At 32.6% G+C, this 72,089-nt stretch overlaps 3 protein-coding genes across 4 annotated transcripts; 2 read left to right on the top strand and 1 right to left on the bottom strand.

Moving 5' to 3' along the window:
* The first annotated feature begins 2,365 nt into the window (after positions 1–2,365).
* Positions 2,366–3,532, top strand: LOC111691575. Its single transcript, XM_023454641.1, has one exon. It carries the CDS (start codon positions 2,366–2,368, stop codon positions 3,530–3,532), a length of 1,167 nt encoding a protein of 388 aa, XP_023310409.1.
* A 29,910-nt stretch (positions 3,533–33,442) lies between these two features.
* Positions 33,443–34,970, top strand: LOC111691300. Of its 2 annotated transcripts, none has more exons than XM_023454637.1 (4): positions 33,443–33,595; positions 33,693–33,899; positions 34,046–34,228; positions 34,282–34,970. In XM_023454637.1, the coding sequence occupies exons 1-4, from the start codon at positions 33,536–33,538 to the stop codon at positions 34,615–34,617; spliced, it is 786 nt and encodes a 261-aa protein (XP_023310405.1). In that variant the 5' UTR covers positions 33,443–33,535; the 3' UTR covers positions 34,618–34,970. The 2 variants fall into 2 exon arrangements, with proteins under 2 accessions (XP_023310405.1, XP_023310406.1); XM_023454638.1 differs by having other exon boundaries at positions 33,451–33,575.
* Positions 34,971–35,144: 174 nt separating this feature from the next.
* Positions 35,145–36,039, bottom strand: LOC111691574 (putative nuclease HARBI1). Its single transcript, XM_023454640.1, has 3 exons — positions 35,890–36,039; positions 35,711–35,831; positions 35,145–35,584 (listed from the first exon to the last, which is right to left on the bottom strand). The coding sequence occupies exons 1-3, from the start codon at positions 36,016–36,018 to the stop codon at positions 35,193–35,195; spliced, it is 642 nt and encodes a 213-aa protein (XP_023310408.1). The 5' UTR covers positions 36,019–36,039; the 3' UTR covers positions 35,145–35,192.
* Positions 36,040–72,089: the final 36,050 nt, after the last annotated feature.

The following is a 72,089-nucleotide window of genomic DNA, read 5'->3' as shown; positions in this document are numbered from 1 at the left end:
ATATAAGACTGTATCATCAGCAAACAATGAAATATGACACTTATTTACTACTTTAACTATATCATTCATATATATTGAAAACAATACAGGCCCCAGAATGGTGCCCTGTGGAACCCCATGTTTTACTAGTATTGCATCTGATATTGCTGATTTAAATTTAACTCTTTGATACCTATTACTTAAATAACTGTCAAACCATTTCAACACATTATTTCTTAATCCTATTGCTTGTAACTTATCAACTAGTAACTGTCTGTTTATAGTCTCAAATGCTCTTCTTAAGTCCAGGAATACAACAAGAACTATCCTATTACTTTCCAAAGCATTTAACCATTCATCACAAACATTTATTATTGCCGATTCACAGGAATAGTACTTTCTAAACCCCGATTGGTTTTGCACAAACACTTCATTTTGCTCACAATAATTCACAAGTTGATCTTTGACTTCCACTTCCAATATTTTTTCAAATATTGTTACTGTATTTATTGGTCTATAGTCTTTACAATCCTGCGAATTAACAACTTTTGGCACCGGTATTACATCAGAAGTCTTCCAACTCTGAGGAAAAGTTCCATAGTACAAGGATGAATTCACCACTTCAAGGAAACGATCACCAATTACTTCAAACGCGTCTTTTATATTATCCTTCGAAATTAAAAATTCCAAATCTGTAGTATTCTTTAAATTAATAATCGTACTTTTTAATTTACACATCGACACATTGTTGAATTTATCAAATAAACTCAAATCATCCCGGATTTCTGGTAGATATATATTTTGTGGGGCACTTATTGATTCCACTATTGAGTCAATACTATTTATAATATATTTATTAAATTTGTCCGCTATTATTTCATCCTCTGTTTCAAGTATCCCTTCAAATCTAATGCTTTCACAAATTATGTTTTTACCAGGTAGTAACTTCTTTAACTCCTTCCGTAAATCAGCACCTTTCTTATTTTTTATAGTTTCTTTAAAATATTCCTCTTTTTTTTTGTTTAATTAGTCTACTAACAAAGTTACGTTTACTTTTATACTCATTCCAGTCCCTTACGTTCTTAGTAAAAACTGCTCTTTTATACATAATATTTCTCAAATTTATACTTTCAATTACGTCACTATCTATCACATTTTTTAAAGTATCATCCTTTATACATACTTGTATTTCCTTTATCGGGGAAACACTATTTAAAACGCTTTTAATGTCCTCGGTTAAACACTCAGCCATCATATTTACATCAGTTACATCTATATTCCATACTACGTTTCCAATTCTTTCTTGAAATTTCTCTTTATTGTAACATTTTTTGGATCTAATCTTTTTTGTTGTATCCTTTGTCCTATAATCAACATTTACTGCAATACTAACTTTTAAAATATTATGATCCGAGATCTTAGGTGTTAACCAATGTTCATGGTACATATCTCCTCTTCTCCTCCTTCTCCTCTTTCATGGTACATACAAAATATAGTAGTGTACCACACTGTACAGGGTTATTCACTATATTTTGACCTCCCCTTTAACTTTTTTGTTTTAAGAGTTATAAAAAAATATTAAATATAAAAGTTGCACGAGTTTTTATGAATTTTTCGAAAATGATAGTAGAAAAACAAATGAAGTCCAAACAAAATGGCCGCGGATGTTAACTTTGATAAGTTAAATGGAACACCCTGTATATTTTTACATATTTGGATAGAACCTTCCCTGTCGAGCATGGTCATTGCAAGTCGGTCTCTGCCAATCGAGTGCTTTGCCAGACATGTAACCAGAAATCACTCCCAAGAAATAGAAGTCCAGAAAATATTATCATATCCCCCTAAAAACAAAATAAGAAAAGACTTAATAGCAATGTTGCGAAAGAAAGGGAATTATTTGAACTCTGGGCAGACGCAAAAACCAGTGAAGAAAGGTATACAAAGTAATGAACTTCTACCGTGTTCTCATTGCTTTGGATTTTATTCGAAAAGACAGCTATGGAAACATAGAAAGAAATGCAACGAAAATGTAACAACTAAGAATTCTCAAGTAGATGCCCAGAAGTAGTATAGCAGTGGGGATTCCAGACCACTTCAAGGTCACCACCGGGCTGCCGCCATCCGAAGCTAGCACCAGGTCTCCAGCAGCAGCTCCATGGTCACGCTGANTGGGCGAGTGCCCGGGATTTGCACGTAGCAGAATGACGCTCCTTGGGAGACCCTATTTGGAACCCAAGGAATTGAGAGAAGTGTCAGCAAGGAAGCTTTTGGACTTTGTAAAAAGGACAAATCTACTTGCTGAATAGGACTAGTAGTGGGACGCACAATAGGCCTAATTAGGCCGCAGTGCTATGGGACTTTTTAAAGGACCAACCACTAGATGAAGATGATGATGATGAAGTTAACGGAAAACGACCGCAAAATGATCCATCAACACATAAACTATATCCCTAGGGATGTTTCACACTATTCACGTGCAAAATCAGAAAAGCAATATCTTACTCTTGATTTAAATATTCATAGACTTTTTAAAGCATTTTTGATGAAAAATAAAGAATCTTCTGTAAGTTATAAGTTTTATAGAAGTGTGTTTAAGAGGGATTTCCCGAATCTAAGCTTTCATCGTCCTAGAGTCGATACATGCCATACCTGCGATAGGTTAAATAGTGAGGCAAAGCAAATTTCTAGTGCCGGCCGCAGTGCGACACAACAACTCGACCTTCGCCACCGAAAAGTGCAACAATCTCTGGAATATATGAAGAATCAAACCGCAAATTCACAACTACCTGGTAGTGAAAAATGCTGCATTACATTTGATCTGCAACAAGTATTATTTGTTCCTACGCTGACTCATTCAGATATGTTTTATCTGTCTCAGCTCTCTTGTTACAACCTGGGGATACACTTGTCGGACTGTAACCATGCTTTTATGTGTATGTGGCATGAAGGTGTTAGTGGACGTGGCGGTAATGAAGTGGCATCTACCCTTCTTAAACTTTTAAATTCTGGTGTCACACAAAAAAAGCATTTGCTACTGTGGAGTGACAACTGTGCGGGACAAAACAAGAACAGAATGGTGATATTTATTTTAGTGTTCCTGGCTCTTCATGAAGTTTTTGAGACAATAGAGTATAACTTTTTAATAAGTGGTCATAGCTTTATGTCTTGTGACCGAAACTTCGCTCTCATTGAAAAAAGAAAGCGTGTTATGAAGGCCATGGTGCCAAATGATTTACATCATGTAATAACTTCCGCAAAATATGATCCGCCATTCGAAGTTATTGACATGTCTGTAAACGGATTTTGGGATATAAAGGAAGCTGCTGACACATTTCTTAACACTAAAACCTTAAATATCAGTAAGGCAGTAACAATAAAGATTAATCATAAAAATCCAACAGTGCTTCATATAAAAGAAACTTTCTCCGAAATAGAAGCCTGGAAGAAAACCAATATATTGAAAAAAGGAAAAACCATTGAAGATTTAAAATATGCCGAAATAAAACTTTTACCCCCTGTGAATAAGATTACCGAGAATAAAAAAAAATCCTGAACACAAAATATTTTATAGAAAACTTCTTAATTTAGGCGAAGAAAGTTTGGCGCCAAGCAGCAGCTCAACTCACCTTTAATTGGTACTTATAATCTTTAAGTTGTGAGGCACTTAGGACAGAATGTCTCTTTTTATTTATAACCTTTGTTGGAATAATAGTTTGGCACTTATGCCCTTTCAGTTTTAGTTCCAAACAAACTGTAATATCTTTTTAGTTTGTAAAACGTACGTTACGTTTTTTTCTTTTGATAAATGCCATATTTTTTTTCTATCAGTAACTATGTTTAGATGTTAGGAATCGCTTAAAAATGTTTATAATAAAAAAAAATAAAAAATTTTGCTTTAGAAATTTGTTTTCTTAATTTTCAATTATTTATTACCTGGTATGCAGCGTTTAGCAAAAAGTTATGTTCGTGACAAGAGTAGTCCTAGTTCTGCTTCATACAGATCTCTCACAGTGTATAAATGTGACACTATCTTTTTTCCAGCTCTTGTGGAGCAGAGCATCCTGAGCTTCTACGAGGTACACATCTCAGAAAACATATTGCCACTCAGAGCGTATTATTAAACTTTCAGAAATCAGAAGTTTCAGATCTGGCAAATTTCTTAGGTCACGCAGAAAAAATACATCGTGAGCATTATCGAATGCCTATAATGACACACACGAGAGATAACACGAATGTCTCAATTGCTGGAAAGAGCAAAAGACGGTTTAGAACCAGAAGAAACAGAATTAAATGCAATTCAATAATCAGAAATTGAAAAAGACGCAGATATGAGTTGGGACAGGTAATTGAAAAGTCTAGACGAAAAGAGAAAATAAATTTGAAAGAACAAAAGGAAGATCAAGTGCTGTTAAACTCGCTTGGAAAAAGGAAAATTAGGTCAAGTACGTATTATCTACCATTTTAATTTTACTAACAAAATTTTTCAGCTTCGCCAGAATGAGACCAGATTCTATATCACTAACAGCAAAAATTGATAAACTGATTTGTGCTTTCGGCGAACGGTATTTAAAACTCCATAGAGAAGTCCACTTAATTAATGTTGTATCGAGAAAAATTAGAGAATTGGCCCGATTGGTCATAGAGACGAAAAAGATGGATTCTAGATACAAAGATTTATTTGAAATTCTTAGACCGGAAAATTTTGATTTAAGAGTACAAGCAACAAAAAAAGTTGCTAATTCCGATAATCAAACAGAATCGTATAAATCTGCAACATATGTCACGAATATAAGCACATCTTTAAAGCAATATTGTGATATCATCATTTTGTGTGCTTTGCAAAGAAAAAGACATATATGGAAATGTATCTAGCGCGAGTATAGAAGCTGACGTGAAAACATTAATTCATTTAATGAATGAAAACTGGAGATTTGAAGTTTCGACCCAGACCATGAACACTTTAAATATGAATAAATGGAACAAGGTAACTGTCATACCCCTACCGAGTGATTTAAAACTTCTTAAAGACTACCTAGTTGACAAAGGAAACCAAGCAGCAGCAAAACTGGTAACATCATCTGCATCAGAAAATGACTACAAAATTTTAATTGAAACTGTGTACTGCAGAGTCATTTTGCTAAACCGAAAAAGGCCCGGGGAACTACAAAGGGTTCTGCTAAAGTCTTACCAATGTTATTCGACAAATAAACAAAATTACGAAGAGTTTGAAGGCGCAATTTCAGCAACTGAAAAAATTTTAAACGTCTCGTTATTCGGAGGAAACGAGGTCGTGGTGTACCTGTGTTATTTAGTACAGATATCCAAGAACATATAGATTTGTTAATAAAATATAGGTCCCAGTTTTTGAAAAAACCTAATCCGTATTTGTTTCCAAATATAAATTCTCTACAACCAGTTACTGGATACAAGATATTACAAAAATATGCATCGTCTTGTGGCGCAAAAAATCCGCAAGGAATAACATGCACAAAATTACGAAAGCATGTGGCTATCGCAAGTTTTCAACATGTCCGAATCAGATTTAGAACAATTAGCAACGTTCATGGGTCACACGGTAGGCATCCATCGTCAATCATACAGACTACCAGATGATGTTTATCAGACCTCAAAGATTGCGAAAATATTACTCTTGATGGAAAAGCGTGAAATTGGAAATTTTAAGGGCAAGACACTAGACGAAATCAATATTAACATGGAAGACGATCTTTTTGCGGAAACAAATGAAATAGAAGATATAGGAACTAGAGAAATTGAACCAATTGAGTACGATACAACAAATAGTGCAGATCTAGATACCAGAAATCCTGAAGACGTTGCTTCCAAAACAGAAAAATTAAAGTGTCCGAAAAAAGGACGGATATTAGTAAAATGGACAGAAGAACAAAAGAAAGTGGTTACATCATATTTCGCAAATCATATTAAAAAGAAAAAACCACCGAAAAGTGCAGAATGTGAAGATCTAATTCAGCAACATCAAAAACAAAAGATTGGTTGAAAATTAAGGATTATATTATTATATATATAAGGTATACTCTAAAAGAAAAATTTTAAAATTGTAAGATATTTTCTGTTCCATCTGTTTTCTACTCAAAAATAAAAAATCTTTTTATATCAAGTCAAAGTAGTTTCATTTTAATCCTTTCGAAAAAGCTAGAGTCGATAATTATAGTCGTTACTCAAATATCGAGTTTGCCTTTGCTCCACCTACAGTGATTCTATACAAGACAGTGGCGACAGGTGTTGTGCGATTTTTGATTGGTCAAGGAAATGACGTCACATTTCCGCCATGTTTTGGCAAATTTTGTTCGGTGTTTTTATTAAATGTTATGGGTGTTCGCTTTGTAAATGTATTTATTATTCAATTTCTCTGATTTATCTGTGTTTTTGGCGATGAAAGTGAAGTACAGTAAATAACCTTTTAATTCATTCATATCATTATCTCAGTTTAATGTGAAGGAAATTATTGATTTTGAGGCTCTAGTTTTTCGGTAAGTACTTACCTATATGTTTACGATTTGCTTGTTTGGGTTAAGTTGGATCTTTATGAAATAGAGTGAGTTATTTGGCTTTTTCAAAAAAAATATAATTTAATAAGTAGTTTAAGGTACTTTTTATTTCATTGTTTAGCAGACTGATTTGCGATAGCTATCTAATTATTTTTATATTTTTAGTTAGAATTTCCATCATGCCTGGTGCTGTGACTTGTACAAACTCTGGCAGAAAGGGTTTTTTGATGAAAACTTTTCCCAGAGACTCAATTAGGAGAAAGCAATGGCTAATTAAAATGAAAAGGGATAACTGGACTCCGACAAACGCCTCTTGTCTGTGCGAGGTATGTATTTTTTTGTGTAATTTTGGCTAGTTTTATTGTATGTTCTTTATGTGTACTGCCAAGTTAGAAATGTATGTGAATGTTATGTGAACGAACTAAAAAACATAAAATTAATAGCGTTGAGTGCACATTTGAGATCGAGGTTGAGATGGAATCTCTTAGTGCTTATTGAATACTGATACCTGTAGGCCCAATTATTTGTGTCACACTGTGTATATAAAATATTGGCACATAATAGCTTTTGATTTTGTATTTTGAATGCACAATTTCCTATTTTCCTATTTTTTAATTTGTAGGTGGACTTTGCCCCAGAAATGTGGGAAAAAACAAGGGTAGATGGTACCAGGAAGTTAAAAATGGATGATGTTCCAACTATATTTTCTTTTTCTGTACCACAAAAGAAAAGGAAACCGCCTGCCAAACGTGATACTCAAGTTTCAAAGAGATCCGAAATGAATACGGAAAAAATTAATTTAATAAGTAGTTTAAGGTATTTTTTATTTCATTGTTTGACAGACTGATTTACGATAGCTATCTAATTATTTTTATATTTTTAGTTAGAATTTCCATCATGCCTGGTTGTGCTGCTCTGAATTGTACAAATTCTCGCAGAAAGGGTTTTTTGATGAAAACTTTTCCCAGAGACCCAATTAGGAGAAAGCAATGGCTAATTAAAATGAGAAGGGATGAATGGACTCCGACAAACGCCTCTTGTCTGTGCGAGCTATGTATTTTTTTTGTAATTTTGGCTAGTTTTATTGTATGTTCTTTATGTGCACTACCAAGTTAGAAATGTATGTGAATGTTATGTGAACGAACTAAAAAACATAAAATTAAATAGCGTTGAGTGCACATTTGAGATCGAGGTTGAGATGGAATCTCTTGGTGCTTATTGAATAATGATACCTGTAGGCCCAATTATTTGTGTCACACTGTGTACATAAAATATTGGCATATAATAGCTTTTGATTTTGTATTTTGAATGCACAATTTCCTTAGTTTTTAATTTGTAGGTGCACTTTGCCCCAGAAATGTGGGAAAAAACAAAGGTAGATGGTACCAGGAAGTTAACAATGAATGTTGTTCCAACTATATATTCTTTTTCTGTACCACAAAAGAAAAGGAAACCGCTTGCCCAACGTGACACACAAGTTTCTAAGAGACCCGAAATGAATACGGGTAAATATTGTATAGAAAATTTTTGTCATAATTTTATGATTGCTACATGCTTATACTTTTATATCTGAAAAATGAAGTTGTTCTAAATTTATATTTAATAATCAATAAACTATTTAATATAGTTTTTTTAATCCGCATTAAAGCATCTACAAGTATTTAGGAATCCAGCTATAATGCTATTTTTTTCAGGACAAGTATGTGATTTCATAGAAGATCAACCCTCTGATCAATAATTATCTCTATCGGATTTAATATCAAAAGATATGGGACTTCCAGTTAGCCCTTCTAAGTCTTCAAGTTCGAGTGAAGGTCTATTTGCAATTATTGCAGCACCAGAGAAAGATGGCAAGGAAGATTTAGAGAAGAAGCTACAATTATATGAAAAATTATACATGAATGAAAGAAAAAGGTCTTTAAGATATAAAAAATTAGGAAGACTTTTAAAAGGCAGGTGAAAATTCTTCAAAAGGACCTTCAGTCATCTAATCAGAAAAAGATTTTAAATCTGTACCAAATCAAGGTTCTAAAAAAGGACAATAATAAATCTGCTGGACTGTTAAAATGGTCACAGGAAACCAGTACAAAAGCACTAAAACTTAAATTTAGTTGCGGAAATAATGGTTATAAACAGTTATTAAAACAAAATCACCCATTACCATCCCTCAGAACTATTTGCTGTGGCTGCCAAATTACTTGTTCTTGTAAAGCCGTCGTATTGATAGCCGTCTATATACAGGGTGTCTCATAATTAGCTGCCAACCCTGAACAGGCCGATTCTATGATCATAACTAAGTAAAAAAGTTCATATGAACATGGGTCCGGAAATGCTTCCTAAGGGCACAGGGACCCATTGAAGAGGGAGGAATGGAAATCATTTTTTTGCAATATCTCTCAATCGCGTTGTGATAAATGAATGAAATTTGGTATACACAGCTAAATTTTGATGAGCAATTTGATGGACTAATCCATTTATTTCCACAAGGTCCATTGGGGTGGGTACGGGGGGGCCCTTGGTACTTTGCGTGTGTAACTTTTTCATCTTTGACTTTTTAACAAATTGGACAGCAAATTCCGTTTTCCCGAACTGTTTTACGTTAAAAAGGTACTCTTGTTTCAAATCGTTATCTTTAACGGTTTCTGAGAAAATCGCTCTTGAATTAATCCCACTTTGGTCAATTTCATAGTAATTTAAACAAAAAATAATAATAATAATTTTCCTTTCCTCTCTTTTCCATTTAAAGGATTAATTTTTATTTAATTTAATTTTTTATTATTATTTTTTTATTAAAATTAGATTAAATTTAAACAAAAAAATTTTTTTTGTTTAAATTACTATGAAATTGACCAAAGTGGGATTAATTCAAGAGCGATTTTCTCAGAAACCGTTAAAGATAACGATTTGAAACAAGAGTACCTTTTTAACGTAAAACAGTTCGGGAAAACGGAATTTGCTGTCCAATTTGTTAAAAAGTCAAAGATGAAAAAGTTACACACGCAAAGTACCAAGGGCCCCCCCGTACCCACCCCAATGGACCTTGTGGAAATAAATGGATTAGTCCATCAAATTGCTCATCAAAATTTAGCTGTGTATACCAAATTTCATTCATTTATCACAACGCGATTGAGAGATATTGCAAAAAAATGATTTCCATTCCTCCCTCTTCAATGGGTCCCTGTGCCCTTAGGAAGCATTTCCGGACCCATGTTCATATGAACTTTTTTACTTAGTTTTGATCATAGAATCGGCCTGTTCAGGGTTGGCAGCTAATTATGAGACACCCTGTATAGTTCCGGCGCAGGATATGAGATCCAGAAATATATCAATATATTTTTGTACCACATTATTGCTTTGAGGACCTAATATGGTGGGGGAATATGAGGGAAGGATTATGAAAGTAGTAGGGATACGGTACGGCTTATTGGTCTTCAAATGTGCATTTTATTATTTCAAATCTGTTTCATTGTTAACGATTTTAATAGAGTACAAAACGTCGCCCTAGTCGTTATTTGTACCATATCCATTTTTTTGAGGTATTAAAAATGGTATGATGCAGTTTGTGCTATATCCGATTAACCAATCAGAATTTGTCTTCAAAATCACATGTACTCTAATTTTAACCTAGAATTTCTACATTGCTTGAATACTTAGAATTGATGTTAAAAAATAATGGATGGGGCCGATTTAGAGTTTTACCAAGTTTCTAAAGCTAAAACATAATAATCTTGTATAAGTATTGATATTTGTAAATGAGCTGACACCGCCAGCGGGTAGGCAAACCTCAACACTTTATTATAAAAATGTGTCCACTGTAAAAAGATAGCACAGTCCGCTAATATTCGTGTTTGAAAAGCACGCATCAGGGAAAAAAAGGGGAATGATAAAAACGGGGAAGGTCCATATACGTCCGTTATTATTAAACGAATGATGAGCTTTGCTTTTAGTATGTAGTTTGTTTTATAATCATCTGCACAGTGTGTGTGATAACATACGTTATTTCCTTTGTATTTGTATAAGATAGGACGAGTTTTTGCTACCCAATGGAGATAAATGAAAAAACCAGTGACTGTGAACAGGACAGTGAACTGTTGAGCAGCAGAAAGTTTAAAAAAAGGAAAATAACTGGACGGCTTACGGATGTAAATAAAAGAATGAGGTTAAGTACTCATGAAGCAGGAAACGACTGCAAATGCAAAAGGTTAGTGTTTTGAAAAAATCAGTAACGAAGAAAGAAATGTACTTTTGAAGAAATTTAACGAATTATAGAATAATGAGCAGAACATATATTTATGTGGCCTGATCGCATGTAATGCTATTAAACGACGATGCCCCAGAAAAGAGGAAAATGTAGCTTTATTGCATGATAATTATTTTTCCTATCATGTAAAAATTATAAGGGATACTGAGGTTTTGGAAATACCAGTATGTTTCAGGGCTTTTATGTCAATACATAGAATTAGCAAAAAGAAGATGGAACACCTACAAAAATCCTTAAAAACAACAGGTAGTTTTCCACCTGATTTAAGAGGGAAGCACCTAAATCGTCCCAGAAAAAAATCTGTCCAGACTATTGAAAATGTAGAAAATCATATACGATCATTTAAAGGGTGCAAAAGTCACTATAGCCTTAAAAAAATAAATCGCTTGTATTTAAGTGAAGATCTTAATATTGCCAAAATGCATACATTGTATGGTGAAGAATTTCCCAATCATCCTGTCTCATACGAGTTTTACAGTAATATATTTAATACTAAATTTAATATAACTTTTGGGTACCCACGCAAGGATACATGCAGTTCTTGTGATCAGTACACCGCAAGTAAAAAAAGTTTTAACTTAAAACTTAAGAATTCACCATCACCAATGGTCACTACCGAAATATTGAAATCTTTGAGAAATCTGGAAAATGAAAATATGCTTCATAGGAAGAAAGCGCAAGTGTCTTACGATCGTACACGAGCTTCAAAACTTAAATGTCAAAAAAATTGCGAAACTGAAGCCATCTGTATGGACTTCCAGAAGAATTTGCCCGTGCCAAATCTCACTACAAATGACGTTTACTATAAGCGGCAATTATCTGTCTATTTATTCAATATCCATGTTTTATCAAGTGATGAATCCGTATTCTATGTATATCCCGAAACCGTTGCTAATAAGGGAAGCGAAGAAGTTATTTCAATGTTACACCATTTTATTGAAAATTACCTTGATCAAAATATAAAGCATGTGGAGATATTTTGTGATTCGTGCGGAGGGCAAAATAAAAACTATAATTTGATCAAATATATGCACTATATTGTTCATATCAGGAAAAAACTGGAGTCTGTTAAAATCACTTTCCCAATTAGGGGACATTCTTACTTAGAGTGTTTCAGAAATATGGCAATTATAAACCAAAAACACGCTGCTGAGCTTCCAAACGAGTGGATGCAGGAAATTGAAAGATCTAGAAATAAGCCAACACCCTTTCATATCGAAGATCTCGAAACATCTCACGGAGTATTACGGGATTGAGATACATTTTTCAAACAATTACCTTATAACAATAAATGCACATTTCCAACACGACCAATTAGAGAAATAGAAGCAATTATTGTTAACCCGCGACTAATATCACATAGATCTTCCTTTAATGGACCATGGGAGAAAAATCCCATACTGCCTCCAATTCAGAAGGGCGCAAGCCTGAGCCTGTTCTGCAACGTAATGAATTTCTATTTCCTGATAGAAAATATGAAGGTATGTCTGTTATTATAAGTATTTCATGTTATGCCTAGATCTTCATGTTTTTATATTATTTTAGGCATCATTCCAATATCAGATAAAAAATTCAGCAATTTGCAAGATCTGAAAAAGTTCAGTTCTATAGAAGCCCAATATTACTATGACAATATACCTCACACAGATAAAGAAAAGAAAAATGCAAGAAAAAACTACAAATAGTTGAAGTGAAAAAGGCAAAAAGAAGAAGTGTGGAAAGAAGAAAATGGAAAACTGGACAATCCTCCTTACTTACCAGAATATGCGTATATTTTTGTGACAATACCCATTCTTCCCCTGAATAACGGGTAATGGCTTGCGTTTTTTTACTTTTTTTTTGTATAGATACATATTGTTTTTAGCTACACTGTTATTAAAGACTTGTTGAATATACTTTCATTAATAAAACTAGTAAGTTTTTATTTAAATTTATCAACATGATAAAAATAAGTGAGTGTTCAAACTTTAAAATTCGATTTTCTCGAAACTAACATTTTGTGACATACCCCCTTTTTCCCCTGTGGTCTTCAAGTGTTATTGATAAATAAAAATTATTACATTGTCAGATTTTTTTAAAAATAATTTTGAGTGTTTAAAAAATGGATATAGAATAAATTAAAATTAAAAGCTAATAGACTAAATTTGCCGTATATCCAACTTAAAACAATCACATTATCCGATATCCCTAATAAGTATGCAAAATGATACTAGTATTGTCCTAAATCCAAAACAAAAAATAAAGACACATCCTCATTATTATTAATGATTGCAACAAAAAATGCTCAAAAATAGCTACCAAGAAATATTATTTATTAATCCTTAAACTTATACTCGGAGGATAATAATTACAAGCCATAAAATATAATTTCTGCACCACTGTGCAGTTTCTGAACAATTGTAATTTTGGATTTAGGACAAATAACGACTAGGACCACGAAAAGGTAATTTATATATTGTGCTACAATTAAACATTTTTGATTTTATTATAATTAATATATCTGTTTAATTAATTTATTAATACTTTTTTATTATTTGGTCTTTATAAAGAGTATACCCTACACTTCACGTAAAGCGTAAATGAGTTTTCATTATGTTATTTTATTCTCGTAATACTGCGAGGGCGTAAAAACTGGAACAAATTCAATAAAATCTGTACAGAGCGAACAAAAAAATCGCTCGAACACGAAGTGAATAAATAGAAAATATTTTTTTTTTCTCAAACACCTGCTAAGCACAAAAGTTAATACCAAATTATGATTTGTCACCTCAAAAAACCCCCGGTTACAATATTTTCTGCGAAAAATGTATCTTTCGTTAAAGTTATTTAAGAAAATCTAAAACAAAATTTTAATTTCAACACCCTGTATCTCAGAAAGGAAGGATTTTCGGACAAAGGTTTATATTGACTTTTCATCTTATTTTGGAGTCTACAATACACTGTTAAAATATTTAGGTACCTCTAATTTCGGAACCTGTATAATACACCAAATTTGAATAAAATATAGTCTCCTAGAACATTTGTTTCTCAGAAAATGTTAATTTCCTGTAATACTCTCTTTCAGAAGACAATAAAATCAATACTGGCGCTGGAATAATAATACCCACATAGCACAGTATATTAAGCCCGGTCCAGACATGCTATAAAACACGGTTATATAACAAAGTTATCTAACATGTTGCAAAAATTTTTGCTACATGTAGCAGATTTTCCTGTTAGATGTTATGCTAGAAGTTATCCATCTCGAGTCGGTAAGATCAAAGGAAGTTATACAACACTGCTAATGTTTCTTGTTACACACGCGTCCACACATGCTAGATTACGACGTCAACAACCGATGTGACCAGTGTCGCGCATAAGTTGTAAATACATACTACATAGGTACCTACCTGAATAGCGAGTTAGTTTTGCGTAGGAATTAGTGTAATAATGGAGTGGAATACAGAGCAAACTTGTAAACTAAACGAATTATTCAGAAGTTATACGGAACTATGGGACACGCGTAGCCCTTTATCTAAAAATAAACAAAAAATTCAGATGCTTGGAAGCGAATTTCCGAAGCACTCAATACAGAAAAAGAGGAAACGGAAAGGAAAATGAGGTGCTTAATAGGACAATTTCAAAGAGAGCAAAGGAAAGTTAAATCAGGAGCAGGGTTAGATGAAGTTTATGAGTCTAAATGGTTTGCATTTAAAATGTTGTTGTTTCTAAAGGACAAAAATAAAGTCAAAGAAACAACAGACAATTATTAATTATCAGTAAAGTAATTTAGTGTTTAATTCATAGTAAAAGTGCACGTACGACTTTTGAAAACCGCATTATGTGTACATTTTTATTATAGATTATAAAGATTTGCACGCTTACATCTCATAAGTATAGGTTATGTGTAAAAATGTTAAACCCAATTTAATTTGAAGAACATTTTAAATTTAACCAGTAGGTACATACAAAAAATACATTATTATAGGCAGGTATAGTTTTGCATACAAGACATTGTACGTTAGTAGGTACGGTCATTGCCAAGTAATAAAAAAATATATAAAAATCAGTACCTACCTACCGAATACGATGCCAGGTTGTTTTTTGATAACTACTCAAAATTGAATTTTCGTTAAAAAATCAACTGTTTCAGTGTGTATAGTGTGATTTTATTATGTTAACGTTTTAAAAATTTACATCTATACTGTATTCAAATGTCTCTCTCGATTAAAACAAACACATACACCATTCACGTAATTATTGCCATTATCATATCGAGCATAGTGTGCGGCGCTAGTCTACGAGTACTCTAGTTAGACTTTTTTAAACTGAAAATCAATTTTTAAAATAACAATTTTTTCTTCTTCTTTAAGATTAATAATGAATTGGAAACTCAAATTGATGAGGCAAATGAAGAAAACCAAGAACCCATAAATGTTTCTGCAGGTAAAAAAGGGTGTATATACAAGGTATGTCACTACGAGTATTAGTTAGCCGTACGCTCGGCCGTACGTATTGGATTCAAGTTGGAATTAAAATTTCTAAATTTTGATACTTATAGGGGTTTAATTTATATAAAAAAATCTTTGCAGGTCTCAATTACTTCTGACATAACGGGATTTCAATTTTAATTCGTTTCCGATATACCGTTAACCAACGTTTGTCGTGACATACCCCGTACACATTTAGATTGCTCACAAAATTGATTTGTCAGCATCTTCCTCAAATACAAGTCCACAACTGCATACAGATACAAAACGGAGATTGCATGAAGCGGTTTTAGATAAGAGACAAGAAGAGCTTATTATCTTTACAGAAAAATGTTTATCAGAAGGATGAATATGATGTTTATGGACAGTTAACTGCAAAAAGAATAAGACAACTCAATGATAGTGTCAGAAGTTACACACCCTGTACAAAGCCCGGATCTTCCTTTATTTTCAAATCTCGTTGTCCTTTATGCAAAATACATTGTTATGTATACCTTCCCTATCTATTGACGTCAATGTAAATGATAAGAGATCCCTATATAAACTCATGCGAGATCTCTCATCATCAGTGTAATAGTATTAGTAGTCATAGCTTGTACTGACCATCTAGTAATCAATAAAAGTGTTTGAACAAAATAAATGTGTTAAAATCTTTCAAGTCACGAATTGCAACTTTAACTGGCGCAGTCGGTAGGATAGTGCGTAGTCCAGAAGAAATCATATTTGGTAGTAAGAAATTGACCAGCGTGAAGAACCCTTCCAGACTATTGACTCTCAAGTCTTCAGCACTAGCCAGAACACTTTGGAAAGGACCTCGAGACCTACAGCCATTCTCTGTTGAAGAAGCCAACTGATATTGGTGAGTCTGTGAGTCTTCCCTGTTCCCATACCCTCGATTGATACTGATACATTCAAGTTCTGTGACAAAATTACTATTTACTCCCTGAAATTGACTGTTTATCAATTCCGGTTAGGTTAGGAATCTAGAGGTTAACTGTATATTAATTTCTAGTTAATTAAGAATTTTAAGAATTAAAAAGAATTTAAATCAAAATGGCAAACCCCAATTACCAATTAATAAAAATGTATATCGATACCATTCCGACTTTCGATGGTAATCCAACACTTTTAAACGATTTCTGTGAAGCATGCTAAGGTTTAATTGTAAATTTTTCAAATGAGAATAATGAAGCGCAGAATAAATTCTTAGTAAGAACAATACGAAATAAACTAATAGGTCAAGCCCAAATAAATATTTTAACCAGACTAGAAGTAGAATCCTGGGTTGAAATTAAACAAATATTGACTCGAACTTTTGGAGATCCTCGCGATATCGACACTTTACAACAAGATTTAATTCATCTTACTTATGATTCTCGTCAAGAATCATTGATTAACTTTAGTAATAAGATATTACAGATGCAATCGTTATTAATGGCGAAATTAAAACAATCACACGAAACGAGAGAAGTAAAAAGAGCATTGAGCACAGTGTTTCAAAAATTAAGCCTAGACACATTCGTTAGAATGAACAATTTAATAAATATAAAAAATCAGTAGAGCACACTAAAGTCAAAAATCAACCTAAACCATTCCCGCCACCAAGAAATCCACATTTCCAAAATCATTTCCTATCGCCAAGAAATCAATTTCAAAACCACTACCCTAGAAACGATTTCTCTAATCATAATAGGCACTCTAATCAGAATAATTTCCCTAATAGACATCCTAATCAGAGTAACTATTTCAATCATAGATACCAGAACAATAACCCTATTCCTAATGGACAAAATTTTACACAACAACATTGGCCTAATCAACCAATCAATGTCCAACCTCGACCAATGAAACAAAACTTCCCGACAAATAAACAAGTATTTGGCCTAAATCAACCTAAATCAAAGAATTTTGGTCCTACCCCGATGTCCGGTATTTCTACCATAAATTCCAATCATTTTAAATCTCGACCTGAGTTTAATAAAACCGAGGCAGACATAACTCCGCCTGGATGGTCACATAACAACGTAGAAGATCAATTATCCGTTTTTACCCATCAAGGACATTTGACCTCGGAACAAATAAATACCTTACAAATTCCTGATGATCAGCCAGACGAATGGAACGATGACGAAGAGTGGGACGCAGAAGCTGAAAATTTTCAAGACGTTTTATTAGACACCAACCCTACATAAAAAATCCAAAACCAATCCCTCACGTTGAACTAAACACAAATTTAATCCATAGTTCACTTCCCTACATCCAACTAAATAAACCTCCTTTAAAACTCCTCTTAGATACTGGTAGTTCCAAAACCATTCTCAAACCCGACATTGTACAAAAATATTTTCCGAATCTCATTAGAACAGACCATATCCAAGTAAAAACTGGATCAGGACAAGTCCTTGTGAAAACCCAAGCTCATATTCCATCCTTCCCTGAGTTCAACTCAAATCAAAAACTTGACACTATCCTTTTCAATTTTCACGAATTCTTCGATGGAGCTATTGGTATAGAAGACATAAAAAAACAAAAAATAGAAATATCCTTCAAAAATAATACTATCTCTAATGACTATTTCTCCCTACCTATATCATATAAACATCCAATATCATATACCCAAAATCAACAAATAATTCTTGCTCCTCAACAAATTACAAAGATAATCCTGCCAATAGATCAAACTGACAATTCAGAACTCCTAATAAATGAAATCAAAGCTAATAAATGTTATCTCCCCACTACCCTAACCAAAGTAATGAATAATAAAATATGTTTCGAAATTCACAACTACGACACACATTACCACAACTTTGATCCCACTAAATTAAAATTTACACCTTCATCAGAATATCAAACCTACGATTATAAACTTATTGAAGAAAGCAAAAATTCACATCAAAAATTAAACTTAAAATCCCTATTAAGAACCTCACATTTAAATAACGAAGAGAGGACAACATTATTTCAATTATGTGACAAATATACCCACATTTTTCAAAAACCAAACGAATAGTTAAATTTTAGCAATGCGGTAAAGCACGAAATTTTAACAAAAGATGATAGTCCCGTATATTCACAAAGCTACCGATACCCCTATGTCCATAAAGAAGTTTCTAAACAAATCTCCGAAATGTTAAATAATCACATAATACGACCATCTCAAAGTCCTTGGTCTTCCCCAATCTGGATAGTACCCAAAAAATTAGACGCAAGTGATAAACGAAAGTGGAGACTTGTGATCGATTATAGGAAAGTTAACGAACAGACAACAGATGATAAATATCCACTACCTAACATTACCGAAATTTTAGACAGATTAGGAAGATGTTCATATTTTTCGACTATAGATCTAGCATCTGGTTTCCATCAGATTGAAATGCATCCAAATTCTATTCAAAAAACCGCTTTTTCAGTTGACAATGCTCATTATGAGTTCATCAGAATGCCTTTCGGATTAAAAAATACCCCAGCAACTTTTCAAAGATGTATGGACAATGTTTTAAAAAATCTTCAGAACAAAATTTGCATGGTATATATGAATGACGTAATCGTATTTTCCAACGGTTTACAAGAACATCTACAGAACCTCGAATTAGTATTCAAAACCTTTGAAAAAAATAATTTAAAAATTCAACTAGATAAATCCGAGTTTCTTAGGAAAGAAGTGACATTTTTAGGACACGTAATAACACCCGACGGAATAAAACCCAATCCAGAAAAAATTAAAGCTATTCAACATTTTCCCATACCCAAGACTACTAAAGAAATCAAATCATTTTTAGGTTTATTAGGTTACTATAGGAAATTTATAGAAAACTTTGCAAAAATAACAAAACCTTTGACAAATTGCCTAAAAAAGAACGAAAAGATCGAACTAACCAAAGATTATTGCAATTGTTTTGAATTTTGTAAAACCTTATTAACAAATGACCCTATATTAATATTCCCCGATTTCACGAAACCTTTTGAAGTCACTACTGACGCCTCTAATTTCGCAATAGGCGCAGTACTTTCTCAAAATAACAAACCAATTAGTTATGCCACCAGAACGTTAAACCCGGCAGAAATCAATTATTCAACAATAGAAAAAGAACTTCTTTCAATCGTTTGGGCATGCAAAACATTCAGACCCTATATTTACGGCACTAAATTCACCATATACACTGATCATAAACCATTACAATGGCTTTTTTCACTAAAAGAACCAAATTCTAAACTTGTACGATGGAGACTAAAATTAGAAGAATACGATTACACAATACGATATAAAAAAGGAACGCAAAATAAAGTAGCTGATGCATTAAGCCGTATCAAAATAGAATGTAATCTAAATGAAAATGACAACACTGACGACAACATTAGTACACAAGTACAAATTGATGACGTCCTTGATACAATAATAGACAGTATATTAAGAGAAGTTACAGATATACCCCAAATTAGTAATGAAGAACTGAATGATTTAATACCAGAAAATCCCCCAGATAACCAGACTGTCCACATAAGTCAAGAAGAACCAATATTCTCAATACCCTACACAGAAAACCCCCTCAATCAATATAAAACTCAAATTATACTAACAGAATCAAATACAGTCCCTAGTAACATTTGTGATTCAAAATACATATTTAATAAATTTCGTCACTTAATTACTCTTAAAAGTAATATAACCAATGAGGAAACCTTTCTATTCTTAAAACCTTTAATTTCCCTCGATAACATCACCTGTTTTAAATTTTCCACTCTCTCAATTGAACGAAAAATAACGCGAATCTTAAGAACGTCCCTCAGACATCATCGTAACACGAAACTCTTAATAGCTAACAAAGTCTTAGATGACATTATTAACGAACCTGAACAACAACAAATCATTCGATATCACCACCAAGGTAAAACTTGCCACCGAGGAATTAAAGAAACCATTAAGTCAATCAATAGAAATTATTATTGGCCTAACATAAAAACAGACGTTACCAATTATATAAATACTTGTCAAACATGCCTAGTAGTAAAATAGACAGAAACCCACAAAAAATAAAGTTAAAAATATCCGAAACACCCTCATTTCCTTTCGAACATATTCACATTGACACGTTCATCATAGATAAAAACCATTTCTTGACAATACTCGACCCTTTTTCAAAATACGGACAAGCTTAATACCTAGAAGCAAAAATTAGCATTAATGTCATGGAAGCCTTACTATTATTCATATCTCACATGGGTATACCACACAAAATCACCACAGATAACGGTACTGAATTTAATAATCAAATCATAAAAGACTTTTGCCTTCTACACAATATAGAACTACACTTCACTACCCCTTACCATTCAAATTCCAATTCTCCTGTTGAAAGATTTCATTCAAGTCTAATAGACCATCTATAAGATGTCTTCAACAAGAACATCAGAAATCAATTAAGTACCTTATGACTAGCTGTCTTACCATATAATAATTCAATACACTCTACAATCAAAATGACACCTTTCGAAGTAATCCATGGCCCAAAAGCTAACCCGTTTGATATTTCCCCACAAATTATCGTCAATCAATATAATAATAATAATAATAATAATAATAATAATAATAATAATAATAATAATAATAATAGTGTTTATTAACCAATTGGATGTACAAATATATATATATATATATGTATACGAGTATAATAATTATAATACTTAATTAAGTTACCCTAAATAATTAATAATGTCTATATCTACATATTTGTTGTAATAAACACAATACTCACTTAAGTGATAAAACTTGAGAGTGAGAAATGAGTAAATCACAGGTTATCTCATTTAAGACACAAAAGCATGTATAGTATATTTACAACGACACAAAATAATAAAAACAAACTAACATCAAAATTAAAAATACATTAATTTAGTAACAATATAACAAGAATTACAAGAAGCTAAAATGTCTACATATGCAGATTATACAGTACAATAACTATTCGGATTTTTGTTTTAAACCATTAACTGATGAATAACTGTTCTGCTGGTTTGAAGAAGATGCCCTTTCAGTAAGTATTTGTATTTTTTTATACTCTTAATTTCCTTTAATTTTCCAGGAACTGTGTTGTAAATTTTTGGAGCCAGGTATCGATAACTATGTTGCCCTTTTGCGGTGTACATCAATGGAACTACTACACATTTATCCTTAGATCGAGTATGATAACAGTGTTCAATATTTTGAAAATTATTTTTCTCAGCGTGAGTTTTTATTGCAACTTTGAAATAATATAATTGCTTAATATCGAAAATTTGCAATTCCTTATACAACATTTCAGAAGGGTATGTTCTTTCCTTATTTAACATAGATTTCATAATTCTTTTTTGTAGCACATTTATATCGTGAATATATACATCATCAGCTGCCCCCCAAGCAATTATTCCATAACTAAGATGGCTTTCTACCAGCGCATAATATATTATTTTTAATTGTTTTATTGTTAAAAAATCTCTTATTTGTCTTATTATATACTCATAAGCATCGAGAAAATTTACAACTTTTGCATAACCAAGTTAAAGAAAGAATTCAAAATAATAAAACAAAAGTTATCGAAAAGAAAAATCAACAACTATCAGAACCTGAACCAGTACAAACAGTTTATATTCAAACAGGACCTAGGAAACCTAAAGATCACCCAAAATTAAAAGAAACAGTTGCTTTAGAAGACAGAGACAATAAAATTCTAACTGAAATTGGTATTGTACATAAAAATAAGGTGCGTAAGCCGCGAAAAGTAATAGAGAAATCTTTGTTACAAGGATGACAATGAATCTCTCTCTAACAATCCTCTACCTAACGATCCTAGCAGTAGTCCAGTCCGAAGATATAACCTTCGATCGCGTCGATAGTGTAGCATTGTTTCAAAAACTAGGTAATCGAGTTCACATCATCGAACGATATCATATGTTTAAACATAAATTAGGAATTCATCCTTTATATGAAGTATTTCAGAAACTTCAGCTTTTAATTGATCAAAATAACCTAAGAAACACATCTCAAGGAATCTCAGATTCACTTTTACATCAAGAAGAAAATCTAAAAGTAATTGTTTATCAAGAATTTAGGAAATTTAGACCCATCAAACGCCAAAAACGAGGACTCTTTAATATCATAGGAGACATTAATAAACAACTTTTCGGAACAGCAACCGAAAAAGATCTTGAAAGGTTCGACTCAAAATTAAATACCTTATTAGAAAATGAAAAAGAGATAGCGACCGAAGTCAACTTAAGAACTTCATTATTGTCATCATTCACCAATAAAACTACAAAAATTATCCATCAAATAGATGAAAATAATAGAAAGTTAGAATACAACATCAAATACTTTTCAGACTCTTTAAGTAAGTATCAATTTCCAAAGACAAATCATCATAAATCAATTAGAACTCATATTATACTATGTTCAACAGATTGAAATTACGATTTCACTCCTTCAGCGAAATCAAATTAGCTTCTTTTTGTTGACCCCACGGGAAATTGATGACATGGTCACTCACCTCAGAACATTATATCCTCAAAATGAAATTCCTCGCTTTGGAAACATACAGTCATACAACTACTTCCAAACAAAATTATATTTAAAAGACTTTTGTTATTACATTTCGATTCTAGTACCAATAGTATCACAGAAAACAGAGCTTGAACTTTATCATGTAACCCCTTTACCAATTAAAAATATCACCCTCCTAGAAATCCCAAAATACCTTGTTATTGACTCACATGACAACTATCAATATCTAAACGATCAACTAAACACCATTGAAGATATATATTATTCCCCCGAAGTCAAACTGGTAGCCCATCCTAACTGTCTCGTCGACATACTCCGCCAAAGACAAAAGCCCAGAAATTGTCAAATCACCCAAGTTTTCTACAAGACACCCTATGTCCTACAGCTCAAATCTTCAGATTACTTACTAATCACATCAAAGTAAGTAACACTACAATACAGTTGTCGACATGGAATCGCAAACACTAAAACAATTACGAAAAACACCAAAATCACAATGATCCCAGGCTGTCAATTCTCCATAGACGACCTTGTCTATGAATACGAAGATCCAATTATGACCAGCACTACTTATTTGTTACCAAACATAAATTTAACAATATTTCCTTGTTAACGAAATGTTCCAGCACATCACAGCCCTTAAGGTGGCAATGTTGTAATAACAGAAAACACAAAAAAAAATAAATATATCAAAAGTGATTTAGGCACCGGTCAAGATTACTACTATTAGGACTAAGAAGGAAACGATAGGCTCCCTCTTCGTTAACAAAAATTTCGTGTTTCTAGTGCAGCTCCTCAGTTAAGTAGGAGGCCACTACACTGCCAGCTAGTCAGGTACTGGGAGTGGATCTTAAACTCACCACTTATCACACCAAAAAAAAAACTGAAAACCAATCAACTTTAATACACGAAAACAAGATAAGAACCTTTTGGGGTACCACCCCGTTAGATTTGGCGTATGTGATCACATCCCCTCAATCTTCACAATGATCATAAATATCCGTAAGGTTTCAAATTATTCTATGTATAAAAGTGTGATGTTTAAATAATTAACCTAGCTGTCTTAACAGTGAGCAAGAAAATAATCAATGAATAGGTATGTACGATACCTAAAAATGTGAAATTTAAATAATTATAATCTAGTTAGCATAACAGTGAATAAGAAAATATTCCATAAATATTTACTACGTTACCTATAAATGTGTGAAATTTAAATAATTAAAATCTAGTTAGCTTAACAGTGAACAAGAAAATATTCCATAAATATCTACTAAGATACCTATAAATGGGTGAAATTTAAATAATCGAAACCTTGTTATCTTACCAGCGAACAAGAAAATACTCCATAAAAAAAATGTACTATGATAATAAAATAACTCTCAGGGGGTGGTTATCAATAACCAACATAGACATGAACAGTGGTAAAAGACAATAAAATGGAAACATTCACAAACATTAGGTACATGTTACACTTATCTGGCAGGCAAAGCGGGAAGGATATCATCTCTGCTGGACTCAGCCTCACAAAGAAAGGTTGTTACTAGCAGCGTTTGGCTCGACCTAGGCGACCCGGGGAACCTCCAGCGTTTACTGCTCCAAGGGTGCCTCACCACACCATACGCCCATTTCAGTCCGGAAGGATAGTGAAAGATCAGGATCGTCACCGACAGATAGTGACCGGGGTAAAGTCTGCCACAGGGTGGAACTGCCAAAGGCCAAACCTGATGTACTCCTCCACTGTAGGGGTAGATGGCGAAGACCAAGGATGGAATAAGAGCACAAAATATTAGCCAGCACTGCTTACTTTGGATTCTGGAATCAACAACGCCCCAAATACTGCTTGCCCCAATAATAAGTAGGAATAGTAGGTACCAGTACTGATATTCAGGTCCCAGTGAAGAACTCGTGATGGCGGAAGGGTTTACCATGTGTACTGAGTCAGGCAGTTACCAGTAAAACGAAGAAAATCCACAAATCCGGGCACTTCATTCCTCGAGCAGTAGCTCCACTACAGCTACTTAATAGTATTTCATCACAAATCCCTTTCGGATACACAAACTAATTACCAAAAATGCGAAATACTTTAAATTTTCACGCCGTTCCTTCAACCACCTATACCACTCCCACACTCGATATCTCCCATCATCCCTTTTTCCTTTTCCGACCTGCGCGCAGTGCTGCCAACAAGATTTTCAGAAGTCCCCGGGGCATCGGTTTTACCCGATACATTACTTTAAATTCCCCGAATATTTACCCTAGGATTAAAATTAATAGGGAATGAAATTAAAGTCAAAAATCGAAGTGTTTTATTCTTATTTCTTTTGCTATACATTAATATTCACCCGAATCAGTTCCTTCTCTAGACATCGAATGCGTTAGTAAAACAGATACCAGTGAAGTGAACTCAAATATAAATACTACAAGAAACAAATTATTTCGAGAAAGAAACAGTTTTTTTTTCCACTGCCAGTAGATGTCACTACTTACAAGATGTGTATGACAGCATACTTCGTATCATATTTTCAATGTTTTCTACTTTTTTCTTAAAATAAAAATACCCGGTAATACCCGCTTTTATTTTTTACCCAATGACTATGTTGAAATACTCGGTTTTAGGGTTTTTACCCGCAAATCGGCAACCCTGCCTGCGCGTTCCACCTCCTATGCCGGATATTCTATATCCTATACTTCTCGTTGCGCCTCAAGCTAACCGACTAGAAATCCTACCGTGACGACTACCAACATTGACACAACTCTGCTTCACTTAAAATATCTTCCCGACAACAAAGTTCTACAAAATCAAATATATCCACTATTCCCCTATCAGTCCCCAAAGGCTTACTACCCTTTTACAACAACGCTACAATATATTTACGGTTAGAATTATGACGTCACCTATCCGTGACTCTGTTCCGACAGCCTGCGATTCGAGTCTGTTCGTCAAAACACGCTAGTGTCAAAAGTGGAGTTGAGGTTAAACTGCTTCAATACCAATCGATTGGTAAACAACTAAATTATCTTAGGAAAAGGTAAGTCTTTCAACAATATATTCAGCTATTTTTATGCTTCTCTAATATGAATGTCGGCCAATGATATTATTATCTATTGTTTACAGGTATGAGGTAAATTTAACGATGCTATTCCTTGTGCAATATACCTTAGTGAAATCGATTATTTAAACTGACAAATGGAAAACAATTAAAATGCCCGCAAATGGATACATGTTTATATTTTGAATGACCACCCCTACGAGGAACGATGAAAAAGTCTATAGATAAGCGAATAAACGGAAGCCCAGGTACAATATCCTACTCTAAATAAATTCCAATAAATCTTATCAATCTAAAACCAACAAAAATAACCCATGGTCAATCTTACACTTTACTAAGCTTCGTACTTTGTTCTAGGTTCGAGGTTTACCAGGGAGAGCGCCCAAAGGTATACAACCCAAAAGGCAGCCGTCGTTTTAACCGAAGCTTTACCTAGGATTATTAAATCAAATCTTATTGCTATTCGAATTTTAGCGTTACTGTACCTTGTGTCAGATTGACCCGTAACATCCTATGGCCTCACTGCAGAATATATCCCTCGATGACCTCTACCAAGGAAAAAATCTTTTCAAGAATATCGTACATATAAAAGATTTTAAAGAAATCGCATGGCATATCAACTATACCTGGATTATACTCATTTTTATATGTTTAGCCATACTGATCCTAACATACTTTTACTTCAAGAAGAACAAACCCAAAACAGGTCTAGCCGTCATCTTCAACAAAGCCAAGGAACAAGTCAAGATTAAGCCCAAGGTGGACAAGGCAGTTGACTCTCTTGTGGACCCCAACTTCCTTTTTAAGATGGGAGGAGTTACACACCCTGTACAAAGCCCGGATCTTCCTTTATTTTCATATCTCGTTGTCCTTTATGCATAATACATTGTTATGTATACCTTCTCTATCTATTGACGTCAATGTAAATGATAAGAGATTCCTATATAAACTCATGCGAGATCTCTCATCATCAGTGTAATAGTATTAGTAGTAATAGCCTGTACTAACCATCTAGTAATCAATAAAAGTGTTTGAACAAAATAAATGAGTTAAAGTCTTCCCCAAATAGCAAAGAATGACCCATTTTGGGTAATGTGTGGACACAGCGTCGAAACATAATTTTGGACACGACACATTTTATAGACACAGTCGATTTCAAGACCACTAAGTGTGGAAAATGAGACCAAAGTGGTGACGAAAGTTGTACCGAAAAGTGTCCATAGTTTGCCCATGTTTGAGTTCAAAATGTGCCCGAATTTCTGCTAAAATTTGCCCATAATGTGGCTTGTGTTCCCGAAATGTGTTCGGTAATGTGATCGATTTATGCCCAAAATGTTTCTAATTTTTGGTTACCAAATGGTCGCCATTTTTTCCAAATTGTTGCCAAAATGTTTATGTGTCACAAAAGAAACCCAAATCGACACAAAATATTTTCAACTGGAAACAAATCGGATACAAACTAGATACAAAAATGATTTAAATACAGAAAGCAGGGCATAATGTCTTATTAATATCATTGTTAATATGTATTCAATATCAGTGTTATAGAATACTTATAACTTAGTCTAACATTTTGGGTATATGACGCCTTAATTTTCATTGCGAACGAAATTTCATTGATGTTAATAAGCAAAATACTTCTAAAAATTGAACGGGCCTCAAAAATAATAAGTTATTTAAATAAAAATTTTATTTATTTTTTCCTATATTTTTATCAAAACTAAACGCATATTGATTCTAGGTGACTTATAACATTGCATTTTTGAAATTATAAGCCTAAATTTCACGAGAAACTTAAATTATGTAAAATATTTCAAAATCCGCCATTTTTCTTAAAGCCTCGGATCTGTTTCAACAAAAAAAAATATGGCGAATTTATGCAATGTGTCCAACTAGAAACTAGTTTCTATTATGTAACCGTTATTTTACCAAATTATTTCTATATTGGCACAAAAAATCAATAGACACATTTTGGCCACATGTGTCTGAATAATATCCAGTATTTTCCCAAAATGACTCTATATGGATATACAGACACAATATAGGAACCAAGATAGGAACTTATCCGACACTTGAGCCTAAATTTTGCCCAATTTGTAACCGGGCACATTCGTGTCCAATATGCGCCTTGTGTGTTCCGAAATGTGCCCAATTGGTTGCATTTCGAACACATCTCAACTTTCGTTTCAATGTACATAACCTCGTTTTTTCCAGTGTTTGTTTTGACTGTTTACACTTATTTCTTTTGTGACTAAAATGTCGTTTAAAATCGTCAAAACGATTGAAAATAACGTGGTGCGACTGTTCATTGTCCCCAATATGTGGGAGCAGGACGGTATTTTGTATTGGCCACCTAAAAACGCAAAATATGAGGAAAAACTAATCAAGGACGCCAACTCTGTACCAAACATAGACTGGGTAAAGATGCCTTGTACAGTTAAAGAAAAAAATTTGGAGAGCCTTATGACAGCTAAAAAACTATGTGTCTTATATACTAACCTATCAGACACTGATGCAGAAGTTGAGTAAGTTTTTTTTCAAAAATATATCAAAATCCAATTTTCTAGTCAAAACTACTTTGTATTAGATACTTTGAAAAAAACAAAAGGATAGGACAGGAACACACAAGAGAAAGAAAGCTTTTTTGCAAAACTGGCGGATACAAAGAATTAGCAGAGCAGGTGGTGGATTTTAATAATTACAATGCTGACTTTGAGTTGGTTTATCAAAATCATGAGCAATCAGAACAAATGATAGAAGCGGCGGTGCAAAATGAAGTAATGGTTCCTACTCCTACAGTAAATTCTTCACTCAAGAAAAATAATAATGAGACTATTATTTTGGTGAATTCTTTGGATACCAATATGAATAGTAATGTTGAGTCTGATGACGATGAAAACATTGCTGATAGAAATATCTAAGTGGAGACGAATGATACTTTTAGTAAGTACGCTCCCTATACATTTAAAAGAACAAAAAATGATTTATTCTTAAATAATTAAATTTAAATACTTGTGAAATTGGATTATTTTATTAAAAGTGATGCCGAAATAAAAACCGTATTGCAAGGGGTCCTTCGGAGGACTAATAATAAAACAAAAATTGCTGTAAATGATGTCGAAGTAGCGAACGATGAGGAAGGCAATATATCAGAATTTGATTTTCCACTAGACAATACCACAGCAATTGGCGAATTAGAAAAGAAACTAGCCAATAAGGAATTTGAACGAAACATGGTAAAAAAGTGCAGTAATTATTTTTATATAGTGACGTGTTAATTCTAAAATTTAAGTTTTCCCATTTTACAAATATTGGAGATGGTGAAAAAGTAGCTGCACGATTAATCACTGAACTATTTACCAATTCAGTTCTTTGCCAATACACATGGAAAGGAATTTCAACAGCAAAAGCTGAGGACGGACGACCGACAGCAACATTTATAAAATGCGAAAAAATTATATCATTTCTGTTTAAAGTTTTGCAAAAAGCTGATCAAAAATTCACTAGGCTGGCAACAGAAAAATATTTGCAACTTAAAGTTTTCAAAAGAAATTCGCAAAGGCTTAAAAGAGAAATGTAGGTATAAAGAGATTAAATTTGTATCTATATACTTAATGTACATCACCTACATTTATATATTGTAACTATATATGTTTTATTTTATTTTTTTTTCAGTGAAAAGAAACGAAAAATGATTGTTGAAAACCCAGAAAATTTGGATCCAACAACAGTTGAAGTTGAAAACACCGCAAAGGATGACGAGGCTCCACCTTTAATTGAAGTTGTTGAAGTCCATGAAATTGATGAGAATAATTAGCTATTTTTAGGTATTAATATTATTTTAAGGAGAATTTGTTTGATTTTATAAATAAACACAATTAAGTATGATTAGCAAATCTTTATTATTATTTTTTATCAAAAATTAAACAGTATGAATCAATGGGAAAAAAACAAACCAATTTCTGTACTTTAACGATATTAATTTACATTTTATCTCATCCAGAAAAATATTTTTTAGCGGCAGGCATATTTCATTAGAAAAAGTACAATATATATTAAGATATGAAGAATTAAAACAGGGTTTTCAGCAATTTTTCAAAACCAAATTCCCTGACATTTCCAGGTTTTCCCTGACATATTTTTTAAAAATTCCCTGACAAAAAGCAAACGAAATTTATATTTTTAAAAACTTAAACCAAAATTTGATGACAAATAAATGACTTTATAATTTTAATTTTATTAAAAATATTTAATTCAGCATTAAACATATATGATGTTAAATATTAACAAATATAAATATCTAACAAGAGATTTAACAGAAATGTCAATAAATACAACAAAAAACAATAAAAATAGATTTCACTGAATAACAAATATATAACTAATATATTTATTATAGGATGTGGACAACATTTCCTTAAATATTTTTTCTCAAATGAGCAATTTCCGTGTTTGTCTATTTTCTTGAAGAACTGTTTGCAAATTATTGTTTTTTTCAATGGCTTTATGCCGTTTAACATTACTACTAAAAACACACTATTAAAATGGCTGGAAACAGCACGTCGACCCATATTGCTTAATTCAAATGTTTTATAACATAAACAACAATGTGTCTGATATTTATTTTTTTCTACCGACTTCAAATACTTTTTCCACTGTACTGGAGCAAGTTTTTCATCAATCCAGTTGTAATTAAATGTCGTTTTTCGTTGAGACATTTTTCTAACCTAAAAAATGAAAAAATAAAATACATACTACAATTAATATATTTTCAGCTTTTTATTACCTTTTATAAACAGCACGTAAATTGTAGAAAAAGTACATACAGAACGTACAGATCTTTTTTCTATGAAAACAAATTTGTTTATAGTGTTTTGTAGAATTCAGAAATACAAGCTATAATTTACTACAATTTGTAAATCGTAAAACAGACAGCACAATCACCACGCAATTTATCTTTATCCTTTTTTACATACCCGCTCACAACGTTCTCTCTCACTGGTATGCACTCCAGATATATCCTTTTCTTTCTATTGATTTACGAGTACGTGTGATTAAAACAGATAGAAATAGGCAACTGGGTGCGTTCAATAAATAAAGAATTTAGACGCGGCGTGAGTGGCGTTCAGAAATTTTCCCTGACGACATTAAAAATTCCCTGATTTTTGACGAATATTGGCACTTTCCCTGACACAGCTCAAATTCCCTGACATTTCCAGGTTTTTCAGGTTTTCCCTGACGCTGAGAACCCTGGAAAAGGAGTTTTGAAAAAATCAAACTTTTGAGTGATTTCAGATCCGCTGATGAATATTTTACCATCTATACATTGAACATCTATCATTTGAAATATTTCATTTTTGTGTGTAAGAAACCATTTATCGCAGTTTTTTGGGGACAGCATGAAACCATTTTTTAAGTTAACATTTTTTGTCTTTTTTACACATGGAAATTTTGTATTATTAATTTTAGGTAAAAACTGCACTTTTGACATTTCACTTAGCCATTTGGCTATTTGTGCTAGTGGCTTGTTTCCATGCCTTAAATACATTTTTATTTGACCTAAATGATTTTCAAAAGGGTAAGCACTAAATGAGGGTAATGGGCCAAATTTTTTAACATCTTCGGCTAAATGACAGAGGTTATGTACGTTACTACTAACAGAATCAATTCCATAATGTTCGATAAACTTTTCTATATATTCTTTCAGTAGTTTATCCGCAATATTCAAATATTTTAAATAATTTTCGAAGCTGTAAATTGTTACAGCACATGAGAGCATTAAAAAAATGACTATAAATATTGGGTGGTAAAAAGTCTCAATACAACGGGACCCAAATAAAACAAAAATGATCTAAATTCGGTACCCTTCCAAAATTTGATTGAATCAAGACTCCTTACGGCTCTATGGATTTCATTTGGCATTTGATTGTTGCATTCTTTTAGTAAAATTGAAATTGAGTTTATATCGTTGGCCGAGAGTTTGGTCCTGAAGTTGTAACTTCCTTGAATCCAGCCAATAAGGCATCTTTTTGTTATGCCCAAATCAATTAAATGAAGTGAATCTGCAACAAGAAAGTCAGCTATCAAATCAATAGGCAACCTTTCTAAAGGTGTGTCTTCTTTATGATGATCAGGATCTGTTCTATTCCGAAAGCTATGATCAGTTCTAGCTGGCAAAACTATTCTCGGATAGCTCATGTGCCTTCCATCTCGATAATATTCGCCAATACAGATACATTTTGTACATCCATGGTAGTGGTTGAAGTTAACACTACCTAAAAAAGAAAATATTTTATGTAGGTATATGTAGTGTTTCCACGATAAAATTTACCTTTAATAAATGACCTTGCAGGTGTATCACAAATAAAACATCTAATTTTGATTAACAGTTTATATCCATTTACTTCTATTCCATTTTGTAAAACTTCACTAAACTCGTCAACAAATGGTGTCAAAAATTGTTGCAAATTTGGTTTGCTTTCTCCATGGTAAATCGCTATTATCAATGGATTTATACCAGATATATTGTCAATTTTACAGAGAATAGGCCAAAATTCTGACTTTGCACTATTGCAAATTGGAAGTCCGTCAATATTGAAACTCAGTAATAAATGAGATGTATCGACAAAATTAAAATTTTTTAGTTGGTTTATAACACATACTTTTAGCCCATTATACCAATATTGTCCTAACACCATTGGAGTAACACTGACGTTCACTAGAGTTTCAAGTAAAGTTCTACTGTCTTGAGGCAGATAACTATGAGAAGATTCTCTTAACAAGCGAAGGAGTTCATTTAAAGCACAATGGATAATTTTATTTTTAAGTGCCCAGATTTTTAAACTTTCCATAAATGACATTTTGGAGTCCAGGTCGTTTTCTTCGCTATGTTCGCCATCATCGTAGTCAATTGAGTTATGTTCTGATGCATTATCGTCGTCCATTGAATCATATTCCTCATCGTCATCTTCAGTTTTAAAATTTATTTCAGATGAAATATGTATTGGCTGAGGATATGTTAACAAGTTTGATTCAGGACACCAATCTAAATTATTTGAGCTCTGCTGTTTTTCGTTGTTTTTGTTGTTAAATATATATATCAAATTTGAAAATTCCCGCTGTGCTCTGCCAGCGCCACCGGTTATATGTGTGTAAACATTACTTGTATGTATAAAGTAAAATACAAAAATATATATATAGGCCAGTCTGTGCTGAACTCGAAGAGTGTTTTATTTAACTTTACGATAACGGGTTATGGGTCCAGAACAACGTGTTTAACCAGTATTGTTAATTTCGTTGAGCTTTTCGGTTTTTCGATCGCGCAAGTATGGCTAGTAATCTAATCGCGAGTGTACCTAAATTATTAGGACGTGANTAACAAGCGAAGGAGTTCATTTAAAGCACAATGGATAATTTTATTTTTAAGTGCCCAGATTTTTAAACTTTCCATAAATGACATTTTGGAGTCCAGGGGCGGGATTTTGTGTACTATGGAATTCTACAATTTATTCCAATTTGTCGATTTTGGTATTATGTACGTTGATTTAGCAATTGTCGCCGACTTAAAACTATCGCCTAGTTGCGACACATTTATGTGTGTTGAGAAGACAAGGATATTACTGATTAAAAAAGGGCAGTTAAATATTTGCTGTAAGTTAGTGGATAGTTTCTGTATTTATTATTAATCTATGATGGAAGTTGGATGATTGTCTATGGTGGACGATAGTGGGAAAAAGGAAAAGTGCGGTTGTGGTAGAGTTTTATTTTCTTTAGTAATTAATTTTTTATTAATAATACAACTACATTGATATATTAATAGATCACATTATTTTTTAATCGTATATGATTTGTTTTGTTCACACTTTTGAGATTTGGCTTCTACTGTACATAATTATGAGAGTTACTGCAGAACATTGGAAAGCATTTTTAGATCTCGCTGAAGAAAACAGTGAATTAATTACAAATAGATTTAATGGAGCAAATGGGCGACTCAAAATCAACGAGTTATGGAAGAAGACAACAAACATTTTAAATAGCTTAGGCTATGGTAGCAAATCAACCGAGGAATGGCGAAGGGTATGTAGTATGTTCCACTACTTAGCTTTTGAAATTAGTGGGTATATACATATATTAGGAATCTATTGACTAGAAATATTTAAAAAATGTGTATTGTGTACTATAATTTAATAAATTGACCTACAAGATACATTCTATTTTTTTAGGCCCTTACAGATTGGAAATGCAAAACTAAGGCAAAATGGTCGAAGGTACATAAGGAAATGGTAAAAACTGGTGGAGGAGAATACAAAAATATAATGCTGTCTGATAATGAACAAAGGCTTTTAAATCTCATGGGTAAAAAAAATGTTCAGGGTGATCCTGTTAAGGAGATAGGTTTGGAACAGGTTCGTCTTTGTTGCTGATTAGTACAGTGTTATTTATAACTTTTTAATTTTAGGGAGAATCACAACCAATCGAGTTTGTAGACCACGACTACATAGTTTATGATCTTGAAAATGGAGTTATGTATAATAGTGAAGAAAATGAAAACTTACCATCAACATCACGCAAAAGAATAAGAGATGAAATAGAACCTGCAGCTTCAAAAAAGCCAAACTATAAGCAGAAATGCTTGTCCCAACGGAGAAATGATAAATTTTGCAACAAATTATCTGATATGCAGTCAGACACAATGACCATTTTGAAGGAAATAAGTGCTAATATTAAGTCTATAGGTGACACATTTAATCAATTTTTAGATATTTATAAAAAGACATGTGAGGGAGGAAAATAATTTATAGAAAATAGTATTGGTACAGGGTCATAAAATTTGGACTGCACGATTTCATCGAAAATTTTGTAGAACATTCCTAGGTTTATTTAGCTAATGTGATGACTAGATGCGTACAGGTTTTTTAATTAATATACTTAGGAAGGTCGATTATGTAAAAAGAAAAATTGTAGAAATTGCGCATGTTACTCAAATTTTATAAATCTGTTCCATATTAAATTTGAACTTAAGAATTTTGTTACTTTTTGACTGAAACCGATGTAGGTTTTCCATATTAATGTTAGGATTATCATATAAGTTAACTTGAGAAATATTTTTTATTCATAAATCTGTTACTGTTTGTACGTATATAGTTCCTAGAGTTATTAATAAACATTCTTTGTATTTTTTTTATTTAAAGTTATTGGCCCTACCTTTTATCACCAAGATTTTTTTTTAGTAATATTGTAATATTGAGTGACTTGAATGTTGATATACTTGTATTAATTTTAATATATTTATTTGCATATAAGTTAAATAATCAGTACAATAAGAACCAGTATATTTAAATAATTGCAGAGAACACTAAATCAGTATAATTAATTAAAATATCTTTCAATCAAATCTGCTCTTGCTTGCATGCCACCAACATCGATGTGATTATTGAAATAGTCAAAATTATTGTGATTCTCAGGTAACAAGATTTCTTCCAAATTTTGATGACCAGACATACGTATATTATGAAGCACTGAACATGCAATTACAATATGACCCACTTTTTGTGGTTGATATCTCAATTTTCTTTCTGCCATCAGACATCGAAATGTGCCTTTCAATACACCTATACAACGTTCAATACAATTTCTTGCTCGCATTTGAGCTTGAGTATAAGCAAATTCTGGAGTGCCTGGTGCTGCATCAATAATTGGTGTCATTAGATAACATTGTTGTGGGTATCCAGAATCTCCAACAAGCCATGAGTTTCTATCTCCTAGAAAAGATAGATTATTTTTATATGGTTGCATTCTCGATAGACTTCTTGTAGTATTATGAATGATGTTCTTTTATCTAGAAACGATCGCACAAAAAATGATGTATTTATTAGAAATTATAATACCTAAATTGTACCATCTCTCCAATTCTTCCTGTATTATAGAATGCCTCCAAATAAAACTATCGTGTGTAGCACCAGCATGTGTAGCGTTAACATTTAATATCTTTAAATCATAGTCACAAATCTGTAAAATTATTATTACTCTTAGTTATACATAAACGCTTGTTTTATATGTTACTTACTATCTGAATATTTTTTGAATGAAAACCTTTTCTGTTCAAGTAATTGTGTTCTTCATCTTGAGGTGTAATTATAGCTATGTGTGTGCAATCTATAGCACCAACAGTACCAGGAAAATGTGTTTGACTCATAAATCTGCCTTTTATCCTATTTTTTTCTTCAGCAGTCCGAGGAAATTTAACCCAATTTCTTGACAACTCACCGATGGCCAGGCTAACTTCTTTGATGATGTTTGAAACAGTAGGTTGTGATACAGATAAATTATAACTCTGCCCAATGCAACTTTGATAAGAACCACTAGCAAAAAATCTTAATGCTACTAAAAGTTTCAGCAAGTTTGGGATAGCAATGACATTTTCTGTTTGATTTAAGTGTGGGCTTATTTCATTGTAAACATATTGCACCATTTCTTTACTTAGCCGAAACAAACCTATAAATTNAAACGCTGAAAAGCCAAACCACTGTTTGTTAGCTACATCAACCAAAGTGTCAGGTGTCACATGGCACAGAAGATTCGGACATATAAATTCTTCCGATTTAGTTAAAATGAAGAATGGTGCAGTAAATGGTATGGTATGTCATGGTGAGATTGATCGTGGCAACAGAAATTGTGTTGTTTGCTGCGAAGGCAAGCAATCGAGATTGCCGTTCAAACATCAAGGCACTAGGGCAAAATCCTTGCTAGAAGTAATACATACAGACCTCAGCGGACCCATGGAAACGAAGTCTATAGGTGGGTCTATCTAAATATTTTTTAATATTTGAGGATGATTTCAGCCGTATGCTATTTATTTATTTTCTGAACACAAAGGACCAGGTGCTCGAATGTTTTAAGGAATTCAAGAATCAGGTGGAAAATCAGAAAAACTGTCGAATAAAGATTCTAAGGTCAGATAACGGAGGCGAATACACCAGCAAAGAATTTCAGAGTTATTTACGCACAAATGGTATAATTCATCAAAGAACAAATCCGTATACGCCAGAGCAAAATGGTTTAAGTGAAAGGATGAACCGAACAGTAGTCGAAAAAGCGAGATGCTTGCTGTTTGATGCAGGCCTTGAAAAGAAATTCTGGGCAGAGGCCGTTAACACTGCCGTGTATCTAAAGAATCGAACTGTAAGTTCTGGGTTGAACGACAGAACACCTTTTGAGTTATGGAATGGTCAGAAACCAGAAGTGAGCCATATAAAAATCTTTGGAAGTCAGGTCATGACTCACATCCCAAAAATAAATAGAAGAAAGTGGGATAAGAAATCGGAGAAAATGTTACTTGTTGGTTTCGGTGACAACACCAAAGGTTATCGATTGTACAACCCAAGGACTAACTCGGTAATCATTAGTAGAGACGTAATAATCATGGAGAGTGAAGTAAAAGAAACGCAAATGTTAGTAAACGTAGGTGCGAGTACAGAAACAAATGAATCTACCAAAGTCACAGATCCAGTGGGGGCAAGTAATGAAACTATAGAAAAAGAAGATGTTTTTGAAACCTCCGGAGAATTTACAGATGCTCAAGATGACGATGATAGTGATTATACATTAGAAGATGAAGTGACGGTTCCAGAAGTGTTACGGAGATCCAGTAGAGCGCCAAAAAAAAGGGTGCTTGACGACTATGTGACTTTTGCGTGCACTGCGGATATTATGAACCTAGACGATGACCCCTGTACGATATCTGAAGCATTATCGAGACCGGACAAGGAGAAGTGGAAGGAAGCCATGTTGGAAGAAATGGACGCATTTCGGGAAAACGACGCATGGGAGTTAACGAATCCACCAGAAGATGGTCGCGTAGTGCAGTGCAAGTGGGTGTTCAAAAGAAAGAGCGGAGACGAAAGTGAAGTGCGGTACCGAGCTAGGTTGGTTGCAAAAGGTTTCACGCAACGACAGGGAGTTGATTATGACGAAACTTTTGCACCTGTAGTTCGTCACTCAACTTTAAGATTGTTAGTAGCTCTTTCGGCTCAATTAGATTTATGTATCAATCATGTAGATATAAGTACAGCATTCCTGAACGGAGTTCTCGAGGAAACCGTTTTCATGAAACAGCCCGAGGGTTTTGAGGTACCAAATAAAGAAAACATGGTGTGTAAATTAAAGAAGGCTATTTATGGGCTTAAGCAATCCTCCAGAACCTGGAACAGGAAAATAGACATTGTATTGACTTCATTAGGTTATAAGAAATCAGATCTAGAACCTTGTCTGTATATTAAAAAGGGTAAAAATAATTTTTTAACCATTATTGCTTTATATGTTGATGACCTTTTTATATTCTCAAACAATTCAATTGAAAATGAATGTTTAAAAACAGAACTTGGTTATAAATTTAAGATTAGAGATTTGGGCGAGGCAAAACAATGTCTAGGAATGCGTATTATTAGAAATAAGGATACTGGCTCGATCACTTTGGATCAAGAACAGTATATAAACAAGATTCTACAAAGGTTTAACATGGAAAATTGTAACCCAGTTAAAACACCTTTGGAAATTAATATGTCTTTTAGTAGTGAGATTAATAAAAATTGTAAACCACTTCCTTATCAACAGTTAATAGGCAGTTTAATGTATTTATCAGTTCTCACTCGTCCAGACATATCATATAGTGTTAGTTTCTTAAGTCAATTTAATAATTGTTATGATGAATCACATTGGATATGTGCTAAACGTGTTCTTAGATACTTACAAGGTACTAAAAACTATTGTTTAAAATTTAAGAAGGGAAATGTAGAATTGGAAGGTTATGTTGATGCTGATTGGGCAGGAAACGTACAAGATCGAAAGTCTTATACTGGATTCATTTTTAAACTTTGTAATTCTGCAATTTCCTGGGAAAGCAAAAAACAGCCGACTGTGGCCTTATCAAGTACTGAGGCAGAGTACATGGCATTGTCGGAAGCTTCAAAAGAGGCTATCTATTATAGAAATTTGTTACATGAGCTTTTAGGTTTTTTGAATTGTATAGAAATTTTTAACGACAGCCAAAGTGCTCAGAAATTGTCAGTAAATCCTATGTATCACAAGAGAACCAAACACATTGATGTACGACACCACTTTGTTCGTGAAGCGGTCGTGAATGGTTCGATTAAAATTTCATATTTACCTACGTCAGAAATGATTGCTGACGTATTAACAAAAAGCCTACGTTCCAGTAGACATAATAAATTCTTGTCAAATTTAGGTTTAGTAAAAAATTATCAAATTTGATATAGTGGGGGTGTTAAATATATATATATCAAATTTGAAAGTTCCCGCTGTGCTCTGCCAGCGCCACCGGATATGTATGTGTGTAAACATTACTTGTATGCATAAAGTAAAATACAAAAATATATATAGGCCAGTCTGTGCTGAAACTCGAAGAGTGTTTTATTTAACTTTACGATAACATTTGTTTGCATCTGTGGAGTCGCCATTTTTCTAATTAACTACTAGCAATGTATCCTTTAACGGAAGTGTTTTTTTTACCCGTTTCATATAATCAAAGAGCAACTTTTGGCTACGCTGCATTTCTTTTTGCACACTTCTGTAATACTGAGTGTTAAACACCTTTTTCACTTTATGAACTTTGGACATTTTTAATTTTAATTTTATTTATTAAACGATCACTATGCATGCGTACGGCGTTCTTTGGTTACTAAAACAAACAAATCCAAACCCAATTTAGACACACACTGGAAAAAAATGTGTGTTAAATGTGTTCCTTCGGAACCTAATGCGCCCGCCCCACACACTTTTGAAACAAACCAGACACCATGAATCTAAAATGCAGCCAAATGGGAACTTTTGCGTCCACTTAACTCAGTTTGGTAACAAACCGGAAACAGATTAGCAAGGTACAATATGGAAACATTGAGTCAACTAAGTGTCGACCATAATGAGCCCGAATTGTGTTGCTGTTTCCAAGAGGACACAAAAGCGATGCAAATTAGGCACATGTTTCTAAAATAGTGCTACTTGGACCCATACTTTTTTGGACACAATAGATCTAAAAGGTGTCGACACAAAGGAGCCACAAATTTGAAGAATGGGCACAGTTTCCATTTAGGCATAAGTTTTCTGATTTGAGTCGAAACAATTTGGAAACAAAAAGTGTCGTGCTCAAGTTCGGGCACAAATTGCTGCTTGGGTCCAAGTCACGAATTGCAACTTTAACTCAGAGATCAAGTTATGCACGAAATCGACAACATTATTTTTAAAGCCAAAAGTGGATTTTAACAATATAACTTTAACTCAATTCAATTATCTCCAAAATTCTCGAAATCTATCGAATCATCATTCCAACTCATTGACTGAAACACAGGGTTCTCACTCTTTCCCCTTTTCACCACCTAACTATTCCCACTCATCTGGATCTTCTTATCCTTCTTCCCCATATATACCTCCTTATTCTCAAAGTGACTCTTCTCACCCTGCATCTCCTTACACTGAAAATAACTCTCAATCACCTATTATGCAGTGTCAAAATAAACCACAAAACGAAATTGAAACCGGTTCGCCAAATGTTCGAAATTATGTAAGTGGCTTTAATCCTGGAGAGTAAAATGTTGCACCTAGTTATTCGTTTACGTCTGAATATTTATTTTGGTTATTTATCATTTTGATTATTCTAATGTAGATTAAGTTTTATTTTGTGACAATGCGATAATTTACTCTTACCTAACCCACTTTGTGTTGATTTTTGATTAAAAGAATAAACATGTTTATTTTTTATCTATTTTTTTTTTCTAATCACTGTCATTAAAAGTTGTTCGACCATTTTACGTTTTTATATGAAACAAAAGAAAACAAAACATAGAAATAATATACAGGGTGACTTATCGAAAACAAAGCAAACTAAATAATTCACAGAAAAATAAATAAGAATCAAATTTGAGGTTCTAACTACTTTTTCTAAAATACTTGGAGTAGTTTAACTCGCATATTTGAAACCAAAAAAATAAAACAAAAACAATAATTATTTATGATATGAGTGCTAAAAGTGGCATTTTATTTTGTGAGAAGGGAAGTCTGGGTCAAACAAAATAAAATCAGTTTTAGCACATACCGGATGTCTCTCAGTTGTGGCTGGCCAATATAACTTTTTTGTTTTCAATCATATAAAAACGAAATTTGGAAGTTACATAAAAATGAATTTTTTATATATCACTCAACATTTTCAACTTCCAGATTAGCCGGAAATGGCCTTAGTTGCGGTTTTTTATATGAGACAACCTGTATATTTTTAATTTTTCTGATTCCTTATCATTCTGAATACAACCATGTATTGTACGTCAATTTTAATTCGATGAAAAATATGTTTTTCCAATTTTATATTTAGATCGAGATGGCCGCAAATACGTTTAATTTGATTATTTTGATTTCAGAAGCTTCAGAAAATTACATTTTACCTTTTTTATTGTTATCTGTCATTTTCAGTAAAATATAATTTTAAAAACTGGTTTTACTCATTTTTTTCCGAGTTTTTTTCTTATGGCAAGGGATTGTCTCACTGGATTAGTCGAGAAGAGCTTTCCATTACAAGTAATTTAATACCACATGTTAATAGGTTTACAAAAAAATATTCTTGGAAATATTGAAAAAATATGTATTGCGACAAGGGCCATTTTCGGCTAAACCGGAAGTTGAAAAAGTTGAATAACATTTGAAAATTTGCATTTTTATGTTCCCTACGTACTCTCCAGATTTCGTTTTTATATGACTGAAAATAAAAAAGTTGTAGGGGGGAGCCACATCTGAGAGACACCCGGTATATCATACACTAGATTTTCCACAAACATAAATAACCTCAGTAAAAGTACAATTTTGTATCTTTAATGCATGCTGTCAGCGTCTAAAATGTCATTTTAGAATTATGGTGCTAAAAGTAAATCACTTGTAGAAGCTAGTAGTAAATAGTCTAAATTTGTAGAATTTTTAGCTCATGCGTTCAGTGTCTAAAGTGTAACTTTATCGCACTAGTGCTAAAACAGATTCTCACTAACAAAAATAAATCACGCAACTTACTTTTAATACCTACTAGAATCCCAAAAAGACATTTTAGACGCTGACAGCGTGCCTTACATTAAAAATTATACACAATTAAACTTTTTCTGAAGTTTGTGTTTGTAGAAGAAATAGTGATGTATGACATAATATGTGCTAACAGTAATTTTATTTTGTTCGATAGGGATTATTACAAAATAAAATGCCACTTTTAGCACTTATATCATAAATAACTATTACATATTCATATTAAATATATTAATAGGTATAATTAATACTCCACTTGCCAGGAAACTTTTCCTTCATCCGATAGAAAGATATCACGAAATTCGTTTCGGATTTCGTAAGCAGTTTGAGATTACTTTGGGTATATTTCTCAACGGAAGAAGTGACGTCATTTCTGCTCTATCTTCTCTCCAGTTTCCCGGTATTACTGCTCCTGTTTCAGATTCTGTATCAAATGTACCTGGTGGTGTGTAAATACTATTTGATGTTGCACTTCTCAGAAAATTATGTAAGTGCACACAAGCTAATACGACTTTTTCTGCTTTCTTTGGTTCGAGAAGCATAGGTTTTCTTAACACTCTGAATACATACGACATTATCCCGAAAACGTTCTCGACTACTCGACGAGCACGACTGAGACGGTAGTTAAATATTCTTTCACCTGAACCTTTGTCCTGAAGTCCCGGGTACGGTTTCATAATGTGGGGTTGTAACGGGAAAGCATCATCAGCAACGAAAACGTAGGGTACCGCATTAGATCTTCCGGGAAGTGTACAGGGTTCAGGCAAATTCAAGGCATTCTCTTCCATCAAATTCTTCAAAGTTGTGTTTGCAAACACGCCTCCGTCTGAGATTCGACCTTGACTTCCTACATTAACAAAACTAAAACAATAATTTGCGTCAACGGCAGCAAACAGAACAATGCTAAAAAAGCCTTTGTAGTTGAAAAATTCTGATCCGCTTGAAATTGGGGCTTGTATGGTAACATGTTTACCGTCCATAGAGCCGGCGCAGTGAGGAAAATTCCACTGTTGGTAAAAGTCATCAGCAACAATCTTCCATTCCTCCGCACTCGTAGGCAACTGGAATAGAATATTTTTATGTTATGTAAGCTAGCTATACTACCGATATTTTAAATTTTAAAATTTTAAAAATAAAATGTAATTAAAAATTTAAAATTAAAATGAAATTAAAAGATAAAAATTTTAAAAGTATTACATTGTATAGGAATAGGGTATTCTCTGTAAATATTCCTCCCCCTCCTTCCTCGTCTAATTCTGATTATAGGATCTCCCAACAATGGAAATTATTTAGGATGTGTGGAGTTATTAAGTGAATTTGATCAGTTTCTTGCAGATCATTTAAAAAAGTTTGGGAATCCAGGGAAGGGACACATTTCTTATTTATCGGCGAATGTTTGTAATGAGTTTATTGACATAATGGGAAAACAGGTACTAACAAAAATTATAAATGAAGTTAAATTAGCAAAATATTTTTCAATTAGCGTTGATAGCACACCCGATATGTCGCATATTGACCAGTTAACTTTTATGATTCGATACGTAAAAGACCGTATTCCCGTTGAAAGGTTTTTGGAATTTATACCTATCAAAGAGCATAAATCTGAATATTTAGCAAAAACTGTCTTGAAATTTTTAGAGGATCACGATATTCCAATCAAAGATTGTAGAGGACAAAGCTACGACAATGCTTCAAATATGTCGGGAAAGTATGCTGGACTGCAAGCGCAAATCGAGGACAAATGTGAATTTGCTGCCTATGTACCATGTGCCGGACATTCGCTAAACTTGGTAGGTTTTCATGCCGCTGGATGCGTACAAGAGGCAACAAATTTCTTTCAAATGGTTCAGCAATTATACAACTTTTTTTCGGGTTCTAATCACCGATGGAATACATTGACAGAATATTTAGGTTCAAAAAAAGTTCTTAAAAGCCTTTCTGAAACCAGATGGTCTGCGCGAGCTGATGCAATAAGCGCCTTGCATCAAGGCCATAAACAAATTATAGAAGCCTTGACGTCGATCGCTGAGGATATAGAGCAGAAACCAGAAACTAGGCACGAAGCCCTTAGTTTGTCCAGAAAAATGGAAAAACTGGAATGACAGAAATTTGGAGCACCATATTGGAACAAATAGACAAAACAAATAAATATCTTCAGAAAGAAACAATGACAATGGACGTTGCAACAAATTTGTTCATTTCACTTGATGATTTTATTATCAATCTAAGAGATAAATTTGATTGCTTCGAATCGTCTGCCAAAGAGAAATATCCGGAGATTGACTACAAGGACCTATCTCAGAGAACAAGAGGTAGAAGCTCACGTCTGACATTTTATGACGGCTCTGCGCCGTCAATACAATTAAATGGGAAAGAGAAATTCAGAGTAGAAACTTTTCTTCCCATAATTGACACCCTGAGCCTGCACTTGAAACAGAGATTAAATTGTTATAAAGAAATAAGTCATAGGTTTAGTTTTTTATCTCATTTGAAAACTTTGAACTCCGAGGAGTTGAGACAAAACTGCAAAGAATTTGCAAAAATCTATTATGAACACGTTAACGAGACAGAATTAGAAATAGAGTGTCTGCATTTAAAAGAATACTTGAAAAGTGTCCAGACCAATGAAGATGAAGAAACTAATATTTCGGAAATATATAATTTGTTGAAAGAAGACAACATCGAGGACATGTTTCCAAATGTGGAAATTGCATTAAGAATTTTTTTAAGCATGATGGTTTCTAACAGCGGTGGCGAACGATCCTTCTCAAAATTGAAAATAATAAAAAACGAATTAAGAAATACAATTCTTCAACAAAGATTAACCAGCTTGTCGCTGATGTCCATTGAAAGTGACGTGTTAAAAGAGATAGACTTTGAAGAAATAATTAATGATTTTGCATGTCTAAAATCTAGAAAGATATGTCTTTAAACAACATACATTTTAATGTAATTTTAAGGTTATAAAATTAATATTTGATATAATCTAGTATTTAGTTCACCTACTCCTGTTCTATTGCCTGTTGTTAATAACCCTCTGTCATATAGGGGCCCCATTTATCCCAAAGTGCCCAGGGCCCCCAGTTCGTCTAAGACGACCTTGCCTGAAGCACTAAAAACATGTTCACTGCTTTCATCAGAGGCAGCCATTTTAAAGGCGTTTAGGCAAGTGTGGCTCAACTAAAAATTAAATTTCCTTGTTACCACAGCTGACGATAGATGTCACCACGTTATTCGTGTAGAGAATGCTTTGGCAAAATAAAATTAGCTTACATAGGAACCTCATAGACAGCAATATCTGATTTTTTCAAATTTGTGGGATAGGCAACTTTTCCTCTGAACCCTTCATATATAAATATATTTTTAAATCTCTTGCGGGAATTACAGCGGGATCCCGCTGTAAAGGCGAATTTACCGCAAATTTCCAGCTGGAAAAAAAAAAGACTGCGGGATTGCAAACCCTAATGTTGATATGTGATCCTCCTGCTAAAGCCTATATTTTGAATATAAAAGGTCATTCAGGGAATTTTTCTTGTACAAAATGCAAGCAAGAGGGTGACTTATTAGGCGGTCATGTGTGTTTTGTCGAAGGAAATTTTGTTAAAAGAACTGATAATGAATTTCGATGTCGTTTTCAACCAGAGCATCATTTAGGTGAAACTTTATTAACTGATATACCTAACTTTGATATAATAAAAAATGTACCATTAGACTACATGCACCTTTTATGTTTGGGAGTCTTTAAAAAATTGTTATGTTGCCAAAAATATGGCCTAGTGTTTGGAAAACCACCATATAAATTAAGATATTCTGATATCACTATAATAAATAGGAAACTTGAGGTTTGTTATAATTATGTACCTTGCGAATTTGCTAGCAAAACAAGACCTTTAACTGAAGTGCAGAGATATAAAGCAACAGAATTAAGATTTTTCCAATTATATTCAGGTCCAATTGTATTAAAATATATTTTAAGCAAAAAATTATATAATAACTTTATAACCTTAACAGTAGCATCTATAATATTGATAAGTTCGGAGTTTTCTCAACATGATGAGCACCTGAATTATGCAGATGACTTATTAAAAAAAATTTTTACGAATTCATTAGAATTGTATGGTCCTGATATTGCTTCTCATAACATACATAACTTATTACATTTAACTGACTGTGCACGTTTATTTGGCGCTTTAGATAATTTTTCAGCTTTCCCATNAATAGTATTTACAAAACGTTTATTTACGGAAAAGTGACAAGAGCTAGGAATAAAACGCAAGAGGGTAATTTTGTTTAAAATAAAAAGTGGATCATAAAAAAATATCAAAAAAATGTTTTCACCAGTGGCTTACCACAATTTTCTTCGAAAAACCTTACGGTATAATCCGTACGCACGCCACTGAGTAACTTACAAAGCCAATCTTTTTCCTGTTACTCGGGGATTATCAAATTAAGCTATGGATAAAATTTCATTCCATTACCTTCTAATGTTCGAAAGTTATTGGAGAAAAACTAAATTTTTTTATATTTTTTAACGCCCTGTAGCTTGGAAAAGAAAACCCGTAGAGCATAACTTCATATGACAAATATTTATGTTTTAAACTAAAGAATCCACCGATGAATTTATTCCCAACCTTTACGTTACACCCTGTATAGAAAAATCTAATGATGATATTAATATGTGGCAGTTTGATTTATTTCAACAAAAATTAGTAGTTTTGCCAATCGAAGATAAGTTAGTAAGCTTTCCGTTTCTTCATATACATTAATATATGATAATTATTGCTCACAGAATTTTGTTTCATTCTTTAATAACTTGCTCCAAAATAGTTTTTATATATTTATAAATTTTATCAGTTTTCATTTTCTTTTTTGTTTATTTGTATTTCAATTTAAAAAAAATTATAAGTGTAATTTAATAACAATTTTGTATTGAATTGAAAAACCACTGATATAAATTAGCTAAATATTGAATAACTTAATAATACAGTGGTTTTTTTAGGCAAAACTTAAAAAGTTTGTGTTTGTGTCCATGTCCCAATTGGCAATATGGTTCTTAGCATTTATTTATTATTTTTATAATTATAGTTAAAGCAAATGGTTTGTGAAATGATAATCGTAAAATAATATCATGATCAATGGTACCATCCATTTATGGAAAATGTTGTTTTTGACTTATGAAAAATCTTAACTGACAAATTTTGCAGTAAGCCTAATACCAACAAACATAGGCATAGCTGAAAGATTCCTAGCTCGGTTCAAATTAACTTTAAAATTAAATAAATTTACTTAAATCTTTTTTTGACTAAATATATTTTTTTGTAATTACGTATAAAAATATAGAACATACCACATAAATCAGATCAGATATTTTAGAATTATTACTTGCTATTTTTGTTGGCCGAAATATTTGTACAAAATGTAGTTTTAAAGTGAGCTTTGAGATTTATTTATCGTAGGATGTGGTTAGTCGTACATTTTCTAGAGGAAAATACGGTGGAGGTGGTACCTTTAAAATGGTAGGTACCTAAAAAGAAATAATGAATGCTTCTGGCCTGACACAAAAATTTCTAAACAGAAAATATTGGATATTATTAAAAAGTGTGAAGATCCATTACCAAATTGGATTGCTTATTACGCAAAAATTTTGGGAGAATATAGTAAGTAGGACCCATTTTTATATACCAAATACCGAATAAATTATTTATTTATGTTTTGCAATTATTCAGATGTCATACCTAATTCAAAAAATATATCTACTTGTTAACTAACTTGGTAGTCCACATAAAGAACATACAATAAAGCTAGCCAAAATTACAAAAAAAAATACATACCTCGCACAGACAAGAGGCGTTTATCGGAGTCCAGTTATCCCTTCTCATTTTAATTAGCCATTGCTTTCTCCTAATTGGGTCTCTGGGAAAAGTTTTCATCAAAAAACCCTTTCTGCCAGAGTTTGTACAATTCACAGCAGCACAACCAGGCATGATGGAAATTCTAACTAAAAATATAAAAATAATTAGATAGCTATCGTAAATCAGTCTGTCAAACAATGAAATAAAAAATACCTTAAACTACTTATTAAATTAATTTTTTCCGTATTCATTTCGGATCTCTTTGAAACTTGAGTGTCACTTTGGCTGGATTTTTTTATTGCAGGTAACTTTGGAGACGCTGAAAAAAACTTTCAAAGGCAAAAACAAGTGACGTATTGTCTAGTTCAGATTTAGATGTGAGAAAAAAGGAGAAACCACAGCGTTTCTCATTTTCCAATACATCTGAAAATGAAACGAACTCGGATACATCAGGAGAATATCCAAGAGTTCCATCAGTACTTCAAAAAAGACCTGGTAAGGGACGTAATGATAATCTAAACTGGGTTTTGAAAATGTTCATCCGCTGTATTGCATAACCGCTGTCTTAAGAGCACTGTTTACACTGTTAGTCCAGTTGGTAGAGGTTCAGCCTTTGTCAAACCTTGATAACCCGGAAATAACTACACAGACCTACTTTAAATGATGAGTACAATAATTTTATCAGGAAAAAAGTTATTAACAATTTAATAGTGAAAAATTTTTTTTAGCAGTTTTCTGTAAATAACTCAGTGGGATGACTTTGTACGATAAAATGCTTAGTACATGATTTTGTTCGTAAAAAAAATAGCTACAATATGGCGGTGGTCCGATTACGGAATTTGTAATAACAAAGCCGTGAGATTGAAAAAATGGTATAAAACGTCAATTATTTAAAGTAGCTGTAAAAATGTCAATTATAAACCAAAAGTGATAAAACTTTCGAAAACTATAGTTAAATATATATATATACAATAATGACGCTAAAGCCGAAAATCAGGAGACCAAAACTTTTTGTTCTATAAGGTGTTATACATTCATCGGCATCTGAAACTCGAAACTTTGCCAAATTTGTTCGAAGCTTTGCTGACACTTGAAATTTGGTACACACATAGTGTAAATATGCAGAAACCAAAAGCAATTTGCAAAATTCAAGTATCTTCATTTTTGCAGTTTTGGTAAGGTTTTATACGTCACCCTAGTTTTATACGTCACCGTTTTTTTAATTTTTGGACGTATATTTATGTATATTTATAAAATATTCCATTACGGTAGATTAGCCAGCATAATTACCTACAATTTAAAAAAATATATATTTTCATCGTTTAGATCCTAAGCTACTTAACATTTTGCGCCTGTTAGCCGTAGTCGTACATTATTCAACATATTAACATAAAACAAAATCGTACGTGTGGGGTAAACCTTTAACTTTTCATTTTCGAGCGCGAGCTCCGCTCTTCGGCGCTTGTATACTATTAGAAATATGCAACAGTAAATTTAAACAATTGTTTACTTAAAGTTAAAGGTTTACCCCACACGTACGATTTTGTTTTATGTTAATATGTTGAATAATGTACGACTACGGCTAACAGGCGCAAAATGTTAAGTAGCTTAGGATCTAAACGATGAAAATATATATTTTTTTAAATTGTAGGTAATTATGCTGGCTAATCTACCGTAATGGAATATTTTATAAATATACATAAATATACGTCCAAAAATTAAAAAAACGGTGACGTATAAAACTAGGGTGACGTATAAAACCTTACCAAAACTGCAAAAATGAAGATACTTGAATTTTGCAAATTGCTTTTGGTTTCTGCATATTTACACTATGTGTGTACCAAATTTCAAGTGTCAGCAAAGCTTCGAACAAATTTGGCAAAGTTTCGAGTTTCAGATGCCGATGAATGTATAACACCTTATAGAACAAAAAGTTTTGCTCTCCTGATTTTCGGCTTTAGCGTCATTATTGTATATATATTGAACTATAGTTTTCGAAAGTTTTATCACTTTTTGTTTATAATTGACATTTTTACAGCAACTTTAAAAAATTGACGTTTTATACCGTTTTTTCAATCTCACGGCTTTGTTATTGCAAATTTCATAATCGGACCACCGCCATTTTGTAGCTATTTTTATTACGAACAAAATCATGTCCTAAGAAATTTTTCGTACAAAGTCATCCCGCTGAGTTATTTAAAGAAAACTACTAAAAAAAAATTTTTTTCACGATTAAATTGTTAATAACTTTTTTTCCTGATCAAATACTTTGTCGGCAAATTAGCCTGTTATTGTACTCATCATTTACAGTATTCTTGTGTAGTTATTTCCGAGTTATCAAGAAAATGTCACCAACAGTAACTTTTCGGCCTCTGCGGACTGGACTATGTAGTAATCTAGTACTTTTCTATTTTGAAACTGAATGAGAACAATTTAAAGATGTCATTTTTTTAAGGTGACCATCAACAAGAAATTTCAGAAGCGAATAGGACAATTAGTGCTATATCAATTGGAACTGATACTAACCAGGAAATTGTTGCTGAAGGAAAATTAGAAGGTAAACAAAATAAAAAAGGTGGATTGGTATGACATTTTAGTATTATTATTTATTTCAGAATTCAAAAAAGAAATTAGTAGACAATTTGCTATTATTAATGCCAAATTAGATATGTCGGAAACATTGAATTTGGCGATAAAAATAAGACAGGAAGAACCACTTCTGAAAGATATTGATGACAAATTAAAAAATATCATCTCCATACTTCCATTATCAGACCAAAACAATTTGAATGCTCTGGAGGAATTCTTGTTGGATTCTGCCAATGTTGCAGCCTTTGTAAGAGATAATTTTGTTTGTTGATAATTCTTGCATACACTTTAAACAGAAAAATAAAACTAAATTAGTAATTTTATCTTTTTATTAACATTTTATTTATTTCAGAGTAAGTACCTACCTAAGCTTAGTTGGAGGTAATAGTGTCAAAGATTGGTAAAACACATCATGTTCAAAATTTTCAGTGCACAGATGGGCTGTTAATACAGTTGGGATGGCGCCAAGAAGAAAAACAGATTTAAATCTCTCAAAGTGGCACAAGTTATAATAGGTAATATTTTTGATACATTTCTTTAAAGATTAATTTATCAATTTTGAATTAGTTTTACATGATTACTTTTGTTTATTCTTATTTATTAAAAAAGACCAACTTGATATATTTAGCAATTTAATAGTTATGGCAGGGTTATATTATCATTGGGAAGCAGTATATTAATAAAGAATAGGTACTTATACAATTTTATAATTACTAGTCTTTATGAAAAATAAATAATAGCGTATTAAATTACAAGTTTTATAAGTCATCATTTTAGAGATAAGTGGGCTAAATGTGTATTTTATGTGTTTATTTTAGTTAGAATTAACTTGTTAGTTAGATAATTAGTAACAAATTATACTTGCACACTACCAGAGTTTCTAGAAATGACTTGAGGTATTTAACAGTTAAAAAACATATGAATCATTTTCTTGTATATGAATCATTAGGTACCAACATAAAAAAATAATTTTTTCATAAATATTTTTATGACAGGCTTTTTTAATAAAATTTTTACTTACTTTAGAAATTGAAATTAAGTCTTTGCATATTATGTGGTTTTATATTTTGTAGATTGTGTCTAATGGCAACGATCTTTTGATTCATTTTAGAGCCCGTTACTATTAGACACGGTCTGCAAAATAAGGGCATGTATACTTCCTTTCTGTAACGTCAGAGACAAGTAACAACCATTAAAAATATATACAGATAAAATATACAAAAAATATAGTTGCTGACTTTGACATTGCGTGCCTAAAACATCCCTTTTAGCTAATTACTACATAAATACTTTAACTACATACTTGATTTACTTTAGATACCCTATTTAAAGCATAGAACATACCGTACTGTATATAAATCTGTACCTATGTTTAGAACTAAACCTGTTTTTTTGTAATAAAATGAGAGGACCCTGCAAAATCTTTATGGAAATTGGCTCTCCGTCAAACTGGTTGTAACTTTGGGATTCAATAGTATTTGATGAATAAGTCAAAAGTGAAGATGGATTTTTTCTGGGATGGATAAATATTATTTTGCTATTCAACTAGTCGGTCGTGACTACCCTTTGGCTTCTTTTATATACAGGGCGTGCCAAGGAAAAGGAGTCACATTCAANGTGTAACTTTTTCATCTTTGACTTTTTAACAAATTGGACAGCAAATTCCGTTTTCCAGAACTGTTTTACGTTAAAAATGTACTCTTGTTTCAAATCGTTATCTTTAACGGTTTCTGAGAAAATCGCTCTTGAATTAATCCCACCTTGGTCAATTTTATAGTAATTTAAACAAAAAAGAAATTTTGTTTAAATTTAATCTAATTTTAATTAAAAAATAATAATAAAAAATTAAATTAAATAAAAATTAATCCTTTAAACGGAAAAGAGAGGAAAGGAAAATTATTATTATTACTTTTTATCTGTTTCAAAAAACCATATTTGGGTGAATCGTATATCCACGGAGAATTTTGGCTTCGTGGTTTTCAAATATCACTAGAAATGAAAATTTTTCTATGCGCATAAAAAAAACGTGGGCTTAACTTTTGACGGCAAAATATGTTAAAGAAATTCGAAAATTGTCATATTTTTCTTCCTATTTAATTATGTATGTTTTCAAGAGTTGATTTTAGGCGAAAATGGAAGGGGACAGAAATGTTTGCAATTAAATTTTTTACAAAACATATCTAGTTACAAATCGAATGAATCATATTACGGTAAATATCGAAAAAATCGCAAAAATGGGGTTAAAAATCAATACTTTTTAGAGATTTTTTTTGGGGTATTTAAATTGGGTATAGGACGTTTATACTTGGCTAAAAAAAACTTCATGTTATGTAGAATTATCGCACCAAATTTCATCAAAATCGGTTCGCTAGATTTTGCATAATAATTTTGCAATCCAGATTTTGAAAAAAGACGCTTCTTTAAAAAAAACACAACGATTGATCAATTAGTTATATAGTTAAAACTAAATATGCGATGAAACAGAACCAAATACTAAGAAAATGGTTAGAACACATCAGATTTGGTTTAAATATCTCAATTTTTTTGGAATGCATTTGTTTAAAAAGAAGTATTATTTTTAGGAACACTTCAGTTCTCTGCATCGCAAAACTGGCTGAAGTTTAGCAATATGTTCTCATAGCGGTAGTGATGCGAAATCTAATCTGTGAAAATTCTTAGGAAAGGTTTCTAAAATCAGTGGCGGCTCGTTGGGGTGGACAGGCGACGCCGTTCCTTGCCTGCTTATACGTACCTATGACTAGAGAATAATCGGAAACGTAGGTCGTTTACCAATTCAGAATATTTGCGCCACGCCGGGCAAGCCCGCATATGCCCGTCGAGTTCTATATCGGCTAAGACCAGCTAAGGCTTTTTGCCAGAGATTGGAAATACACATATGTATATTTATTTACTGTAATTTTGTTCTTTAAATGAATTTTTAAACATTAGAAAAATTTTTCCCTAGAAAGGTATTCCAGAAAACAAATTTTAATAAATGAAATAATAAACCGTTTTATAATAATGTGTAAATCGAGTTCAAAAATAAATATCTACGGTGCTATGTTGAATATTCTGTGATAATGATAATTATAATTATAAAGTTTTTTTTAACTCGTTGCTGTTAAACTGAATTAAGAATGATTGCGGAGAAATTTTCAATGTTTTAATAGATTCCAGTTTGTAAATATGGAAGTGATGTAAATTTTTAGGACTTTTAAATCCAATATTTATTTTTTCTTCAAATAATAAAGAAACTGTTAGATATATATTTGTCTCATTTAATACATTTTTTGAATTTCAATCAGATTTTTAATAAATTATAATATGAGTATAGGTACATAAATTGCCTTACGCCCTTCGGCTTCACTCGTATATTCCTCGAAGACTTTCGTATCATCTTGCCATTTGTTATTGTCGTTTGTTTATGTTTGACCTAGACAAGGATACGGTTTGCAGTGATGGTTTAGGCAAGTTTTTATTGTTTAATAGTTTGGAGTAAAGCAAAATGGCAAGTGAAATTGGCGAATTGGTGAGTAGCAAGTGAGTGTTAATATATTGTTAATTTTTTTTATTAGATAAAAAATTTAGTACGTTGACTTTCGATGATAAGTTATTTATTTCAAAATTAAAACCTACGCCTGACATGAAAAATTTAACAAATAAAAATAACTGCGGAAGTAACGGATCATTTAGTAAAAATTGGTAAAATAAATATGAGTGGTTAAGAGGCAGTGAAACCAAAACCAAATTATATTGCTAGAATTGCTTACTATGCAATGAAAAAAGTAAAACACCGTGGAACTATGTAGGATATTCAGGTCTGAAACATATTAATGAATTCTTAAAAACAAGAGCGATCGAATTAGCTTACATATTCATCATTAAAATTTAAATTATTAGGAAAAAAACATTCAAACTTTTCTTGATTCCGCATTTCGTGGGAATATTTTAAAACATAATAAAGTCGTGGACGAAAATAGACATTGTAAAGCACCTTATTGATATGATTATTTACTTAGCTCCAAAGAACAAAATTTAAAGACCATAATGAATCAGATAATTCCATTAATCAAAGCAATTTTCGTGAGCTTGCAAACTTACCTTCAAGGTACGATAATAAATTTAAAGTGTTTTTAGAAAAAAGTCTAGTTTTTAGCAGCCTTTCAAAAACTATTCAAAATGATTTAATAGGGAACATCAATGGAGTAGCATCCGTAGTGATATTTTCAGAAATAAGAAATACTTTATATTTCGCGTGGCAAGTACCCAAATGAAACAACGGATGTTAAATCTCATCTCAGTTATTAGTAGTTTTTAGGTATGTTCATGTAATGTAAAGTAGTTGAAAGATTTATGGGATTTTTTTTATGTAAGCAAGGGGAAAAAACTGCGGATCATTTGTTAACAGAAAATTAAAAAAAATCTGATAGAAAATAAATTAGTAGGCCAGTAGAGTGCAATTATTCATATACGATATTAAGTTACTTGAGAGAAAAAATATTTTGCCCACCCATCTCAAAAAATCACGAGCCGCCACTGTCTAAAATATTGTTTGAAATTTATGACTTGCAAAATCATTTATAAACAGATTTGTTCTTCACCTTTATATACACAAAGGTATGAACCTTGCTGAACTAACCGGTGATGATCTAAAACGTTTTCTTTGGGACTAAACGGAATGCTAAACTGAATTTTGACTTTCTCTGGAGTTGTGTTCATTCCAGTATATACTTTGCACAGTAAATGGGCTATAATACTCATTTCCTGAACAGTTTCAAGACAGTTCTATATTGTAGACTTTATCCTGGATGTTTTTTTAACATATGTCTTATTTTTATTAAAACAAGCCACAAAAGTAAAAAGTCAGGATATCTTAATGTTTTTAGTACTTCTAAGCTCGCCTATATTTCCCATAACTCATCACTACATAGTAGCACTTATTATATTCATTTAAGCAATCTATAGATTTTTTTGTAATGTAAAAAATCTATTTCAGCTGAAAATTTATTCAGGCATGGAGTTAAAAAGAACCATAAACGTCACTGTTGTCTTTAGTGCAAGAAGAAGATGAAGAACAAACAATATCAATATTATATGCGGCAAATCCTTTACGAAGAAAAAAAATCGATGATTTGCGGAGAAAAGGAGACTATGAATTTAATAAATCATGAAGTTTAGTGACCTGAATGTAAGTAGGAAATCAAAAAAACAGGAAGCAATTTTTGTTTCTTGTCCATCATGTCTGGGTTACTTCAGCAAATCAAATCTTCGCCACCATGTACAAAAATGTTGTCCAGAAAAAGGATCAAGGCGACTAAAAGGAAATTCTAAAAAATTAACTTACCACATTCATGAAAAAGCCTCTGATACACTTAGAAACATTATTACTCCTGATATGTTTCATGACGAAGTTACAAACCTAGTTTTTTTTGATGAGATATTAGTAATATATGGCAACTATTTATGTATAAAATATACGGAAGAACATTTAAAAAACCATATAAGAGCCCAGTTACGGTTTCTTGGAAGGTTTATGTTGAGGATACAAGATCTCAACATTGCAAATTGCAAGCAGCTAATTAACTCCAAAAATATAGACACAGTCAGAAAGGCTGTTGATGATCTCGGTGCAATTAATCCTTCAACAAATATATATGAGCACCCGACTAATGCCCGTACACTTCTTATAGAATTAAGAAAACTAATTGAAGTAGTAAAATCTGAAAGTGACAAAACTGATGATGAAATCCTTATGAAGAGGGCAAAAGCATTTTCTAGAAGAGTAAAACAGGAACTAGCACCATACATAAATCGTATCTGCAAAAATGGTGAGAATAAACTAAAGCGGGCAAAAGGTCAAAAAGACAACATTTTACAAGAAAATGAATATATTGGGAAATACCTAGATTATTTGCAGAAAAACAATTAAAAAAAAAAATTCTGTTTCAGTTTGGACAGAATTGTCACAATATTTAATTGTTTACTTAGCTGTTTTCAACAGAAAACGGCTAGGTGAGACACAACGAATAGAGGTCAGTGATTTTCAAAATCGGGAATGTGTCAACCCTAAAGATGTTGATTAACTTGATGAATTTGGAAAAATACAAGCCGACAAAAGTAGTAGAGATATGAGAGCGTAAACACAATGTGCAATGCAGTGTTCAGGTCAAGACCAGTTAGTACATCCGGCATGGCATCATTTTTAGAAATAGAACATTACATCATATCTATTAATAGAATGCACATCTGACGTAACATTATTTCTAAAAATAGAATATATGCACATGGAAGCGGGAGCTCATAGCCGTTATAAAACGTGCAAGAAGGAATATTAATATTACCTCATGCAGAACATTGGTTCGGTGGAGATAAAACAGTGTTCTGTTTGTCGTAAAATAATTTGTCTAGGTCGAGACTAGACAGCTGTTCAGAACAATGAACATAATAATTTTATATTATCTTTTAAGTTTTATGAAATTTGTGCAATGCAAGTTATATAATGGAAAATGACTCCGGAAATGTCAAAATTCACATGAAATTCAAAATAAAACAATTTTCCAACGATAATTTCTTGAAAAAAAAAAAACAGCACAGAAATGTAGTACATGTTTGTCATCAACAAACCACCGCAGTACAAAACATTATCTGTACTTCATTTGAAGATTTTCATTGAGTTTTGAAACGGTAGCTTTGTACCGTAGCGGCTATCGAAGAAATTTTACTAAATTTTCAATATACATGCAAATAACGTTATAGAAATTTAAAGTGTTATACCTTTAGCAAGTTCACATCCTTAGAACTGGATTTGATCCAATATATAGGTGCATTGTACAAGAAAAAAAATTGTATCATATGTCAAACGACAAACTTTGTAAATCTTGTTTTTAATCTAACGGTGAGTGTGAATCTGCTGTAGACATTGGCTAGTGCATCTTCCAAGGACTAAAAAGCAGTATTTATTTTATGTTAGAGACTTTTCCATAAGTGAAAAATTTGTGAAAAACGATGTCATTTCGACACCTAGAACAAAATTAAGCCATAAACATTTAAATAATTGCAAACCCAAGTGGAAAGTATGTAAGAACTTTAATGAAGAGGTCATAAAATAGATTTAGATAGGTAAAAACAGTTTTAAGTAAGAAATGTTACTGTATTTTCATAATTTAGCATAGGTTCAGAATAGATGTAAAATTATAACCTACAATGGAAAATGGGGTATCAAAATAACGAGAATTGTATCCTATTATCGAAAATAAGCATAATTTGCAGTTTTATAAATCCGTATGCCCAAAATTTCATAAAATAAGTTATCTCATATGACAGGTGACGTCGTAACCACAACAAACATCTTTTGTTTTCGGGTTTATTAAAAGTGTTTTGGACGAAAACAGCCAGTTTGCTCATGATCTTTGAACGATAAACATCTGTGGTAATCTGAAAGAAAACAAGTGAAAATCACAAGAAAAATCAAGGCAACTCAATTATTTTAAAATTTGTACTTTTTCAAATCTCAAATGTCAAACTGATGTGAGGTTATAAGTTCGTCAAAAGTTGTGAGAAAACGAATTAGTCCGAACAGGGATCAACATAAGAAAATTAAACTTGTACAACAACGAACTGTTAGGATTTGTGTCCAATCAAGTGCTTCGACTGCAGTGAATTTTCGAAAAGGGAATAAAGTGCGAATTCAAAATTAGTGACCAGTGCCTGAGCAGAATAAATGCAACGGAGGAGAATCTGACGGCTTCAGAACGAGCTAATGGCAGAAAACAACGAGAAAGTCTAGTTCCAGTTCAGCAGGCCTGCCAACTTCAAGATCGTCTGAGAACTTTGAAATTTCAAAAGTTTCATTTAACCAATCAAATTTGAAAAGTAATATAAATAAAGAGATCTCAATTTCTAATTTTAGTATAAGTATAGATTAAGAAAATTTGTATAACTGTATATCTGAACATCCGTTGTGGTAAATATAGCTGACACTTGTTAAAGTTATCCGATTTATTTATTATTCCATGTGTGACATTTGAGGAAAATCTAGATAGTGAGATAAACAAAATTTATGACAAAGAAATAAGTAGATTCTTAATTGAATAAAATATTGAACCCGCCTCCTGCTCGAGGGAGTTGCTCACATAAAATATAAAGTATAAAAATAAAAAAAACTTAAAAAAAAAACAAGCAAAATTTTAAAATAAATAAAGTGTAAAATAGAGGCCATTTAAGCATTAGCAGGTAAATATACGACTTGTGAATTGTATTTATGTNTAATTTTTTATAAATTTTATAATTTAGGTATATTGAAAATGTATTGGTATTGGTTTTTCGGAGTATAAGTGGTTGTGTGGAAGTGTTTATTTAAAAAAACTTTTCTGTATGCCGTGTTTAATTGTGGGCGTAAAGTTGGGCGTGTGGAATAAAGGGGGATATATATAAGGTGACCAATCGTCCTCCTTTAGGGAGGACAGTCCTTCTTTTGTAGGTTGTGTCCTCCCACCTGTCCTCATTTTCGATATTTTAAAACTAATCTGTTAATCTCTGTATTCAGAGATGTCGCGCCGAACTATTACGCATCATGTAACGGTACAGTGCGGAAAGACGCGATTATGAAATGCATGCGCAGGGCATAGGAGAACTTGACGTGTCGCGCACTTCACTTTGTTTACTTTATACTTTACCTCTATATTGTACTTCGTGTTTATTTCTTTCTCAGTGAATATAACTAGTTCAGTCACCTGTTCCTCTGCTTTTTTTCCTAATTGTATGCTTTTTTATATCCATGTGCTTTTTTGTATTGCTATCTATTATGGAAAAATAAAGACTATTATTATTATTACTATTATTTTTAATATTATAATCAGTTGGTAGATACAATTCACGTTTTATTAATTCAATTTTATACAACCCTGTTTTCAACAAAAGTGTAAAATAATTTAAATATAGATTTAGTAAAGTTTTATCGCTTTTGTCGTTAAAGTTTTAGTTCTAATTATTAATTTTATTTATTCATAATGTGCTTGCATTGTTCGTGTAGCTCTGTATTTTATTTTTAATTTTTAATTTCATTTAAGGGATGGAAAAATCAAGTAAGAGGAAGTGCTATTTCAACGATCAATTGAAAAAGGAATTTCCATTCCTCATATCAAAGAATGATACCTTATGCGAAAATTAATAAGGGTTTTAGATACATACTTGTCATAAACGTATTTAGCAAGTTTGTGTGGTTGTGTGATATATTAACAATATGCCACGAAATTGTCAGACGGACTTAGGAAAGGAATTCTATAATGGTGAATTTAATAAAAAGCTGATGATTGAGTTTAAAATAAATCATTATAGTACATTTTCACCCATGAAAGCCAGCGTCGTAGAGCTGACAAACCGTACTTTAAAAAACCTATTGTGGAACAAGTTTAGTTTGCAAGGAACCTATAAATGGACACCGATTTTACAAGATGTTATAAGTCAGTACAACCACACTCCGCACAGATCACTTGGTTTACCTCCTAATAAAAACAACCAAAGGAATGCTAAGAAAATATTATAGACAGTTTACAGTTACCTGAAAACATTAGACTTGAGACGACCGAAATATAAAATAGGAGATTATGTAAGACTTAGCAAACATAGAAAAAATTATTTTCTAAAGGGTACCTATATCGCCAACTGGTCCAACGAAATCTTTCGGGTAGTGAAAGTTAATTCTAGTAATCCAACAACTTGAATTCTGTAAGATGAAAACAAAGAACTTTAAGGAGCTTTTTATACTGAAGAGCTGCAGAAAGCCAAATATCCAGATGTTTACCTCGTAGACAAGATTGTTCGAAGAAAACGCGATAAAGTCCTTGTAGGAACTAGGAAAACTTGGACTGGGAAAAAAATATAATTCTTGCGTGAATAAAAAAGATATAATATAATGTAATAAATAATAAAACACTTTCTCTGTATAACGTATTTTATTTCACAAATTATATAAACCTCTCTTTATATATTTTACATCTATGATTTGATTCTAAAATAGGGTTAATTATGTTTGATGAATTTACAATCTTTTTCTGGAAACGACATCTATCAATGGCCGCGTATTCTCAATATTTTTTTTTATAGCGGTGTTGTAGGCATGGCTCCAAGTAACTATTAAATGCACCTGATTCAGTTGTTCGTTGAAAGTAACCTCCACTTTTTTTCAAATATCTCCGGGTATAAATACAATAGCTCCAATACCATAAACAAGTTTTCACTGTTCGGATTATCTTCAGGTCTGAGAATATTTAAAGCATCGGAGAAAACATTACCTGTCTGTTTTCGCAATCCAGTTTTTATACAGTTGAAATAATTTTCAAACTGTAAAATTTTTAATAGGTTGATCCTGTATTTTATAAGCGGTAATATTTCCCATAATTTTGACACTGTTTCAAAGGCTAAAAATAATGTGTTCCAGTTTTTCTCTATGGAAATTACTCGAATGGTAGAAAACTTTGAAAAATATATATTAAATGTGTCAGTTTTCACAGGCCTTGTTTCGTCAAAGGAGAATAAGTAATTGGTAATAACTCCTTGGTGTGACAAAAAGTTCTCCCACTCTTTTAAATTGAACATCACTCGATCACATTTTTTTCCAGAAATTATCCAGTATACGCTTATCATACGAAATTCAGTAAATTTCAAGATAATGGTTGATGCAATTGAAAAACAGTATTTCGTAGATAGCTTGGAATCGGTGGAAAACTGTGGTATTGAAATGATTTGTGTAATACAAAACTTTTTTACAATTGATGTTCTCGAAAACAGTGAAATTAAGTTTTGTACCTCCTGTTTTTTTTATATGATTGACGGCTTTGAGAACATTTGCTGCCTACAGAAGACCCAACATGTTACAGGCCATACTTTAAATTTTAAAGAGGCATTATACCAATGTCACACTTGTTGTATACCCTTATCATAATGACTAGATTTTGTCTCTATTGTAATTCAAAATATTTTACTGTAAATAAATCAATAAATAAACTGTTAAATTGTATTTATTTGTGTTATAGGGGGTGTCCCGAAATTCATGCAACAAAATGTGGTCATAGATTCTTAAGACAAATTTAGGGGACCCGTATTTTTTCTTTTTGCCAACTGGCCCCTTCTTTCGGAGTTACAGCCCCCTGAAATCTGCCCCTAAGAAGTCTTTTTTATATCTCAAAACTATATTGTACGAAAATCACTAAATTTGGTACACAGAGGTTTTATGACATGTGGAATCTCACAGTGCTACGCTTTTTGGCTAGAAACCCCCTAAAGACACTTTTTCGTGGGCCCCCTTGTCTGGCACCAGAAAAATTTGGTCGCAAATTTGATTTTTTTTTTAAATTATTAGTTAGCTAGAAAGCCAATGAATTCAGAAACTTTTTTGTTTCTTGATATTTGTTTCGTAAAAGGCAATGTTTTTGAGGAAAATGGCGAATCACGATATGCATTCCATCACATTTGACATTTTTCTCGAAAACATTGCCTTTTACGAAAAAAGTATAAAGAGACAAAAAGTTTCTAAATTTAATGGGTTTTTAGTGGACTGTTAATTTTTAAGAAATTTAAATATGCGACCAATTTTTATTTGCACCAAAGACAAGGGAGCCCATGAAAAATTAGGGAACCCCCTGTACCAAATACTTTGGTACCTGTGTACCAAATTTAGTGATTTTCGTACAACAGGGTTCTGAGATATAAAAAAAAGATTACACAGACCCACAAAAAAAAATGTTGAAAATACTAGAGACTAGACCCACCTATCCTTATGTATTTTGACAGGCTGAAACCGAATCCGGAGTCAAAATTGCTCCATCACCCTACAGTTTTTTTTAATCGCGAAAAACTACCCCAAAAACACAGAAAATCTTTAAATTCTCGCTTGGCAACGGGTCTGAAGGTTGAGATTGTAACGTTATTTAATATTTGTCCTTCGGGACTGATAACTTTTGAGGGTAATTGGTTACAAAACCTTAAATACACTTAAAAGATGCATCCAGCTAAGCTACAGTAGGGTGCAGTGCGATCACAAGGTCGTGGGGTGTAGTACAAAGTCTTAAATGTGTAGATAGTTCTTAAATTATGAGAAAGGGCAAGATTGAAACAAGATGTTCTTAAAATCACTTTACTACAATGGAAGGTTAGTAAATGGCTAATTTTACAAATGATCACTAGGAGCAACTTTTATCAATTTACAATCAGGATTAAAATGTCCGACAATAATTTACACAACAGATTAACTTTGGCTTAAATATCTCTACTTGATCATACTTTTCCAAACAAAACAACAATACTGATGTGGGTTTCACTTCTGACAAGATCGGGTAAAAATTGGATGGGTCTTACGTTGCTTTATCCAGAATCAAAGGGGGTGTTGACGTAATGGTCGTCTGTCTGGTAGAGATGGCCAATGGGTTATCGGGTGACAGATTCCATGACAACCTCCTCCCTGAGATATTAAAGGTGAGATGCCCTGTATCCAATACTGTGTTGTCTTGGTCAGAAGATCCGTGGTGTGGCGTTGTGTTGTAAGTTTGAAAAACAGAGAATAAAAGATATAAGCAAGTAGGATATGTACAAGGATGAGTGTTAGAGAATACTCAATCTGATTGTCGATTTAACATGTAATGTACAGTTTTAAAATTAATATTTACAATTATTGTGCTGGTTAATTATTCTAAACTATGGTTATGATTAGTACGATGAAATATTGACTAGGATGGTGAAAAGTTGAATGAATTTATACTAGAAAAAGATAAAAGAAATTTTCCGTACAAATAAAAGAAAACACCCTATATGAAAGTTTTCAAAATGATGTGTATGAAAATGTGGTAAAAGGAATGTATTTAATTAAAAGATATGAACTAAATTTTGCTGTGGCTTGAATTTAAAACTTATAATCAAAAACTAGAAGATAAGATACGTTTAGTGCAAGTTTTTTTATATCCCTGAAATTAAAACAACCATAAAAAGGTTAAATTGGTGGCCACAGGAATTGTCGAAGCAAGCTGCCTTTATTAAGAAGTAAATTAATAAAAGAAACTTACCCCAATCAAATCCTTAGGTACGTTGGCCTACCATTTCGGATCCAGACTGTATAATTTGCCAGGGGCCCAGAGAAACTGCTAGTCTGCGACGAAATCAGAAATTCTTCCACCCTTTGTGTGATCGTTAAACAACAGGCGATGTCTCGATCATATACTTTGAAAGCATAAAAAACACAACAGAACGGGTTTTCAAACTTCACTAAACAAAAAACTACAAGATAAGACCCTTCGTGGATCTTTTCTTGCCACGTGCCCTTGACACAAAATGGAGTCAAAGTAAACCTAGAAATGAATAAAATACAAGCGTTAGCAAAATATTTATCAGCGAAGCAATTATAAAACAATTAATTGAAAGGAAATAAACCACATTTACATACCAGACTGAAAAATTTCGGTTTTCTTCCACGATAAACCAAAGATGGATGGTCGCGAGTACGATCTCGTTCGTTTCGATGACAAAATCAAGAAGAACGAAAGTAGGTGGGTCACGTCTTTTAAAACTCCGGTGCTACGCCATCTATGTTAGATGTGAGGCTGTTCTACGACACGGGTTGTTCGTCAAGTTAGCACGGGATAGGTCGGGAGTAATTAAGGAGTAAATATAGGTGTTAAATTAAAAGTGACGCTATACAGTGTGAATAAAATAAATGAAACGAAATTAATAAAAATTTCGTTACAAGATAAACGTGAGAACCAGCACAATAAGACTATTTTACATGTATTTTGACGAGCTAAAACCGAATCCGGAGCCAAAATTGCTCCATCACCCTCCAATTTTTTTAAAATCGCGAAAATCATCCCAAAAACACGGAAAATCTTCAAATTCTAGCTTGAGCACGGGTTCGAAGATTGAGATAAACGTGGGAACCAGCACAATAAGACTATTTTATATATATTTTGACGAGCTAAAACCGAATGCGGAGCCAAAATTGCTCTATCACCCTCCAGTTTTTTTAAATCGCGAAAATCATCCCAAAAATACGGAAAATTGCGTGTTAATGTCTCGGATCTTAACATTCTCAATTTTTTTTATCGTAGTGTAGTGGATACCTTTTTCTTTTTCTGCTATCTGGCTCGGATTCCCTTTTAAGCATCCAACAAAAATCTGCCATCATATTAACATCCCATTGTCCTTGGTACCAGCGTTCCGTTTCCATAATGTCTTAAATAAAGATGCTACATTTATGGTAAATTTGAATTTTCAAAACACGGATTGTATCTGGGGATTCGGTTTTAGCTCATCAAAATACATATAAAATAGTCTTATTGTGCTGGTTCTCACGTTTATTTCAACCTTCGGACCCGTGCTCAAGCGAGAATTTGAAGATTTTCCGTGTTTTCGGGGTAGTTTTTCGCGATTTAAAAAAAACTGGAGAGTGATGGAGCAATGTTGACTCCGTATACGGTTTCAGCGCGTCAAAATACATAAGGATAGGTGGGTCTAGTTTCTGGTATTTTCAACTTTTCATAGGGAGCTATAACTCCGAAAGAGGGGGCCAGTTGACAAAAATAAAAAATACGGGTCTCCTAAATTTGTCTGAAGAATCTGTGACCAAATTTTGTTGCATGAATTTCGGGACACCCTGTATTTGAAAATAGCGCCAAGTTATTGTAATTACTTAAATGCAACCATAATTACAATTTATATTTAGTTGTGCATATAATGAACAGATGGCTTCACGATACAGTTTCACGAAGTCTTCGTTTACAGCGTCACGTTATTGCAAATGTAACCAAACAGATAGTTTCACGAAGCAATTTCTCGATTCCGCGAAGCCGGGGTAAATTAACACAATTCTATTTTCAGCTTTTAGTCGTTACTTGTAACGTCGTTGGTTTGCAAACGTTTAATTTTGTTATAATGTACTTAGTTTGTGTGGTTGTTTTTGGTTAAATATATTTAGTGAAGTAAATATTGGATATTATATATTACCATTTCAAGTAAGTGCATTAATATATTACCATTTCCACTTATAAAAGTCTGGGTAACAATTTTTTTTCTTCAAGTGTAATTTGGTTGGACTACTATTAATTTGTATGTATCTACTACGAAAGCTGTTAAATATATATATCAAATTTGAAAGTTCCCGCTGTGCTCTGCCAGCGCCACCGGATATATATGTGTGTAAACATTACTTGTATGTATAAAGTAAAATACAAAAATATATATATAGGCTAGTCTGTGCTAAAACTCGAAGAGTGTTTTATTTAACTTTACGATAACAGGTTATGGGTCCAGAACCACGTGTCTAACCAGTATTGTTAATTTCGTTGAGCTTTTCGGTTTTTTGATCGCGCAAGTATGGCTAGTAATCTAATCGCGAGTGTACCTAAATTATTAGGACGTGAAAATTATGGCGAATGGGCATTTGCCGCTGAAAATTTTCTCACGTTGGATGGATATGAAAAAACCATCACCGGTGTAGAAACGGACGCCGACAAAATACTCAAAGCCAAGGCAAAATTAATCTTGACGATTAATCCTCCTTTGTATGTACATATAAAAGAAGCGACAACCGCTGAAGAAATTTGGGAAAAATTAAAAACTATGTACGATGATTGTGGATTTACAAGAATGATATCCCTACTACGGACACTTATCTCCACGAGGTTGGAGAGTAGTGACTCGATGGCGGCGTATGTGAACCAAATCATCGAAACCTCCCAAATATTAATAGTCCAGGAGAATTACACATTGGCATGGCTGTTGCTTGACGTAGATTAGATATTAGTAAAAATCGGTCGAAAATAATATAAACAATGAAAATATAAGGTTGCGCCAAGAAAAAAAGTTGTGCTATTTGCAGAAAAAATTAAAAACTGCAAAAATACTCAAAAATCACGTGTTTTTCCTAACATTTTCCAATATAACTTNGTTCAGTCGGTCAAGAGGTTCAGGCACTATTTAATTGGAGTCCAGTTCAAAATATACACCGATTGTGCAGCGGTCAAAAATGCGATATCAAAGAAAGATCTGAACAGGCGTATAGGAAGATGGATTCTTGATTTACAAGAATATGATTTCGAAATTCTGCATCGACCAGGGAATCGAATGGCGCATGTCGATGCCTTAAGCCGAAATCCCACTACCGATAGTAGTCTCGGAATTTATGCAACATTCTTAACAGAGGATGATTGGTTATTGGTTGCCCAAGAAGCGGATTCGAATGTTAGTAGTGTTAAAAGAATACTACAATCCGGCGAACGTGACGGTAACAAGAATATATTTAATGAATATGACTTACGGAAAGGTAGAGTATATCGCAGAACAGCACATGGCAACAGAGCGGTGCTGCCCAAGACTTGTAGGTGGCAAATCTTAAGATTTAATCACGATGATATAGGTCATTTCTCGTTCGACAAGACCTACGAACGAGTTGCCAATAAATTCTGGTTTCCCAAAATGAGGAAGTTTATAAAGAAATATGTTCAAGCTTGCATCAATTGTATGTATTTTAAATCACCATCAGGTAAACGACATGGTTACCTTCATCCAATCTCAAAAATCCCACGTCCATTCCATACGATTCATATTGACCACTTGGGTCCCATGTGCAGAAGTAAACAGGGCAATCAATATGTCCTAACTATTGTCGATGCTTTTACCAAATTCTGCTTCGTAAGAGCTGTTCGGAATACAAAAGCCAAATATGTTGTGGAGGAACTCAATACGATCGTCCAAACCTTTGGGGTTCCTAAACGTATAATCAGTGACAGAGGTAAAGCTTTCATTTCAAGAAAATTTAAAGAATTTTGTGGGTCTAAAAACATAACACACCATCTTAATGCCGTGGGGATGCCCCGTGGGAATGGCCAAGTTGAAAGATACAATAAGACCATTTTAGATGCATTATCGACGATGGGCGCTAATAAAGATGACGATGAGTGGGACGACAACATTCTGAACATTCAATTGGGCATTAACAACACAGTCAATAGGGCAATAGATACTACCCCATCTGAAGTATTACTGGGGTATCGATCTGGCCCAAGTAATGTTGGCACTCTGAATGATCATGAAGATCATGAGACGGTTGACGTAACCGCTTTGCGAACCAAGATTAAGGATAAGGTGGAAGCTGTGCAGGCCTATCAAAAGAGCAGTTTTGATGCACATCGAGCCCAACCAGTGAGTTATTCTGTAGGTGATTTGGTGTTGGTGAAGATATCATCTATCGTTAGTACCGGGCAGAGTAGAAAATTGATTCCTAAGTGGAAAGGACCTTTCAAAATATCACAGGTTCTTGAGAATGACCGATACGAAGTGAAAGGGTTGTTTGGATCAGAAAGATCTAAGATACCATATACTGGAGTCTATGCTACTGAGCATATTAAGAAATGGGTAGCACCAACACCAGAATAATAAGGGCTTTGGCGAGGTAAGGCTCTTCGTTTTCTCGAGCCATGTTTGGCCGTCGGAAAACGTGTCGTCTCTGTGTTGCGAAACCGTCGAGACTAGCGTTTTCCTGTGCCATGTTTTGCCGTCGGAGGACGTGTCGTCTCTGTGTTGCGAAACCGTCGAGACTAGCGTTTTCCTGTGCCATGTTTTGCCGTCGGAGGACNATATTATAAAGCCCTTTTCGGTCTATTACGACTAAAAATTTTCCACATTTCGTTGTTATACTGTATATTCATGTAAATAATAATATCGATGGTAGGATATAGGTACATAATCCACTGTTACTAGGTTTTAGTTTTAATAATTACATGGTAATAATGTTTAAATAAAATCTTGAAATCTTTATTTAATATGTAATTTATTTATTGTATTCATATAATATAGAAAAAAATATAAATACAAATAATTATTTATTTATGTTTACAAAACGTGTTTATTATATTTTCATAATCATCGTATTATTAAAGTTTTTAACTTTTTTACATCATTGGTGTTTTCACTTATAATATCAGCATTTGAATAAGTATTGTTGTCCATTATTTTCAAATCAGTGTTTAACTAATTATTGTAAGTAGGTACCACCGTTATATTAACAGCAAATAATGACATGGTTGGTTAATTTGATTTTTTAAATTTGCCAGCAATTTCATAGCCATGCTCGCAAGAAAATTGATCATTTTGTTTATCACAAAATCCGTCAAAAACAGAAAAATTAAAAGATAGGTATAGGGAGGTGTAATATGGATAGATGTGGAGTAAATTTCTACAACAGATTTTTATTAAATATACAGGGTGTCCCATTTAGAAAAACCAAGTTTTGCCGGTTCGGTCAATCAAATTCGACAATAAATATGAAATTGAAATAGGTCGAAGACCATTAGACCATTAGAGATACATATAGGGAAGCTTTATAAAAGGCCCCTAAAATTATGCGTAGAATTCAAATATACACAAATATACAGGATGTTCCATTTATAATAAGCAAATAGGTGGCGATTACCGGTATAACCGGAAGTACTACAACAATGGCATTATTTTATTTAAACTCTAAATAAAACCTCCAAGACCACTTGGTCAAAAATTTTCAAAATTCAAATCGAAGTAGTCTCCGAAATATTCTAATGGGTCGTCACCGCATGATAGCCTGTATAATGAATTGCAAAGTGCGATTTTTAATTGTTTACTAAAGAAAGAAATTTTTGAGAGCGAAATCAGCAACTATGTTATAAAAAAGCGGAATATTTTTTTTAATAATGCGATGATACGTTTTATAAATACAAATAATAATTATTTGTATCTGCATTTTTTCTATATTAGATATATGTATACAATAAATAAATTACATTATTACATAAACATTTCAAGATTTTAAACATTATTACCAAGTAGTTATTAAAATTAATAGGTATTAACAATAGAATATCCACCATCGACATTATTTACATTAATATACAACAATGAAATGTGTGAAATTTTAAGCAGTCGTAATAGGCTGATAAGGCTTTATAATATTTCAATGAAATCTTGATAATTGAATTCCNTAAAATTAATAGGTATTAACAATAGAATATCCACCATCGATATTATTTACATTAATATACAACAATGAAATGTGTGAAATTTTAAGCAGTCGTAATAGGCTGATAAGGCTTTATAATATTTCAATGAAATCTTGATAATTGAATTCCTCTCATTTTGCTATATCGATGTAAAAAATATCATCAAAACCGGAGCCGTAGAAGCCGAGACATTGAACGCCGAAGAGGGCGGTCTTTTTGCACGCGCGATTTCAATTTCTATCATTCATCCCCTCCCCCCGGTTTTGCGGCTCAAACGGTCGGTTTGGCGATATTCATTGAATTTTCATATAAAAAGCACACGTGCGATAATATTTATAAAAGCACATACGAAAAGTTCTTAAAAAACCTACCAAATTAAATTTTTGTTGTTGTTACATCATGCATAGTTTTGCAGGTAACGCTTGTTGACTTTGACACTTGATATCTCAGAACGTATGTGACCGATTTGAACGTTCTTTTTTTCAAGTTAAGCGTCTTTCCGAGAACTATTTTTTAGTACTTTGGTATATATTCTAACCAGCAAAACCGCTTTACGAAAGTATTTGTTTATAAAGTCAAAATTTTTCGAATTGTTAAAATCGCTCCAAAAATTATTAAAAAAAAAGAAAATTAATATTATAACGATTCTATATGATAGTTAAAGAGTCCAAGTATGTGTAAAAAAATCAGCGCCAATTAAAATGCCTAACTTTAACCCCAGCACTGACGCAAAAAAATAACGACATTTCGCGCTGAAATTTAGTAACAAATTGTCTCATACCAAAACTATCAGACCGATTTCGATCGGGTTTTGGAATTTCGTTTTGTAATCCTTTAAAGTACTTACATGTACATTTATAGTAGAATTGGACAATTTCTTACCTATCAGTTGAACGCTTCAAAATTACCTCGATTTTCATCACTTTCTCACGCTGTTTTGGCTATCTAGCAACAAAAATATGAAATGCGCAGGTATCAAAACAATTTTGTCTTATATCAAATTTCATAACAAACAATTTCATCAGTAATAGTTTTTTCTGTAAACTGCATATTTAAGAAGTTATATTCGAAAATGTGAGAAAAAACACGTGATTTTTGAGTATTTTTGCAGTTTTTAATTTTTTCTGCAAATAGCACAACTTTTTTTCTTGGCGCAACCTTATATTTTCATTGTTTATATTATTTTCGACCGATTTTTACTAATATCTAAACTACGTCAAGCAACAGCCATGCCAATGTGTAATTCTCCTGGACTATACGCTGTTCACTCAGCGTCGGTCCAAGCCGGAACCCAAAAGTTGATAACATTAGTTATGAAATTCATTTTGAGAAAGATGTCAGTATAGAATAATGTAATAATTAAAAATGTTTTCACACCATTGAGATTATTTTATTATTGTCAGATGCTTGACAAGCCCTATAAGTAGAATTTACCATGTAATAATTTGTAATGTTAACTATAGATGTGCAGAAAAAATCGTAGTTGATTTCTAACGTTTAAATTGTTTCACAATTTTTAAATACATTTTCATGAAAACATCTTTCAATCGTACAAAAAAATAATAAATATAAGATATGTCTCCTAAGTGTATAATAAATTCTCGGATATTGAAAAAAATTCATGGTTTCAGATTGTTTTTTTCAAAGATCTCCTGAAATTTATTATAAGGCATTTACCAACCTGCTGTTTAATCTCTTGAACGCTTATGATGTATATAACTGGCATGAGCAAAGTCAATAAATAAATAGTGATTATGACAGAAATATACGCTGCTAAATAATTTGTGTCTCTGCTTATGATGGAAAAGTTTGCTTGTGCATATGTACTGCCTACAAAGATCTATAGCGACTAGCATGGTATAAGTTGTTTATAACGGTGTAGATCTTTGAACGGGAATATTATTGTATCTCATATGTTTCACGAGTTATTTATAACGATTTAGCAAATATATTTACTGAAATAGGGTGACTGGATGTTACGTGGACATATTCAGGTATTGCATGTCCCATTTTTTCGTTTACCGGTAACACGAGAATCCAAATTCCTTCTGTACATACTGATCACAAGAATTATATGTATTTGCAACAATTTTAATATTATATTTGTTTTGTTTTTATGTTCTTATAATTTAAATGCAGTATACTGTTTGTGACGATCAGAATTTTATTGTAAACTGAAAATGACGTATAACACGCTAGCGCGAAAAGGGATCACGGAGTGCACTTCTCGCAATGGATCAAGGCGTTTAAGAGGTTAATGTATTATGTAATTCATGTAGTATTCTAACAAATTTTTTGATTATGAACTCTCCCCGTGTTCATATAATTTATCTGTACAAGGTGATTCACTATATTTTGACCACCCCTTTAACTTTTTTGTTTTAAGAGTTATAAAAAAATGTGAAATATAAAAGTTGCACGATTTTTTATGACTTTTTCGAAAATGATATTAGAAAAACAAATGAAGTCCAAACAAAATGGCCACGGATGTTAACTTTGTTAAGTTAAATGGAACACCCTGTATATTTTTACATATTTTGATAGAATGTTCCCTGTCGAGCATAGTCATGTAGGGTTTGTTGGGTCCATCTCTAACAATAAGCGAGATACTATTAAAATACGAAAAGGTTTTTTATTAAGAAAATAAGACATTTTGTAATTGTTAGACCCCTTTCAGGCATTTCTGCCTTTTTCCAATTACGTAAGGATTTACAGATTTAGTTATAATATAATTTTGATAT

Source organism: Anoplophora glabripennis, unplaced genomic scaffold (assembly GCF_000390285.2).
Source record: "Anoplophora glabripennis isolate ALB-LARVAE unplaced genomic scaffold, Agla_2.0 scaffold328, whole genome shotgun sequence".
In the NCBI taxonomy this organism is placed as follows: Eukaryota; Metazoa; Arthropoda; class Insecta; order Coleoptera; family Cerambycidae; genus Anoplophora; species Anoplophora glabripennis.
This window is presented reverse-complemented; position numbering and strand designations above follow the sequence as displayed.

Coding starts and splice junctions, on each gene's coding strand:
- LOC111691575 (XM_023454641.1), top strand. CDS start 2,366: ATGATGATGATGAAGTTAACGGAAAACGACCGCAAAATGATCCATCAA.
- LOC111691300 (XM_023454637.1), top strand. CDS start 33,536: ATGGTGGACGATAGTGGGAAAAAGGAAAAGTGCGGTTGTGGTAGAGTT. Junction 33,596..33,692: donor GTAGAGTTTTATTTTCTTTA/GTAATTAATTTT, acceptor CACACTTTTGAG/ATTTGGCTTCTACTGTACAT. Junction 33,900..34,045: donor CAACCGAGGAATGGCGAAGG/GTATGTAGTATG, acceptor CTATTTTTTTAG/GCCCTTACAGATTGGAAATG.
- LOC111691574 (XM_023454640.1), bottom strand. CDS start 36,018: ATGAGTCAAACACATTTTCCTGGTACTGTTGGTGCTATAGATTGCACA. Junction 35,832..35,889: donor ATTCAAAAAATATTCAGATA/GTAAGTAACATA, acceptor ATAATTTTACAG/ATTTGTGACTATGATTTAAA. Junction 35,585..35,710: donor GGAGAGATGGTACAATTTAG/GTATTATAATTT, acceptor TATCTTTTCTAG/GAGATAGAAACTCATGGCTT.